This window comes from Dermacentor variabilis, unplaced genomic scaffold (assembly GCF_050947875.1).
Source record: "Dermacentor variabilis isolate Ectoservices unplaced genomic scaffold, ASM5094787v1 scaffold_41, whole genome shotgun sequence".
Lineage (NCBI taxonomy): Eukaryota > Metazoa > Arthropoda > Arachnida > Ixodida > Ixodidae > Dermacentor > Dermacentor variabilis.
Window position 1 is genome coordinate 279,105 of NW_027460599.1, and position 72,089 is coordinate 351,193.

The 72,089-nt window shown below is 45.5% G+C and overlaps 1 non-coding gene across 1 annotated transcript; it reads right to left on the reverse strand.

Annotated features, from left to right (window-relative positions):
• Nucleotides 1-19,127: 19,127 nt before the first annotated feature.
• On the reverse strand, nt 19,128-19,200 carry TRNAT-CGU (transfer RNA threonine (anticodon CGU)). The gene has a single exon. It is a non-coding gene; the product is annotated as a tRNA-Thr (tRNA).
• Between the last annotated feature and the right edge of the window lie 52,889 nt (nt 19,201-72,089).

Here is a 72,089-nt window from a genome sequence, read left to right on the forward strand (position 1 = left end):
ACACAAGCGCTTTTCATGTGCAATGGGTTGCTCAAACACACTTTCGAGCCTATCTATGTTCAATAACGTGCACCAATTTGCATCTTTTTGTTCTGATTCATACAAAATGGTCTATGAAACTTAACCAGATGGCATACGCACATTTTCTGTTGGCACATCAGGTAATGCTGCAGTAGCCTCCGACACGAGACGTACTCTCTTTTTTTCCAGTTGTGATGTGCTCCCTGTTAAAGAAATGGTAGATGCCATTATTTAAAGAAGAAAGGAAACCGAGATGCCCAATTTTTATTAGTCATACCACAAGAAGCCAACAAACAAAGAGACCATTTGGTAAGAGGATTGCATACGTAATGCAAGGTTGTGGGTTTCTATCCCATATGCAACGAGGTGATTCTTCATCCACTTTCATTTCCAATAATTTATCATTTGTTTAATTGGATTTAATAAGTACAAGTAATTTCCCTTATGCTGTCTTTGTTCGTCGGCTTCTTATGATATGATTATTTAAAGAAGTATTTCATAAATGCATGTAGATATTAGCTGCCCAACGAAATGCCACTGAGATAAAAAAAAATAACCAATATCTTTCAACAATAGCGCAACCAACTGTTTGTTGTTAAAGGCACCTGTGCTAACAATAGTATTTCCATGTTATCAAATGAGCTAAAAAAAAGAAAATTACTGAACCACACTTTCATAAAGTTTTAGTAACCGCTCTAGAGCACACACACACACAAAAAAAAATGCATGCATGCATGCACTCACAACAAATACCAAAAAAGGACAACCACCCTTCCTTCCCTCCCTATCGCACAAAAGGGGTCCCTTGTTTGGTGTGTGTATGCGTGAGTGCATGCACATATGCGAGTGTTTTCGTTGCTCTGGAGCTGTTGCCAAGCCTACCGAGGCAATCAGAATCAATGTCGTGTTGCGGCAGTTCTGCAGAGATGTTTAAATAAAGTTGACGTCTAAGAAATTTTCTTATTTTACTTAAAAGGCGTTCTCCAGGCCGAATATAGCTGATTAGTACATTTTCTTCCGGTCTTCATCAGCGGGAAATATATGCCGGACACGTCGCGAAGCTCGATCTTCATATTGATGTCTTTCAAAGACTACCTACTGTCAACTTTTTCTGTGTGGGTGTCAGTGCAATGTGGTAATGCGCAATTTGCATGTTCTTACCATAAGCAACAACTGTCTGTTTAAGGGAGCACAATCATTGAGAGAGCACAAATTAACTCAAATGAAAGAATGTTATCCGACGTTGAAATATCGGCGAATTTCTGACTGGTGTTGCAGAAGTCGCGGTAGCCTTGCCGAAATATCGAGCAGAATGACTGATAGCCGGGCAAGCTAGCACGAATTTATGGCTAGGCTGTGTTACACCGCGTTGCTCGGGCATACGTATGAAAAATGTCAAGGTCTAGCACAGAAACTGGTCGTGTCGATCATATTCGCTACGTTCTTTTTTTCCCCGTATCTTAGCGATCGACCGATGGTACGTGCAGCACGCTACACCGGCAACCTGTACAGCGCATAAACTTTTCCGAGACAGGTTCCGTGCAACGTGGATGAATCCAGCAGGCCTTAAGTTGGGACAGCCGTAAAAAACACGAGATGTACTCACCGAAGGCGAGAAGTACAGCCGGGGCCGGTGGCGCTCCTTCTTTCCAACTCACGCGTTGGACGCTTCCTCTTAACTGTTTAATCGACCCTTGCTGTGATAGCAGACGGAAGGCCACATCCGCGTCCGCCAAAGCATTCACGGGATACACGTCCCACTTCTGATCGTCAAACCACTTAACAAGGACGTGGGACATCTTTCACTCCAGCTGTCGCAGCAAACAAACGCACGTGGAGAGTCCGGGAGACGATTAACAAAAATACGTGCAAAATGGGGACAGAAAAATGCAAACAAAAGAGATGTTATCAGTGTTCCCTGCTCATTTTTTAGAGATGGCTAAGTTTGGCAGAAAATGATAAAAACGTAACTCGTGACAAAAACCTGAAACAAAACTTTAATAAATGTTTACAGCCCTGTGAGTGACATACTATTGCATAATACTATAAAATTTGTTTCCCAGACTTAACTCTTTGATGCACTGATCTAACGGCACAATGTTGAGTGAGTTGAGTCGTTGAGCGTCGAGGCAGGTGGCCGGCTGGCAACGCTTTAGGTATTGTAGCGAGCGGGTACGCGCAGTACACGTGGAAATTGCTTCTGCAGGTTGTACTGCTCCGCATGCGCAATCGCCGTTCGCTGTTTTACTCTGTGTTGCGCTCTATATTTTGTCGTATAGCAATCGTGAAAGCCCCGTAGGTGCTGTGCCTGCGCCGTTCGCGAATAATGCCGCCGAAAAGACAATTCGGAAAGTACTTGTGGGACCCGTCCATCGACGTTCCCATACGCTCAAAATATAGGTTTAAGAAACGTTCATCAGTTGGTGCTTCGTCTGCCGCGTTGGACAGTGCACTAGGTTCTACAAGTGAAAGCGAAGCTGACGCTGACGAAGGCCACATCGAACCGTTCCCTTCAACTGATGCTTCAATTGAAGACTGCCGCCATCCATTGGAAAGCACGCGTGAAACCTCGTCGGCCTCGTCCTCTGAGAGCAGCGATTCGGAATGTGACGCTGATCGCGCTGATGTGTATTCGGACCACGGCGAGCAGCATTTTCCGAGAGGCTGTAAGGATGACTTGGTAAGCGTTGTGGTGGCAGGCGTCATTTCCAGATATTATTTTGTTGCTGTAACATCTCAGGTTATCTCCTGAAGCTTCTGCAGCGTAGTGACCTAGTGATATAGTGAAAATATTGATGTGATGGAATTAGACTTCTATTGCGTTAGTGTTCGCTGTTAAAATATAATGAAGTGGGGAGCGTACAGATGCGATCATTGCTCGCAGCAGTTAAGTCTCTCAATTAAGGACAAAACCACGCTCTTAAATTCATATTACGGATGTAAACGCAGTTTTGTCGATATGCTGCGCGACAAAACTAGGTGCTGGTAAAGTGGAGCTGAGGTAGAAATAGAGCTTCAGAACTAGTAATGTGCCGATGAAATTTCCTAGGGTTTTCCTTCAGTGTTCACGGGTTATCTTGGCGCCTGTTGTAGTATATATACAGAAATAATGTGCGTGTGTGTGTGTTTTGATCGCGATCAAGCCCGATTCACATCGAATTTCTCGGTCTTGATTGGCTCCTTTGCACAAAATGCGCGAGAGAGCCAATCGCAGTGGAGAATTTCGATCCGGAACGGTCCTCATTGCGATCAGAAGTGTACGTGTGACACCGGTATAATTTTGTCGTGTTCTGGCCAAAGCCTGCTTTTTTGTGTCATTTGCAAATGAAGTTCACAAATCTTCCTTGAACATTTATTGTAACTTAATAGTGCCAATAGTTGCTGGATTGGGAAAAATTGGGGATAAGAGTTAAAGGAGAATACCTTAGTAACTTGCGATTCGCTGATGATATTGCCTTGCTTAGTAACTCAGGGGACCAATTGCAATGCATGCTCACTGACCTGGACAGGCAAAATAGAAGGGTGGGTCTAAAAATTAATCTGCAGAAAACTAAACTAATGTTTAACAGCCTCAGAAGAGAATAGCAGATTACGATAGGTAGTGAGGCACTGGAAGTGGTAAGGGAATACATCTACTTAGGGCAGGCAATGACCACGGATCTGGATCATGAGACTGAAATAATCAGAAGAATAAAAATGGGCTGAGATGCATCTGGCAGGCATTCTCAGATCATGAACAGCAGGTTGCCGTTATCCCTCAAGAGAAAAGTGTATAACAGCTGTGTCTTACCAGTACTCACGTACGAGGCAGAAACCTGGAGGCTTACGAAAAGGGTTCTACTTAAATTGAGGACGACGCTATGAGCTTTGGAAAGAAAAATTATGGGTGTAACGTTAAGGGATAAGATGAGAGCAGATTGGGTGAGAGAACAAACGCGAGTTAATGACATCTTAGTTGAAATCAAGAAAAATAAATGGGTATGGGCAGGGCATGTAATGAGCAGGGAACATAACTGATGGCCACTAAGGGTTATGGACAGGAATCCAAGAGAAGGGAAGCATAGCAGGGAGTGACAGAAAGTTAGGTGGCTGGATGAGATTAAGAAATTTGCAGGGACAACATGGCCACAATTAGCACATGACCGGGGTAGTTGGAGAAATATGGGAGAGGCCTTTGCCCTGCAGTGGGCATAGCCAGGCTGATGATGATGAAGAGTGCTCCAAAAGTACATGTTAAAAATATCTGCTGTCCCAAAGCACACATTTCATGGCAAGACAGCGCTTGGTCTCACTGTGCTACAAGTACCATGACTACTTTAAAGAGGTTTCTTTGGTGGCCATCTGGTGTTCACCATGCAGAGTTGGCATCTGCATTATTTTGAGGCAGGTTCGCAGTGTAAAAGGGGTAGCTTAAAATGGTGCATTAAAGTTGGTTGCCAGGTTAAGTAACAGGTTAGCCAGTATAAAGCCTGTGCCACATAATTACTCATGAAGCTCTTGTCATGGCAGGATTGTCTGTCCAACTTTTTGTGTAGGCAACAAAACAGGCATCTACAAGTGTATGATTGTACTGTTGTACGTTTTCTAACACAACCAATGTTTACTACCATTCCTCTCTGCTTATGATGAAGACCTATTCTTTGGAGCAAAGCTTACGAAAGCTGAAAGCCTCCTCATGGTCATGGCCCACAGCTTGCGCCATGGCTGCTCAAAAGAAGCCACCGAGAGCCTACTCCAGCTTCTTAGTGCTCACTTGCCAAAAGGTGTCGCATACCCATCATCAAAGTATCCTTTTTTCGACACTTTGCTGGAGCCGAAAAACAGTATGCTAAGCACTTCTACTGTAGTGTGTGCTCTGCGTATATTGGTGAAATACCAGAATTACCAGGAAATCATGTGGTCTGCAGTCAGTGCAGTGTGAACCATGCAAGTGGCAGCTTACTGAAAAGCTCGTCATTTTTTCTAGTGATGTACCTGAAGGGCCAAATTCAAGATGTGCTAGAGTCAGGAAAGCTACAGTGGAGTAGAACAGGCACTTCCTTTGATGTGTGCGACATTACAAAAAGCTATCAGTACAACAAGTTGCCTGTGACATCAAATGACGTTACACTGACATTTAATACTGACGGTGTGCCCCTCTTTGAAAGCTCTAATGCGAGCATGTGGCCTCTTCTTTTGATGGTTAATGAACTTCCATACAAAGAACGTGTGCAGACTCTTTTGTTGGCTGGGCTGTGGTTTGGCACAGGGAAACCATCAATGGACACCTTTTTAATACCGTTTGTGAAATCAATGAATGAACTATCATCCACTGGAGTTGTTTGGAGGGACAGCAGTGGTACATTGCACACGTCAAAGGCATTTCCTGGCCCCTGTACAGTAGATAGTGTTGCCAGATGTGAAGTAAGTAACTAGCATGACACAGTTCAACGGTGCTTATGGTTGTGCATGGTATGAGGACTCTGGACAGGTTGTTCCAAAAGGAAATGGGTTTTGTCGTGTATATCCGCCAAGTGCTTCTACAAACAAGCTCAGAACGCATGAGTCATTTTTGCACCATGCTCGTAAGGCCAAGGCCATGCAGGCCCCTAGTTGTGGCATCAAAGGAGCAAGTGTGCTGACACTTCTTTCACATTTTTCATTTGGTGAGGGCTTTGTAGTGGACTACATGCATGCCGTTTGTTCTGGTTTTGTTCGGGCAACAATGTTTATGTGGCTGAAGTTCACACAGTGCCGCCGATTTCATCTACACCGACATCTTGCTGATGCAGACGAATGTCTTCTGAGCCTCACCCCCACATGGGAGCACTCGAGGCTGCCAAGGTCTTTAAAGGACATAAAGGAATGGAAGGCTGCCGATTGGAGGAATTGGCTGCTGTTTTATTCCCCAGTCGTATTAAAAGGCCGCATTCCAGAAAGACATTACAATCATTGGTTGAAATTTGTTGAGATCATGCATTACCTTCTTGGCCCTTGCATCTGTGTTCAGCAGCTTGCCACAATTAGGAGAGAGATGAAAAAATTTCTGCTTGAGTACCAAGAATTGTACGGTATCGAGTACATGACATATAATGCTCACCTCCTTGTGCATGTTGTCGACAGTGCCATAAACTGGGGTCCTTTGTGGGGTTACTCCCTTTTTCCATTTGAATCTATGAATGGTGGTACGCTTGGACGATATGTCAATGGCACCAGATATCCGCAGTTTCAGATTGCCAACAAGTTTGCGATTTTGCAAGCTCTCTCAAAGCTTTGGGCGTCAAGATGTGTGGAAAACATCCATCGCACTTTAGGGTCTTCTTTTAAGACTCTTATGAAAGGCTACTCCCTACGGAAAAATGTTTGCTCTGTAGGGTCTGTACTGCTCATAGGCAAAGGGGTTGAGAAAGAGGACAGAACAGAATTTCAGAAAATGATGGTCGGGCCATTTATGTTCTGCACAGCTCATCTTGATAAGTCTAAGAGAAATAACTCCTATGCAGAAGCTAACGGTATTTTTGGTCGCATTATTGTAATTTTTTAAAGACGTAACTGCTCAACAAGTGGAAGTAGCCATGACGTGCAAGTGTGTATGGAGGTTTTCAGAATGAAATCAGAATTGTTAACAAATCTTTCTGAAGTCAAATTTCTGCATTTTGTGGAGGTGGTTCCTGCTATGGAACGTTGTGTCATGAGCGCAAGAATCCTGAAGTGCATTGTCTTAAATGATAAACAGTCTGTTTACTTGTGTTCAATGCATGAAAACTTGGTTCTAGAATCTGTGTAAGTTTGTAGCAGGGTGCCAAACTGAAAGATCATAAGCTTGGAAAAGCTAAACCGAAATGCTGTACTGTATACAGTCGAACCCGGCTATATCGAACCCGTTTACATTGAATTATTCTGTATATCGAAAAATTTCAGAACACGGTATAGTTAAAATAAGCATATATAACAAAAATTATGCATACATCGAACAAAAATTGCAGTGGCTCCCGATATGTCGAAGGACAAGCGGCGCAAAAGTGCCTCCAGAAGTTGGCTTTCCCCCCAGTGGCGCAGCTCCAACCAACCCCTCTCTTTACTGTGACCGCGCAGCGTGGGCGAGCCGTCGACACCCCCCTACAAAAAATGATCTTGGCTTGCCCGCAGTGCTTGTTCGGACAGCTAATGAGAGGCTCTTGCGTCCTAGTCGTGCAAGATGGCGCAAGTGCGAGTTGCCTCGCTACTTTTCTGGTTCATCGTGTTTGTGCCTTGTAGGCCTTCTCCCGCAGTGTTGTCGTGATGAAGTGGCAGAATTTGCCTTTCACCGTGAAGCTTGAAATCATAAACCGGGTCGACCGCGGTGAGAGGTCGAATGTCCCGTCCCCAGAGCGTGCAAGATTCTGAGGAGCACTCTCGGCACGATCTTGAAGAATAAGGGGGAGATTAGGGCTAAAGCGCACAAACTCGCGACCCGGTGCCCGTGGCACCCGACGCGTACACACGGCTGTGTACAAGTGGTTCATCCGAAATTGCTTCAGAATGGCTTCCGCGTGCCCGTTAATGACTCTGAATACTGATGAGTGCGATGAAGCCGTTGCCAATGTCGCCGAAGTTTCGATCGAGCTGTCAGTATTTCCAGAAGCCGTTGACGAATCAACAGTCGACGAGTTTGTGAGTGCAGATGATGGTGTCGCGACCATGGGAGAGCCGCTCAAAGACGAAGACTACATTGCCGACATTGTACCGAGCACAAGTGAAAATGGGCACAATGGGGAAAGCAGCAATGGTCCTTTGCCCACATCCTCCGAGGTGATTGGTGCACTCGCACTAGTCCGGTGCTTCTGCGCGAATGCGGAAGGTTGCGGCCTTAGCTGATCCAACTCTTTAGACAATGTGGCGAAGTGCATGCGTCACAGGTAGAGAAATTGCCCAAGCAGAAGAAAATACAGAACTATTTTATGCAAAGCTATGCTAGTTTCATCAGTAAAGTGATTTTATAAATGTTATGCGCTTTTATGACATCCAATTCTTTAGCATGTTTATATCGAATTATGCCCTATATCGAACTCATAGGCATTTTTTTGCAAGTTCAATATAGCCGAGTTTGTATATATTTTGTTCTAGAACATAGCTGCCCAACATATGGCCCTCAGGTTGCCTAGAGTCCATGAACAGATATTTAGCAACCCACACATAAGTTCAGACTTTATGTTGTACTGGTGCCACAATTAGAACAAAGGCATATGATGAAAAAAATGATACTTTTGTCTCTTGGCATGCTATGTGTTACAAAACACTGGCAGAGCCAATGAAATAAAAATAAATATGTGGGAGTGTTGAATCTTTTTTGGGAATGCATAAGGTAGGCATGCAATCATCCGAAGTGGTGCTCAAACTACTAGCGCCGAGACTATTGACAGCATCCATAATTCAACACGTGCTTTCTTTTCGGTCTTTCCGAATAATTGCTCACACATCACCACATCAGGGTTAACTTTCAAACAAAGGTTATTTTAATGTAGTAATATTGGTGCAAACATCACTCAAGGCTTTGTGCTAGGCCAATACAAATAATGTCCCCCTCTACACACTTCAGTGAGCTGTATATTAAGTGGCCAAGGCTATTGACATGATTGTAACCTGACTTGTCAGGATTAAAATGTAGACATAGCCACTTATCATCCATTGTAACAGTGAAAGGTTGACGGCTTTGGTCCATATATTGGAAACTTGAATGAGAATGGCTTTCTTCCTCAGAGTTTGTAGACATCCATGTATAGTTTCAACGGGGTCTCACTTAGTTTGAAGATTAGAAATATAGTGAACATCTCTTTTGCGCCCTTTCTTGCCAGCTAGAGCTGCACAAGCAGCCACACATTTAATTTTGTAAAAAGAAAATGGCCTAAGTTCATCTCTGTGAGAGCACATACGTCAGTGAGCAGATGTTTTGTTCAATCTCTCTAAACAAGAGCAGCCTTCTGTATTTACCGATTAGTGTCACATAAAATTTCCTGAGAATAGCAGGAAGTGTCGTGACATTAAACATGCAACTGCTCTTTTGCAAGCATGATGTGTAGTGTTTTTCACTGAAGAGCAGTTGTGTGGCTCCAGGAGAAGTTGGTTTTGTCCTTGCAAGTTTTGAGTCATGCGGCCTTGCTCTAGAATAAAACCAGTTACTTTTCGGGTTTAGTACAGTATATAATTGGACATTTTTAATTGGCACAGTCAACGACTTTCTTTTTAAATAGTGCACACTCTTAGCTATTCTGCCATGGTCGGAGGCTGTGCGTCTATAATCTTACCAGCATGTTCTGCTTTAGACATTTTAGTGAGAGCCACACTTCGGGAGCTGCTATGTGCTTTTCCTAAGGCACCTGTGTTTCAAAGAATAACAAATTCATGCACGCACATTTTTTGTGCAGAAATAGCTGTGCTAAAGCCCTAAGCCCTTTATGAAACACTAGTGTGTGCCTTGCAGGAAGTTCAATATGAATGAGGAAGAAAGAGAAACCAGAAGTCTAAAGCAAGTCATAAAGGGGTCGTGAAATACTTTTTTGGCAAATGTAAAAGTATTTTGTGGTCAGCATAGCATCTAAAAAGTATATCCCCAAAAGATGTCTTCATAAAGGGCTACTGTTAACGAAACTGACTGCATTTTGGTTGTTGTCCATTATCTCTCAACTTTGGTGCATCTTATTTGAGGCACAACTGTAGCTGCATCCCACTAGCCATATCTGTATCATTCCACAGCATTTTCCCCCTTTTATGAAAGCTGTCCTACAAGCTGGTACATAGAGTAGCTGTAAAAGTGATTTTGTGACAGTTGTGTGCTAATAATGACTGCATCAGCTAGAAGTGGACTATTGCCCATTGTGAAAAGCTGCAGGTGAACATAATCGTTAACTGTGTGCTGTACTAAATAGTCCCTTGCTAACTTGCAATACAGCAGTTCGATATGTATGGTGTCATTGTTTGCAGAAAACTTTACTTTAGAGGATGTGCTTGATGAGAAATTACAATGGATGCACCATTGTCTCTTTCAAGCTTAGCTTATAAGGCTTCTAACTACCATATTTACTTGAATCTACGCTGGCTATGATTCGAAGCCGACTCCTGGAAGTCCGAAGCCAGGAAAAAAAAACCTACCTCGAATGTAGGCCGAATAAAAAAGTGAGGACAGTGCTCACAAAATGAAAACAGAATTTATTGAATGAATAAAGGGAAAATCAGACATCCACCCGTTCGTAGCAATTGCTACAAAGGAAACCCATACGGGTTCCTCGAAAGAAAAGCCTCGTAGTTGAAGAAAAATTCGTCCTGGTCTGGGACTCAAACCCGGGACCACCGCCTTTCCGGGGCAGCCGCTCTACCATCTGAGCTAACCAGGCGGCTAGCAGATGGCAGGGCGAAGTCGAATTTGTCGACAACACGAAGCAAAGGCAAGAGTTTGACGTAGTAGTCAAACTCTTGCCAATAAGTGCAATAAATTGCAATAAACTCTTGCAATCAATTCTGACTACTACGTCAGAATTTATTGAATAATGACCATGCCTAGCTCATTCTACGTTATCATCGCTGCTAGCCTGGTTGCTGTCATTCTTATTGCTGTCATCTTCAAACACTGCACTATAGTCAAGCAGTAAATGCCACCCTCGTTATGGCGCAGGCAAAAAAACACCTCCCTTTGCCCCCTCCAACGACGGACGTTTTTCTCGTTGATGCCGAAGTCCCGCCCGGCTTAAACATTTGGTGGTGCCTATGCGGCTAGCACAACTTTTCATTTCAAAGCAGCACTATAGTTGCATCGCCTTTTTAGTGCCATTATGATAATGCCATGCTGCACGCCGCTACCACAGAATAAAGAACCAGGTCCACGACACAGGTCAAAATGGCGATGTCGCTTGTATAGTTCAGCTCGCTACTGTCATGGCCGGTAGCGGCTGTAGTACTGACTTTTCTAGGTAGCACTAGCTGTGCACCATTTTATAAATTTCAATTAAAAACCGGCGCATTTTTTTCAAAACTACAAATCTAAGCTAACCCTAGAGTTTGGTATATGATTATTTGAAAAGACCTGTCAGCCTAGATTCGAATAAACACGGTATATTCTGCCTTGTGCCCTTGTCATAAAACATAGAGCGCTAGTTAAAGATGAGATGTTTGCGTAGTGTTTTGTTTGAGATAAGTGAGTGATAGTTGTCCAAATGGCATGGCGAAGTAACATTTTCCTTAAACTATTAAAACATGAGTAGTATGAGATGCCGTGACAGGGCTTTAGACTTACTTTAGCCATTAACTGTCTGGAAGTTGCTCACAAGCATTTACAGTCAATTTCATCACTTGTTACAAAATGACTACTGCAGCTGCGTTTTGATATTCCACCACCGTGGAAACTGTTACATTACCTTTCGACAGAGTTCAGTTGGAAGGCTTTATGGGCTCTTTTGCATTAAGCGCACCCTATTTAACCATGTTTGCTTTTAAGTTATGTGCGTGATGTCGTGCCACATTTTTGTGCTTTAGTATGATGTGTGCTGTGAGCAAAAAGTGATAGATTTTTCATGTATTCATGTATTTCATGTATAGTATGCTTTTGTACACTGTTTTGTGATGCCTGTAAATAATAAAGAGCATTTTATGACTGGTTCCTTGAGTGACCATTGCTTGGGGGCTTAGCATACAGCTTCACGAGTGGCCAAGTAATGTAATAGTAATATTATCACAAGTAATGTAATACATTGGAATCATGGGGTGACACAAAACATACGTTTCAGTTTCTCATTTGCTGATCCACATCTACAAATCTGAAAATTAGTGCAGCAACACTGTGCAACCAACAGCAGTCTTCATTTGCAAGCTAGATTGAACTTGCAAAATATAGGTCTATTGGGGCATATATTAGTCTTACAAGTCAGTCTACTTTCAGCCCTAACGGTGTGACATATTTCGAATGAGCTTTTTCCTCTGAAGACAAAAACAAGTTTCTTATTCAACAATCACTGAGTGAAATAAGGTAATTGAAATGTGCACTTACAGCATGCTAACAAATGTCATTAAACAGCATTGTACTTGTATCAATACAGGCTGGATGCTTGTAAATCTGCATGTAGACACATACGTGTAATAAGAAACAAGCAGTACAATAGAGCGAGAGCTGTATTTTCTTTCATATTGTAGGAGACGGCTATCCTGGCTCCCTTTAGGATAGGATGCATACTCTCATGCTGTCACGAGTGTGACCTAGCTGATCCTCGGGCAATGATCACGACAGTTCACGTAGTGTCAGTAATTCGCAGATAGCTGCCTTTGCCTTGTTGCAGTCTGCCTGTACTTTATTCACACCTGGAATATTAAGAAAAGAAACCAGATGAAAAAGGAGCACTCATCTCATTCTTTGCTTTCTCTGCTCAGTTTGTCAACATGTCGAGCAACATGCCCAAACAGCCACAATTATGAAAAATGCCTGGCTTTCGTCATTCCATCTAATACTGGTGTCGCAAAGTCACTTTTGATTGCAATAAAGCCTGATACGGATCACATTTCTTGATTGCAATCGACAGTAATAGCTGATAACACTGTCCACTTAAGCGATCCTTGGATGGAGTTTCAGGTGTTGCAGGTCCAAGGCATTTGTCAAATTTTTCTAATGTGCTGTAAAAATTTCAATATAAAACTTCTTCTTTTTAAGGAAAATATTTCGTTTGTCATTGTGAGTATAGGGCCGTTATCGTCAGCTGATTGTATGCAACTGTTCTTGACATATTCTTGCTTCTCATTATGAGTCGCTCTTAATTGTGTGCTTGAGTAATAATATGCTATTCCTTCATTCTCTCAGTTTTCTGTTTCATTTCTATATTTATTATTTCAGTAGTCTTCCGTATATAAACAACCGTCCTCAAAAAATTCAATGCTACTTATAGTGCTTAGATCCACACTAACCTTTGGCTAAGCATCGAGACAGTGTTACCCATGTATCAAACAAATGATCGTCAGCCTACGATCGCGATAAAGAGGCTCGAACGCGATGCGCGTATTATTGATCCTAATGGAGCAAGATCACGATTGAAAGTGAACATGTGGTACCGGTGTAATTGCAACGTGAAAATACAACGAGAAATCAATGGGAACGCATTCAACGGAAAAATAATTGACAGTGCACAACGGAAATTCCGTTGAACTGTCGTTGTAGTGAGTCAACTGGTGTTGAAATTTCATGTAATTTGACTTGACTCAATTATGGTACAATAAATCGACAATGGAAATTCAACACCAATTTTCGTAAGGGCTATTGGTTGTCGACAACTGTTGTGCTCACATTGTGAATGTTCGCTTGACGCACGTTCGCTTGGAGTTTCTGCCGCCAAACAACGCGTCCTTGCTGTCCTGCGCATTATAAAGTGCGTGAAAGCAAAATTTCGTAAGCGCCTTGTGCAGCGGTTGATTAACAACCTCCGGCTAAAGCAGCCGACTGCAATCATTATTCGTCAGGTAGCGGATACGCTCACAGGAGCTTGGTGGAACTTGAAGGCGTCCACCATTGGCAACTGCTGGCGAAAAGCGGGGCTTGTCAAAGCGCCTGTGCAACTTGAAGATGACCTGGAGGTGACCAACAACAACACAGGAGACCTGTAGACCAAGGTTGCGGAACTGCTGCCCACCGTCTCTTCCTTCGACTACATGGAGAGCGACAGTGCAGCACTAACGGCGGCGGACCTGACAACCGAAGAGATTAGATTGTTAACTGCGTTTGCGATGTCGCCAGTGACGATGAAGACCCAAAGGAAGAGACGACTGTCGGTCGTCGAACACAGAAGACAAAATCGTGTCGAACATTGATGTTTTAGTGCACATAAACAAAGTCCGCACTTTCATCACTCGGTGCAATGACGTACCAGATTCGGTAATGCGCAAAGTAGAATATGTGGACGCATTCATAATCCCCAAGTACGTGCTGCATGCTCCAGACGAAAATCACTGATTGCTTCAAATAAAGCAGCTTTGAAGTGAGTGAAACATGTTTAAGAGCATGCTTGTCTGCACACGCGTCTACTGCCAAGGTTCGTCATTTTCATTCCTAGGTTTGTCCACTGGCTTATAAGCGCAAGTTTTTCATTACGATATTTGAAAGTAACAAACAATTTTCGGCGGTCCCGCGTGATTCGTTATATTGAGACTAGACTGTACTGTTTGTAGAAAGATGGGCACCACCAGGCACTTTGCCTTCTGCCCTCCTCATGAAGCGTACATTTATACATTGAATAAATTCCACGTCTGCAAATGCCAGAAAAGCAGTGTAATGTCCCGGGGTGCGGAAATATTTGAAAAATTTTTAATAACGAGTTAAATACAGTGGACACACATTAAACGCAACTCGGTTAAATGAAAATTACTGATAAACAGAAGTAAATAGCATTATTTGGTTGGTTGCCTATGTCCGGCGCAGAAAAATCATCGGTTAATTGAAAGATGACTGATTTGTTAACTTTTGTTAAATGATAACACAATGGGAACACAATGACTCGGCTGTATATGAAAGCACAACATACCAAGCTAGCCTGAAGCACGCCTGAAACAGGCGATCCAAAACGCGACGCTGTGCTCTCCCACTGATGGGTGTGCCCCTTGACAGCACCTTCTCGGATGGCCCAAATGACGGCAACACAAAATTTAAATAATCATGTCTGTCTTCAATGGGTACGGGTGCCACCTCTACAACTGCGAAGCCAGAGGTACCAGTTCTGAAAGAAAACACACATACATTGCAACCGTGGCATTAAAAGTTTTCTGAAGTTGCAATAAATGGCATAGGCATAATGGTATTATGATGTGTTCAATCTTACATGACTTCAAGATCACTGGTGATTGGAGTGGCTGCTGACTTGGCACAGTGCAACTCAGTGTGTGGGAACCCCTGTATCAGGCATGTGCACTGTAAAACAAAAACGTCATTGTGCAACATCTTCTATTTTTTCCTTAGTACAAATCTGTTCAAGTAAAGAAATAGTACTGCAAAATGGCATAATGCATTTCAGCTCATAAAACTGTACTAGAACCAGCAATCAAGCATGAAAGTCATATAGAGCATTGAGAGAAGCAAGAATGTGTCGGAAATTGCTTGAAACATTAGGCAGGTGAAATGTTCATTTCTGCTCTCGGCAGGCCGCATAATACCCATGGTAACTGTAAACTGTTTGGATTATTGCAGAACAAATATGTCTGTTGGGAGTTTCACCAGCTGTTTGCCTTCTGTGTTGCTGATGGCGGCACTGGGCTTGGCACTGTGGTAACATTATCAAAGCTGCTTTTATCTCTCATCTGCAACTGTATGAGCACAATCAGAGCATTTCCTCTTTCTTTTTATTTATTTATTGGTTCCTCAAGGGCCCCGAGGGACATTAAATGAGGGGTGGGCATACATACGGCACATGGGGTTATCGAGAAATACCATGGGCGTGCTTCAATGGTTCGCTTAAAACACTGCGAATCGATGATAATATCGGTTCCGGCTGGCAGGTCATTCCAGTCTCGAGCAGCGTGCAAAAAAAAAAACGATTGCTGGGGAGTAGTGGTGCGAGCATGCTCAGCGTACACTGCATTGGGATGGGTGGTGCGAGAAATGCGGTGGGCTCTTCTGATGTACTTATTTTTAATGGGCATAGGATGGAAAAACTTGATACAGGCAAAGTGTAGCGATTCTGCGGCGGGAACCAAGAGTGTAATGGTTAAGCTGGGTTTTCAGGGCGGACGTGCTTGAACCACGAGAGTACTCATAAAGTATAAATCTTGTTGCGCCAATTAGGACGCATTCCAGAACATTCATCAGGTTAATTTGGTGAGGATCAAAAACAGCACTAGCGTATTCAAGCTTAGGTCGGATAAAAGTTATGTAGGTGAGTAATTTAACTGAAGGAGACGTCAGGGCAAGATTTCGGCGGAGATATCCAAGCACACGGTTAGCGGAATTTGCAACGCTATTAAGGTGAGTGGACAAAGTGAAATCAGAATAAATATAAACATCAAGGTATTTTAACGAATCAGTAGTGTCGATCAACTGGTTGTTGATGGCACAATTGGATAAAACTTAATTACGGTGACTTTGAAAGATATTAGCTTTGTTTTAGAGACGTTTAGCGACATGGGCCAAGTGTTACACCACTGTTGGATGCGATTAAGATTGTCTTGAAGAGCAGTGGTGTCAGAGCTGTTGGTGGTTCAACGATAAATTACACAATCGTCAGCAAAGAGACGAATGCCAGAGGAAATATTAGAAAGCAAATATGTATGAAGAAAAGAAGGGGTCCCAGGCCTAAGAGTACAGGTGCTAAAGATGACGGGTGTGAATTGGCATAGACGAAATGCTGTCGGCCTATTAGAAAACCTTGAATCCACTTAAGAACACAGAGGTAAAGGTAAAGTGATGATAATTTTAGTAGTAGGGGAGCATGGGGAACTTTATCAAAGGCTTTCTCAAAATCAATAAAAATTGCATCAGGAGGGATGTTGCTATCTAAACTAGAGTGGATATCATGAAGAAAAAGGGCGAGTTGCGTATCACAAGAATGACTTTTCTGAAAGCCGTGCTGGGTGCGGTAAAATAAATTCAGAGATGTTAGGAATGTAGCAATGTGTGAGTATAACATGTGCTCCATTACCTTACAGCAGACGCTAGTGATAGAAATTGGGCGATAATTATTCGGGCATGACCGGGTTCCACTTTTATGGACTGGAATGACCTTACCTGCCCGCCAATCGCGTGGTACACAACCGGTGTTTAAAGATTCCTTAAATATTAGTCACAAGAAAAGGCTGCAAATATGTTTAGTGTTATTCAATATTTTGGCGTTAATGCTGTCGATTTCTGTAGATGAATTTTCTAGCGAATCAATTACCTTTACTATTCCATGTGGTTCGAAAATTATGTTATTCATTGGTGGGTGTACGAAGGCCGGCGCATCATGAATATTATTCACGGGTTGATTCGTAAAAATTTTACTGAAGGTGTCGTTCAGGATATTAGGAACTTGAAAGTCGAAAACCGGAAAGCGAGAGTTATTGCAAAGCGATATGAAGGTAGATTGATTTGGATTTATAGTTTTCCAGGAGCGCTTAGGATCAGTTCGAAGCATACAAGGTAGAGTTTTGGAAAAGAAATTACGTTTCGTCTATTGCAATAAAGTGTCAAACTTTGGCTGAGCTGTAATACTTCACCCATGCGCAATTACGCTTAGTTCTTTTCATGGCTCGGAGCAAACGTTTCTTAGTGTTTAAACGTTTTAGGGATCCATTAAACCACGGGGAACCCACTCACTCTGTTACTGTGATTCTAGGAATGTACAGTTTTATTAAGCGTTGTAACTCGGTCTTAAAAAGCAACCAATTAGATTCAAGGGAGCGTTGTGGGAAGCCACAGGAAAAGCTATAAAAAAATATGGCTAGACCCTCGTTAATACTGGCGTAATCACCTTTGTCATATAGCACCCGCCGTGGTTGCTCAGTGGCTATGGTGTTAGGCTGCTGAGCACGAGGTCGCGGGATCGAATCCCGGCCACGGCGGCCGCATTTCGATGGGGGCCAAATGCTATAACACCCGTGTACTTAGATTTAGGTGCACGTTAAAGAACCCCAGGTGGTCGAAATTTCCGGAGTCCTCCACTACGGCGTGCCTCATAATCAGAAAGTGGTTTTGGCACGTAAAACCCCATAATTTAATTTTTTTTGTCATATAGCGTGATAATCTTTGTGGTTTTTCTGCTTTTAAGTATGTCGCAAGAAAATGTAGTGTACAGCCATGTGATGACTAAGGCCATGCAGGCAGGTGACAGGCGAGACGTTCTCAGCATGGGAAGTTAAAACGAGATCAAGTATGTTTGAAGAATGATCTGTGATCTCGGTTGCTTGGGTCGCCAATTGTGATAAACCAAATGTTAGGCATACATTTACAAATTCGCTACCGGCGCTATTTTTTATAACATCGAAGCAGGATCGGACCAGTCAACCGAAGGGAAATTAATGTCTCCAGAAAGAAGAATCGGGCTGTTAGGGTATCTCACCTTTAATGTGCTTAAGGCGTCGTGAAGTAGTTGCGTAAAGGATCTGTCGCTGTTAGGGGCACGATAACAGACACCAATGAGAATGCGTGGATGAGCTGCATTGCAACTCAGCCAAATCATTCCCAATGTAGACAGAATTTTCACAGGCGAACACTGTAGTACATTACGGTTAGTGGCGATAAGTACATATGCTCTCATGCTTGTATTTACCAGTATTGTCTTGTGCGGCTAACATTTTTTTCCACCATAAATGATTATTTTCATTTAAACAAACACCATATTTTAATGCCTGGACTGCATCAACCCCAGCCGTCACGGTCATGGCGCGGAAACACATCTTGATTCGTTTGCAAAGCATCACATCAGCTCATTTAAACATGTGTCTATGGCGCTTGGCAACTTATTTATAACATTTCCACACTACTCAAGAAATACACCTTCCTCATGCAATCCCACAATACTTTGCGGGTGCGCTTTGGAGAAAACGTGTATGTCGAACATGCAGGCATATATGGTGTGTACTTTTAAAAACAGCCACACTGTTCACTGGTTTGTCAGTCACATGTTGAGCACTACAAAAGAGCAAAGAAAGATTTTCGCCTATATTCCTGTCTCTTTCAGGAGAAAGGTAAGATGTACCAAGATCAAATTTGAAGAAAGGGGGTTAACCGAGGGGCCCGATTTTTATTAGTCATATCATGTTGGCTTATGATAAGATCAAATTTGTGGCATTGGTACTTCCAATATCGCATTAATGTGTAGCAATCCACCAAAACTATGAAGTAGCGCGCAATATATTATTTTCATTGAGCGCATTAGTCACAAGTGAAGCCTGTTGCTGCTTAGCGGGGAAAATTTTTTGAAAGTGACTCTAGTCAGCCTTACATCAAAACTTAGTAGGGCCTTTTTCTTAGGTTTTGGGGCACATGCTAAACAGCAGCACGGTTCATGCACTAAATCACCACACACGGCTAATATCCTGAGAAGCCAAGAAACACTGACACCAAGGACAACATAGGGGAAATTACTTGTGCTTAATAAATGAAATAAAGAAACGATATATCAATGTAGATGAAAGTGGATGAAAAAAGAACTTGCCGCAGGTAGGGAGCGATCCCACAACCTTCGCATTACGTGTGCGATGCTCTACCAATTGAGCTACTGCGGCGCCGTTTGCTCACCCACTTTTTTGGGTATTTATGTTTTACTACTAGAACTAACCCTGGGAGTGAGTGTTAGCCAGTGCCACCACTCACAAACCTTGGCAGAGGATGTGGAACATCTTTTCTGCTGAAGGCGTCACAAGAATGTGATCGTTTTGAGTGAAGGCAACCGGTCAGTGTTTGTTGGCTTCTTATGATACAACTAATAAAAATCGGGCACCTCGGTTAATCCCCTTTCTTCTGATTGGTCACCGGTTTGCTTCGTCAGTGTAGTTGCATAACTTTGAAAAGCACATTAAACAAATACACATTTTCACTCTCAGGCGTGTCGCTAGCACGATGCCTGTTTTTGTGGCGTGCACACACTTCCCATGAGCACTTTTTGCGTCCACTGGTGGCGATTGCGTGCCAGACAAAAGTCTAGTCCCCTGACCGAGGAGGAATGTAGTTGAGAACAATCAACACATTTTTATCATACTTCCACTTATTGGTTGCTGACTGAAACTGTGGGAGCTTGAAATTACCAACATCTGTTGACAGTTGGTTACTTTCAATGCTTAGATATATCTAGTTCAACCATGTTTTACAGCCATGAAGTCTATTACAGACTACATCTTGTACAGGAACATCTCATGCAAGCATCAATTTTTAGAGCATGGACTAAATTATGTTATGGCACAGCACATCCCCTTCGCCTGTAATATTTTTTAAATGCATTGTCACAATAACTGCATTACCACTGTAAGAATACAAATATATCTCACTGAAAAGATGCGAACAAAAGGTGCACTGTCTGTTTCGGCACTGTCTTAATTGGTTCTAAAGTTAAATTAATCAGACATGCTTACGGTAATAACATATACCGAAGCGAACGCACAAATCACACGTATGTTGAGCAAAGGCTGGCCCTTATTTTTCTAACATGACAACATTGGTTCACATCATTTGTCAAATCCGTCAAGTGCACCCTACACAAGGCAGCAACAAGGAAATGAATATGTCAGGCATTCACGTACTAGAGTTACCTAATGCAGTTGAAAAACAGATGGTAAACTGGAACTTTCACAACGTTAATTTTAACGTATTACTTCTGCGAGAACCTGCACGGTGAAAAGAAATAATTAATAAAGGGAAAATGAGACATCCACCCAAATGTAGTTAAGTGCTACAAAGGAAACCCATATAGGTTCCTCGAAAGAAAAGCTTCGCAGTTGAAGAAAAATTCGTCCCCGTCCAGGACTCAAAGCCAGGACCACCGCCTTTCCGGGGCAGCCTGTCTACCATCTGAGCTAACGAGGCGGCCAACAGATGGCAGGTGAAGTGTTTGACGTAATAGTTCTGCGGAAACGCGCAATGTGGAGAGAAGTAATTTAATTAATAAAGGGCAGCACTTTGTAGCACTTAGCTGCGTTTGAATGGATGTCTCAATTTCCCTTTATGAATCTCTCCACCTTGCGGATTTCTGCAGAACTATTACGTCAAACTATTGCCTTTGCTTCTGAGTTTCTGATAAATTCGACTTCGCCTGCCATCTGCTAGCCGCCTGGTTAGCTCAGATGGTAGAGCAGCTGCCACGGAAATACGGTCGTCTCGGGTTCGAGTCCCATACCAGGACGAATTTCTCTTCAACCGCGAAGCTTTTCTTTCGAGGTACCCGTATGCGTTTCCTTTGTAGCACTTAGCTACGTCTAGGTGGTTCTCTTATTTTCCCTTTATTATTTCTCTCCATCTTGCGGGCTTTTGCAGAACTATTACGTCAAACCCTTGCGTTTGCTTCTGAGTTGTTAAATTCGACTTTACCTGTCATCTACTAGACACCTGATTAGCTGAGATGGTAGAGCGGCTGCCCCAAAACGGCGCTGGCCACAGGGTCGAGTCCCAGACCAGGACGAATTTTTCTTCAAGTGCGAAGCTTTTCTTTGCGTTTCCGTTGTAGCACTTAGCTACGTGTCGGTGATGTCTCGTTTTTCCTTTATTAACGTTAACTTTAAAAGCACACAATGTTGAAGTACAATAATGCAGCATTATGATATGCAGGGAAAACATGGGGAAGGTGGGAGATGGGAATTCAAGACAATGAGAAAACAACAAGGTGAAAGCGGGAGCCAACATTTCGACAATTGAACTTCTCTTGTTTGAAAAAGACAAGTCCCCTTTGTCGGAAGTTTGGCTCCCGCTTTCACCTTGTTCTCGTTTTGCTCATAGCATTATGATATGACAGATATGATTTGGGCTATCAGGATAAGTCATGCTTGTTTTCACAGGTACGAGGACATGAAGCATGAACAACACAAAGAAATGGGGAAAATAACGGTTAATGATTGTAATTTTGAAGCATATGCCATAAACATCTGCTGGTAACTTGCATTTCCATTTTCTTGGCAAGAGAGAGAAATAGTGATTCAAAATTGTGACGCTGTAGCTAGGTGGTGTTCAATGATCACAAGCTTCAGCTGCTCCCTGGAGCCTCCGACACTAGCAGTGTGGCAAAGCTCACACTTTGATTTTGCAATGTGGGATTATACAAAGGGATTTGGACACCAACTATTACAATTTTGGTTTCGTAATCAATTATAACATACATATCACACTTCGATAGATATTTCTGAAAACAAAGTGTACAATAGAACAGAGTAAATATGGTACTTGCATCACAATCTATATGGAAGATTGTTTGTCTCCATGTATACATACACCAGTCCCATGCTCACAGCACTCATTTCCGGGAATGTACAGTCTAGTCTAGAGACCATGGCTCATGCAAAATAATTATTAATTTCTTTTTGCACAGCCGTGCAACATGAAATTCCATAACACTGGTCAAGCAGGTGCATGTGGTGTTAGGATCGGCCTGCAGCTGTTTCATCCCGCTGCAGGTGCGTCGGTAAATTCGGGGTGGTGGCGCCCTTCAGAGAACCAGCGAGGACAGCGCTAACCAACCGTGAACTTCCTTTGGAGAACTGCGGACTACGGCAGCTCTGGAATGTACCGGCGCCGGCTGGGTTCGGGCGTGACCACCTGACTGCGGGGACGCCAGACAATTGATACCACGACCACTGCGCTGCAAAGGTCGTCGGCCCTCGGAGAGAGCACCGAAACCTGTGCGGCATGTGTGTGTGTAAAACCCCTACCCTCTTCTCACAAAGGCGACCACGAGGAGTTTCTACGGTGACGTCGAACGATGACGTCGAACGGAGTGGTTATAAGCGGCTGTTGTCGGCTGCTAGGGTGTGCTCGTCGTCGTGCTCTGTGCTCGTCAATGTACTCGTGGGCTGTGTGCTCGTTTGCTGTATGCTTCGTCTTGCGGGCTCCATTTTGGAGTCACGCTAGACTGTGTAAATGTATCCCATGTTCAAATGTAAATCCTGCAAATAAATCCTGCTCGCCTAGCTCCTGACGGTGAAATCAAGTCTCTCCCTTCATCATCATCATCAGCTTGCTTACGCCCACTGCAGGGCAAAGGCCTCTCCCATATTTCTCCAACAGCCCCGGTCGTGTACTAATTGTGGCCATGCTGTCCCTGCAAACTTCTTAATCTCATCCGCCCACCTAACTTTCTGCCGCCCCCTGCTACGCTTCCCTTCCCTTGGAATCCAGTCCGTAACCCTTAATGACCAACGGTTATCTTCCCTCCTCATTACATGTCCTGCCCACGCCCATTTCTTTTTCTTGATTTCAACTAAGATGTCATTAACTCGCGTTTGTTCCCTCACCCAATCTGCTCTTTTCTTATCCCTTAACGTTACACCTATCATTCTTCTTTCCATAGCTCGTTGCGTCATCCTCAATTTGAGTAGAACCCTTTTCGTAAGCCTCCAGGTTTCTGCCCCGTAGGTGAGTACCGATAAGACACAGCTGTTATGTACTTTTCTCTTGAGGGATAATGGCAACCTGCTGTTCATGATCTGAGAATGCCTGCCAAACGCAGCCCAGCCCATTCTTATTCTTCTGATTATTTCCGTCTCATGATCCGGATCCGCAGTCACTACCTGCCCTAAGTAGATGCATTCCCTTACGACTTCCAGTGCCTCGCTGCTTATTGTAAATTGCTGTTCTCTTCCGAGACTGTTAAACATTACTTTAGTTTTCTGCAGATTAATTTTTAGACCCACTCTTCTGCTTTGCCTCTCCAGGTCAGTGAGTATGCATTGCAGTTGGTCCCCTGAGTTACTAAGCAAGGCAATATCATCAGCGAATCTCAAGTTACTAAGGTATTCTCCATTAACTTTTATCCCCATTTCTTCCCAATCCAGGTCTCTGAATACCTCCTGTAAACACGCTGTGAATAGCATTGGAGAGATCGTATCTCCCTGCCTGACGCCTTTCTTTATTGGGATTTTGTTGCTTTCTTTATGGAGGACTATGGTGGCTGTGGAGCCGCTATAGATATCTTTCAGTATTTTTACATAGGGCTCGTCTACACCCTGATTCCGTAATGCCTCCATGACTGCTGAGGTTTCGACAGAATCAAATGCTTTCTCGTAATCAATGAAAGCTATATATAAGGGTTGGTTATATTCCGCACATTTCTCTATCACCTGATATGATAGTGTGAATATGATGTATTGTTGAGTAGCCTTTACGGAATCCTGCCTGGTCCTTTGCTTGGCAGAAGTCTAAGGTGTTCCTGATTCTATTTGCGATTACCTTAGTAAATAGTTTGTAGGCAACGGACAGTAAGCTGATCGGTCTATAATTTTTCAAGTCTTTGGCATCCCCTTTCTTATGGATTAGGATTATGTTAGCGTTTTTCCAAGATTCCGGTACGCTCGACGTCATGAGGCATTGCGTATACAGGGTGGCCAGTTTCTCTAGAACAATCTGCCCACCATCCTTCAACAAATCTGCTGTTACCTGATCCTCCCCAGCTGCCTTCCCCCTTTGCATATCTCCCAAGGCTTTCTTTACTTCTTCCGGCGTTACCTGTGGGATTTCGAATTCCTCTAGACTATTTTCTCTTCCATTATCGTCGTGGGTGCCACTCGTACTGTATAAATCACTATAGAACTCCTCAGCCACTTGAACTATCTCATCCATATTAGTAATGATATTGCCGGCCTTGTCTCTTAACGCATACATCTGATTCTTGCCAATTCCTAGTTTCTTCTTCACTGTTTTAGGCTTCCTCCGTTCCTGAGAGCATGTTCAATTCTATCCATATTATACTTCCTTATGTCTGCTGTCTTACGCTTGTTGATTAACTTCGAAAGTTCTGCCAGTTCTATTCTAGCTGTAGGGTTAGAGGCTTTCATACATTGGCGTTTCTTGATCGGATCTTTCGTCTGCTGCGATAGTTTACTGGTGTCCTGCCTAACGGAGTTACCACCGACTTCCATTGCACACTCCTTAATGATGCCCACAAGATTGTCATTCATTGCTTCAACACTAAGGTCCTCTTCCTGAGTTAAGGCCGAATACCTGTTCTGTAGCTTGATCTGGAATTCCTCTATTTTCCCTCTTACCGCTAACTCATTGATCGGCTTCTTATGTACCAGTTTCATCCGTTCCCTTCTCAGGTCTAGGCTAATTCGAGTTCTTACCATCCTGTGGTCACTGCAGCGCACCTTGCCGAGCACTTCCACATCTTGTATGATGCCAGGGTTAGCGCAGAGTATGAAATCTATTTCATTTTTAGTCTCGCCGTTCGGGCTCCTCCATGTCCACTTTCGGCTATCGCGCTTGCGGAAGAAGGTATTCATTATCCTCATATTATTCTGTTCCGCAAACTCTACTAATAACTCTCCCCTGATATTCCTAGTGCCTATGCCATATTCCCCCACTGCCTTGTCTCTAGCCTGCTTCTTGCCTACCTTGGCATTAAAGTCCCCCATTAGTATAGTGTATTTAGTTTTCACTCTACCCATCGCCGATTCCACGTCTTCATAGAATCTTTCGACTTCCTGGTCATCATGACTGGATGTAGGGGCGTAGACCTGTACAATCTTCATTTTGTACCTCTTATTAAGTTTCACAACAAGACCTGCCACCCTCTCGTTAATGCTATAGAATTCTGGTATGTTACCAGCTATGTTCTTATTAATCAGGAATCCGACGCCTAGTTCTCTTCTCTCCGCTAAGCCCCGGTAGCACAGGACGTGCCCGCTTTTTAGCACTGTATATGCCTCTTTTGGCCTCCTAACTTCACTGAGCCCTATTATATCCCATTTACTGCCCTCTAATTCCTCCAATAGCACTGCTAGACTCGCCTCACTAGATAACGTTCTAGCGTTAAACGTTGCCAGGTTCATATTCCAATGGCGGCCTGTCCGGAGGCAGTGATTCTTAGCACCCTCTGCTGCGTCGCAGGCCTGACCGCCGCCGTGGTCAGTTGCTTCACAACTGCTGGGGACTGAGGGCCGGGGTTTGATTGTGTTGTTCATATAGGAGGTTGTGGCCAAGTACTGCACCAGGGTGGCCAATCCTGCTCTGGTGAGGGAGTGTGTTACCGGTTACCGGTGAGGGAGTGTGTTACCGGTTACCATGTTTCCAAGGCGTACGCCTTGGAAACATGGGGTATGCTTGCCGACCACATCTTATGACACCACTAAAGAATCCTCGAGGCGCAAACAGCCCATAGTACAGGTGTGTATGACTGCATGGTCACAGTAACAGCAATGCACGAAATTATGGAACACCTCTTTATTCAGGTATAACAAGTCCCAAATCCGGACGCGGTAAACCGTCGAAAGGGCTTTCGGCATCTGGAAAAGAAGATTCGCGTGCCTTGATATGAACCTACAAATAGAAACGAAAACATCTGTCATTGTCATAACGGCGTGTGCAGCTTTGCACAACTTTGGCCGGAACCGTCAAAGTGATGAACTGCCTCCTGACCCATGCAACATTCAGCAACCCTCCCCAGCTTCACAAGCTCAAGGACCACAGCCCGTTGGCTCAGCGAGTGGCTTCAGAACCCGAGCACGTATTATTCAGTATTATTTTCCCTAAAATGTTGCAGAGCAGAACACAGTTCATATTGAAAATAAAAGATTTTGATGCATTTTATTCACTGCCTTTTTTCACTGCAGCTATTTTCAGCTGGAGAAGCTCGAGCTTCGCTTTCCTGGTCGCACACTCCAGCTCGTGTAGCTGCTTGGATTGGTTCATGTGAAGCGCATGTTCCGCACGGATTAGTTTCATATTTAGTACGTGCTTCCGCTTACTGTCCTCTTCAACACCTTGAATGCGGGCACTGAGCTCTTCTTCAAGAGCTGCCCTCTGCGTTGCAAACATTCGGTGTTGTACAACAGAAATCGAGCCTTGCGGGTAGCCCTTGACGGTGCAGCCGGTAATGGGGAAGGCAGCTGCGGAGCAACTGGCTGCGGGTCAACTGGTCCTGCTGACACCTCAGCTGTGGCTGCTCTATTTTGTGTGTCCTGGCTGCTTTCATCAACAGGGCTTGCCGACGAATCCCACTGATATATTTTATCTGCGAAGACATTTGCAACTGTTAGCTTTGAACACAACTTATGATCATAGTATGTATGAAGACTAACTTTATGTGAACACACAACTTTTGCTTGTTGCTCCGAGTGAGCAACTACAAGCACTTGCGACACTATACCTTGTCTAGTATACAATATAAAGGACTGGGCTGAATTAGTGAATATGTATGTGCTTCACGAAATACAATAAATTGTTAATGTTACAGCCCATATAATTTAGCTGGCTTTTTCTCCTTTTGGATTTTTACTCGCACAAATGCGCTCAGTGAAAGCAGTTCACTGGCTATCCCTGTTGAAATCTTTAAAGCACACAGCAGGAATGGGGGCATATTCCTGGGGGTTCTTAAAAGCTGGCTCTTTTGCTACCTATCTGATACGCAAGGTTGGCTGGTGGCATTGATACTGCTTTGCGCATGGCACTGCTGCCAATAACAGTGCACCCACTTGTCGATTCGAATGCAGTGCCTCGATGTAAGAAGCCCTGCAACTAGTCATATCTTTGTTTTCTACGGGGACTTGTACAGTGCCGAGCAAGTAGCACATGCACTATACTAGCGGAAGACTTATGTGCATTTCCCCCCGCAGGGGCGTCTGCGTCAGCAGGCGTTTGGTGTGTTGCGACACCACGTACCCGAGCACACGAGGGTTGGACCCTCCCGCGTTTAACCGTGCGCGGCTTAGCCGTGTCCGGGGAAAGGGGGATCCTGGGGGTTGAGCCGATGCTGGGTGTTCGGACCTCTAAGGCCCCCCGGCGGAGGCAACACACCCCTTCGGCCTCGGCTTCACGTAGACGGCACCCCCGGACTGACCCACCCGGGGGAAATCGGTAGTTGCCTTTTCCTGTCCTTCTCTCCAAGCTTCGTCTTTCTCTCTAACTTTTGATATCTCCTGTCTTCTCTTCATTTCTTTTTTACTTCCGCTCTTCCCGGCAGCAAGGGTTAACCATGTGTGGTGCAATCAACCTTGGTTGTACATATTTGGTTATAGCGGAAACGTACAGTTGGCGTCCGCAGGACTTGTTTCTTTATAAGACCTGTGGCGTCCCCTTGTTGGGCTCCATGGTGGGCGGCTGCCGTTACTGCCGAAACATGAACATTTCCTTATGGATTATTCCTTTCCAAAACTCCCTGATCGCCGTCATAAGCGAGGGCGCACCGAAGAAATATTTAAATTTTTTGGCCGACACACTGAAAACTTTCCTCGCTATCAAGTCGTTCATTCTGAGAAACCTGGAAAGACAACGAGAATGATCTCGCCTTTCCTGGTTTCCAAATGTCTAACTGAAACTATTGGCCCAGGCTATAATGCATCCAGGCTAGCAAGTGGCGACCTCCTCCTAGAACTGCGTGACAAAAACCAGTACCAAAAACTGAGTAACCTAGTGTCTATTGGGGACACTCCTGTCTCAGTGACCCCACACCGCACCATGAACACCATCCGTGGTGTGATCTCTGAAGACGACTTAATGAACCTGACCGAGGCTGAACTTTTGGAAGAGTGGAAGGATCAAAATATCATCATCGTAAAACGAATTAGAATCAGGCGCGACGGTAAAGAAATCGATACTAAACACCTAGTTCTCACATTTGGCTCCAGTGTACTACCAGAAACAATAGAAGCAGGTTACATTAAGATCCGAGTAAGGCAGTACATACCTAACCCTCTCCGTTGCTTCAAGTGCCAAAGATTCGGCCACAGCTCGCAAAACTGCCGAGGCCAATTGACCTGTGCTAAGTGCAGTGCACACGAACACCCAACTGAATCCTGCGATAAACCTCTACACTGTGTAAACTGCGATGGGGACCACGCGGCATACTCGCGGTCCTGTCCATCCTGGAAAAAAGAGAAAGAAATCGTAGCAATTAAAGTAAAGGAGAACCTCTCATTCAAAGAAGCGCGTAGGCGGGTGTTCAACCTGCCAAACAGCTTTGCCGATGTGGCGCGTCAGGGGGCAGCGCCACAACGGATCCCGGTAGCTGTCCGACCCACAAGCAGTGAGTCGGCAGTTACGCCACCTGCCCCCGCGGCGGTTGCAGCTAGCGCTGCTCCGTCACCCCAGCAGTAGGGGCCATCCACCTCCGGGCAGGTGCCCCCAAAGGCCTCGTCCAACGCGCCGAGGCCTTCTCGCCAAACAAAGCGCTCGGAAGAGCGCGTGTCCAGCGCATCGCAGGAGGCGATGGACACAACGACCAGCCAGACGGCGCCACCAGCGCCTAAGGAGCGGCGAGCATCACTCGACCGCTCCAGAAAAGACAAAACTCCCGTCACGGCGCCTGCAAAGCGCTCGTGAACTAATCTCAGTCTCTTAAACACACAGCACCCTACACATATAGCATAATGGATACACAAATACTACAATGGAATGTTAGAGGACTTATCCATAACCTCGACGACATTCGAGAACTCCTACACAAACACAATCCCAAGTTGCTGTGTGTTCAAGAGACACACCTAAAATTAACGCAGACCAACTTTCTAAGGCAATATGCCACTTTTCGCAAAGACCGTGATGATGGACTCTCCTCCGCGGGGGGTGTAGCCATAATAGTCGATCAGGGTGTTGCATGTCAGCAATTAAGTCTCCGAACCCCCCTCGAGGCAGTTGCAGTACGAGCTGTGCTATTTGGTAAGCTAATAACGGTTAGTTCGTTGTACGTCTCTCCTTCTTGTCACCTTACTAAAACAGACTTTGAAAGCTTCATCGATGAACTCCCTCCGCCATATATAGTCGTTGGTGATTTAAATGCACATAGTCCTCTGTGGGGAGACACGCGCTCCGATGCACGTGGGCGCCTGATAGAAAACTTTCTATTTTCTTCAGGTGCATGTTTATTGAATAAAAAAGAACCAACGTACTACAATGTTACACATCAAACGTACTCGTCCATTGACTTGAGCATAGCTTCCAGCTCATTATTTCCGTACCTGGAGTGGTCTGTTCTCAAGAACCCCTATGGGAGTGACCACTTCCCAATTACATTAAATCTAACAAAACCAGATACATGCTCGCCCCATTTCCCTCGATGGAACGTCGAATCAGCAAACTGGGAACTGTTTCGAGAACTCACATATTTAGGCGAGTACGACATTTCCGATTTTAATATAGACGATGCTGTGGCATACCTAACTGGTTTTATTATTGACGCTGCAACAGAGTGCATTAAACAATTTAAGGGACGGGCAAAGAACCGTCGCATCCCTTGGTGGAATGACGAATGCCGAGAAGCACGCAAAAATCAAAACAAAGCTTGGGGATTGCTTCGCAATTCTCCAACAGCTGAAAATCTTATTAATTTTAAACAGGTCAAATCACAAGGCAGGAGAACACGTCGACGTGCAAAGAGAGAGAGCTGGGAGCGGTACATATCTGGGATAAATTCTTACAAAGACGAGGCAAAGGTGTGGAATAGGGTAAATAAACTAAAAGGCCGGGAGACGAACCCCCTGCCCTTATTAAGTACCCAAGGAGATGGCCTGGAAGACCAGGCAGACTGCCTGGGTGAACATTTTGCCTATATCTCCAGTGCATCCCATTACACACAATCCTTCCTCAAGTTCAAAGAACGTGCAGAGCGACAGCCCCTTGATCGGAAATGTGGCCATTATGAAGATTACAACCGCCCGTTTAGTCTAGCTGAGCTCAAAAATTCTCTTGCTTGTTGTAACAGCTCAGCACCAGGTGGTGACCGTATCATATATGAAATGGTCAAGTATTTGCACCCTGAAACACAGAAAGCACTCCTCTCACTTTTTAATGTCATGTGGGCCGCTGGATATATTCCATCTTCTTGGAAAGAAGCTATAATAATACCCATACTCAAACAAGGAAAAGACCCGTCCCTACCTTGTAGTTACAGACCTATCGCTTTGACAAGCTGTCTCTGCAAGGTCTGAAAAGATGATAAACCGGCGCCTAATCTATATCCTTGAGAGCAATGGACTACTAGATCCTCACCAGTGTGGTTTCAGAGAAGGTAGATCGACCGTAGCTCACCTTGTCCGCATTGAGGCAAATATAAGGGATGCCTTCATACATAAACAGTTTTTTCTCTCCGTATTTCTTGATTTGGAGAAAGCATACGACACCACATGGCGCTTCGGCATTATTCGAGACCTTTCCGCTATGGGTATCCGCGGGAGTATGCTAAGTATCATTGAAAGTTACCTTTCTAACCGCACATTTCGTGTTAGGGTGGGCCATGCCTTGTCAAGGTCTTTCACCCAGGAAACTGGGGTTCCACAAGGTGGTCTGCTAAGCTGCAGACTTTATTGTGAAAATAAATTCTTTGGGCATGGCTATCCCACGAACAATGTCATACTCTGTGTATGTAGATGATGTGCAGCTTGGTTTTAAATCGTGCAACTTAACTATCTGCGAACGACATGTCCAGCATGCTCTAAATAAAGTGGCAAAATGGGCTGAAGAAAACGGTTTTAGGTTGAGCCCACAGAAAAGTACATGCGTTCTCTTCACGAATAAGAGAGGAATAGTATCATGTCCTGCTATTGAGCTGTCTGGTAGCAGATTACCGGTACGCGCCGAGCAAAAGTTTCTCGGCATTATATTGGACTCTAAACTGACATTCATCCCGCATATTAAATACTTGAAGGCTAAGTGCCTCAAGACAATGAACTTATTGAAACTTCTATCAAGTACAACATGGGACAGTGACAGGAAATGTCTCTTGAACTTGTATAGGTGTCTTGTTGGCTCGCGTCTTGACTACGGCGCTATACTTTATCAGACCGCTACACCAAGTGCTTTAAAGATGCTGGATCCTGTCCATCATTTAGGAATCCGCCTCGCGACCGGAGCCTTCAGGACAAGCCCCGTACAAAGCCTTTATGCAGAAGCAAATGTATGGTCACTCCATCTTCAGAGATCATATAGCAGTTTTACATATTTCCTCAAAGTAATTTCAAACCCTGAACACCCCTCTTATTTATGCGTAAACGATATGACCGATGCCATGCTCTTCAATAACCGACCTGCAGCGAGAAGACCGTTCTCTTTGCGTGCAAGGAACCTTAGTGAGGAAATGGGTGTTCCGGTGCTTGAATATTGTCTTATGTCTCCAGCGAAACTGTTGCCACCATGGCAGTGGCAGCTGATAGAGTGTGACACATCATTTGTAGAGATCACTAAACATGCGCCAGAGACACATATTAAAATGCATTTCTTAGAACTACAGTACAAGTACTCGTGCACAGAGTTTTACACTGACGCCTCTAAGTCGCATGCCGGGGTGTCCTATGCAGCCATTGGTCCATCTTTCTCTGAATCCGGTGTACTGCACCCTGAAACAAGTATATTTACGGCTGAGGCCCACGCACTATTGTCGGCTGTGAAACATATAAGAAAATCAAATCTTCAAAAAACAATTATATTCACAGACTCCTTAAGCGTCGTAAAAGCATTGAAGTCACTCTGTAAACACAAAAACCTGTACTTATTGAGCTATATTCCATTCTCTGTAGAGCGTATATCTCTGGCCAGCATGGCATCATATGCTGGGTACCTGGCCATAGAGGCATCGAGGGGAATGTACTAGCTGACGAAATGGCTACATCACTCACCTCACATGCAATTATTCCTACGGCTGCGGTCCCTGTTACACATCTGAAGCCTCTCTTACGGAAGAATCTGCGAAGTCACTGGCAACGCTTATGGGACATGGAAACTAAGAATAAGCTTCACTTGATTAAGCCAAAGTTAGGTTTCTGGCCCCCGAAAACGAAAACACGACGTACTGATGTCCTATTCTGTCGACTCAGGATAGGACACGCCTATGGCACCCACAATTTTTTACTGACAGGAAATGAGCCTCCAACGTGTGGTAGATGTGGTGAGAGGCTGACCGTTCTTCACGTACTCCTGGAGTGTCGGAAATGCGAAGCTGAGAGAAAGAGACATTTTCCTCTTGTATATCGCCACCACACCCCGCTCCATCCAGCAATGTTTCTTGGTGAAGAAGCGTTCTTTGACACCACAGCCGTCATAGCTTTCTTGAACGATGTAGACTTGCAAGTTTTTAGCCCCATAAATTCATAGCACATCCTCTTCTTAGAGGATGCCGCTGTGATGGTTGTCTTGCAAAGCACGTGCCTCCAGGCCCTTGCATCCCAAGGGCTCTGTTAAGGCAGCAGTGCTTATTGCAAAAAGTATATCTATGAGATATGTCACTATCTGATAATTATCTTACAATGCGTATTTCGTGTTCATTGTACAGCCCATTAATCATTGGCATAATTTTATCTTCTATAGGTTTTTATGCACACTAGAGCAACTGTTTTTAGGCTCCTATACAGCCACCGTATCATCTGCATTCGTCAATCATAGCTCCATTGCGAACACATTAGCACCGGCTTGGCGCTCTTTGGCCACACTTGGCCCTTGCGCCAAAAAAAAAAGCAAAAACACCACACATCATCATGTGCATTTCAAGTAAAAGCCTCGTGATTTTCACTGAAATAATGAACAGAAGCTACCAGCAGAGAGCAATCATTGTCCACACGTGAAATGTTTGGACAGTGCCCATACAAGTGTTGTGAGCCACTTGTTTGGCTAAATGTAAACAGTAAATGTGCCATTTTGTCTGCTACAAACAGATTGGGCTTAAGCATGTGTGATATCTTGAGCACAAACATGCAGATGTGATCCCTACACGAGCACAAAGGAAGAGGTTACATCACTCGAGGAGCAAAATACCGAAATTGAGAATGCTACGCAAGTGTTAAAGCCTACTAGCACAGAATCAAGATGTCACGAAATCAAAACGTCAACACTCATACAATAGGCAGCGCAGACTATGCACAAAGCCACTGTGTACTTTTTTCAACGTTACAGAATTGAAAGTGTCTGTTGTCTTCGACATATATTTCGATGCTCTCATGGTCTGTGCAGAGGAAGCTGAGCGTGCAAACTATGTGTAAAGCTGGTACATGTGAACAAAGAGTGTTCGAATTAAACACTAAAGGCGAGGTTGATCACCCACATAACGTCTCATTCAACAGAAGCCTTCCTGCAATCCGCGACTCCCCCACCATATTTTATGCCTTCTGCAAGTAGCAGCACTTAATTGCATCTTAGCAGTAGTTCAATTGATTTGAGCCTCGCTCCTATGTCACATACTTATTCAGATAAGGGCGCCTTTCGGAAGGTGGCCTTAAAATGTCGTAAAGTGGGTTTTTGAAGGGCGCCTTAACCTTTCCTCACACTTTAACTTACGTTCTCCTTACGAAAGGCCACCTTTACGAGTAAGGAAAGGAGCGTTTGTGAATACGGCGGTCGGTATTATTTAGCTGTATTATTTAGATGGTTTGCAGGACAGATATGGGGTGTATACACTGAGCTCAATCTGCTAGGCGGTAACAGCATTGTTTGGGGCAGCGACGCCATATTGCTGGTCACGAGTCATGCTGCTGGGACATGGGCCACGAGACGATGCCCTACAAAGTCTGTCGAATGCAAAGACGTGGCATTCGGGTACAGTGCTAACCTCATCCATACAGAGTTCTCAGTTTAATGCATGAGGAACATTATTCCAAATAGACGGAACGAATGGGTCTGCTTGACTTTGCAACTATGAGTATACCACAGTCTCCGAAGACTTTGATGCATGGTTGCTGCACCTTAGCACTCATGAGATAATTACAGCCCTCTAATGATAAGAGTTGCTCATGGCTGACAAAATTGTACTCTTAAGGCAGTCCTTAGTCGCCACAAGGCCGTACGACTACATTTTCCAAGTAATTTTTCCTCCGAACAGCAAGCGACTGAAACGACCTTCCCCATGAAATTGCAGCCATCACCTGTCCATCAACCTTCCTAGAAAAAGTTACATCGCACCTGTCATCATGAAAACAAATGTTTTACTTTTTCATGTTAACGCCACCCCTTATGTAAAACCCCCTTCAGGGGGTCTTTCAGGAAATAAAAATGAAATGAAAGGTCGACGTGTGGAAGTATTCCAACATCTCACTGCACATCGAGGACTCAGTGAGTCAACAAAGCGGCATAAGTTGTTGCACGGAAGTGAATAATCGGCAAACAAAGCATCAATGGGCATCCGAGTCAGACTGGGACACTTTGTAATGCATGCATTAAACCTGACATCGGAAGCATCTTGGAAAGAAACACATAAAATAACAATTGGAAATTTGGCAACTGGGGACGCCAGTACTCGTACGTGTCGTGTAGACTGTACATATCCCCTATAGCATGCCTTTTTCGTATCTGTGCCCCCCCGCATACATGTGCTTATCCAAACAAGACACACTCTCTACCTGTATCAATGAGGTACTAGTGTGAATGTTAAAACAAAATCATGGATGTCACTTGCTACAAAAAGTATTGTAATATTCTGCACACTGCTAGTCTTACAGATGAGCATAACGCTTGTGAAAAACACTGAAACAGCACCCACATGAGGCTGCCAAAGTGTGTCCTAAAATACTAGGCCTATCTTACAGGGGCGTAGCCATGGGGGTGCTTATGGGGCTTCAGCCTCCTCCCCCCCCCCCCCGGAAATTTTTCGTGCTGTCATGCACCGTTCTAAAGTCGTACATCGCACCATACAACGAGACAAGTCAAATGAACACACTACCAGACAAGTTGACAACGCACGGAATGAGGTCCAATAAGACGAAGTGTTGTGGTGGTTCATTTGTGCCGTCATGTCACACAAAAGAATATCAACATTTCTTCGCCTGCCCCAAAGCATCCATGTCAAGACACTAAAGCCACCAAAGGTATTTACGTTATTTATTTTCCTACTTTGACTTTTATTGGCGAGGACCACACTGGGAGCCTCTTCAATTTTCTTCTTCTGACTACCCGCGGGCTCAGTCTTGTGTGCGAAAGGGAGAAAAGCGGGGCGGAAGCGCGCCGCCTTCCGTCGCGCGCGATGAATTGGGGGGGGGGGGGTAAGGAGGGAGGGGCTAGGATTCTGTAATCTATAAATCTTATGTTTGCTCGAAATATTTATTTGCCTTGTTTGAGGCATTGTATACATTGACTTTTTCTTAGATATGTATATTTATTGGGGACTTATACGTATATTCAAATATCTTGTAGCGCGGTTTTGTGTATACGTGCACTAAACTTTGTTTCCAGAGACACTTTCTTGCGCTTTATCAAGCTGTGTCTTCGCATTTGTATATGCCATTGTATCTTCGCATTTCTAATGTACGAGGCCAAGTCAAATGAAAGTGAGCCTAACCACCCCGCGCAATTATGGTACTGTTCATTATCTGCAAGGCCTGCGCGTAGCGCACAGGCATGTGTCATTTACAAAAGTGACACGCATGTTTGAGGATAAATGTTCTTTAACGCTCTCATACAGTCGGATGAACATGGTTGCGTGACGTAATGGATGCTCCAGAAGTGGAGCAGCGTGGTGCCGTAAGGTTCTTGACAGCTGAAGGTGTTTCCCCAAAAGAAATTGGTCGCTGTATGGCTGCTGTGTATGTTGAGCATTGCATTTCATTGGCCATTGTGAAGCGTTAGAGCAGGCTGTTCAAAGAAGCACACGAAAGTTGCAAAGACGGTCCAACACCGAGCCAAAGCCACCGTATTATCACCCCCAACACAAGTGCAAAGGTTTATGAGCTGATTAGGCAAGAACGGGGGATAAGCATCTATGAACTGGCAGAGGGTGTCAACGTCAGTCACGGTTCGGTTCACACCATAATACATGAACATCTCGGTTATCGGTTCTTGTGTACGCAATGAATGCACAAGATTCTGAACCTGAGCCTGGTGATCCGGTATCACCAATTGCAGACGACTTCTAGTCTGCAATTGTGACCAGCGACGAATCGTTGTGCCACTACTACGAGCCTGAAACACGATGGCAAAGCTTACAGTGGAAACATTCAAATTCACCACCCCTAAGAAAGCAAATGCCATCATTTCGGTCGGATAGGTGTTGTCGATTTTTTATTCGACCATCAGGGGCAATTCCCCGCAGGGGCGTCTGCGTAAGCAGGCGTTTGATGTGTTGCGACACCACGTACCCGAGCACACGAGGGTTGGACCCTCCCGCGTGTAGCCGTGCGCGGCTTAGCCGTGTCTGGGGAAAGGGGGATCCTGGAGGTTGAGCCGATGCTGGGTGTCTGGGCCTTTAACGCCCCCCGGCGGAGGCAACACACCTCTTTGGCCTCTGCTTCACATAGACGGCACCTTCAGAGTGACCCACCTGGAGGAAATCGGCAGTCGCCTTTTCCTGACTCTCTATTCAATCTTTTGCTTTCCCTCTCGCAATCTCTTCTTTGCTGTCTTCTTATCACTTCTTCTCACTTCCAAATTTCTAGGCGGCAAGGGTTAACCTGGGGTATGTATCCAACCTTGGGTATGTTATATTAGGTTATAGTGGCTACGTACAGCTGGCGTCTGCGTTTCCTCCCGGACTCGTGGCGTCCCCTTGGGCTCGGTGGTGGGCGGCTGGCGTAGCTACCGAAATAAATGAATTCTACATTGCTAACACGTCATTCCCCCCCCCCTTTCCGATCGTCCTCTTTCAAAAAGAGGACGCACCGAAGAAACTTTTGAACTATTCAGCCAGCGCAAAGAAACTTTCCCCCGCTATCATTGTTGGAATCTCAGCGCTGACACCCGTTGTTGCACCTGGGTCGCACGCCCCAAGGGTAGCGTTGGTCTGGCGGCCTGGGGCACAACTGGAAGCATCCGAAGGTCCCGGCAAAGCATGAGTCGACTGGTAACAGAACAACTTGTTTATTCTAGCATCGCAAAAGAGCGGGCGGTCAGATCGACCGAAGTGGAGAGACGGGAGAGCACGTAATTCAACTGAAGAAATCGGAGCCTCCCTCGGCGTCCGGGAGCAGCTGCTCTTATACTCTCGGAGTCGAGGGGAAGAAGGAACGCCTCGTCAGAGGCGCACGTGATGCGCGACACGGACAGGCTGAGAGACACGTTGGGACGAGTGTAGTGACGCATCCGCCGGGCCGGCACCGATCAGACCTCCTCGCTTCACACTTTGGGAGCTCCTTTCCCCGGCTGCCGCGCTTTGACAAGCGTGGGCACCAATATGCACACACACACACACGCACACTTGAAGACACGTGGCATTGAAACATGCCTGGACGCGCTTAGCGGGGAGGCGTATCGGCGGCGCTGAACGGGCCAAAATGTCCGCCGCTTTGAACGAAGCCCCGGCGTCCGTTGCATCCGCGCCGGCTATACCGCGCGTTGTAGGCGAAACGTAACACCATGTAATAGACAGTCAAGATCCTGAAAAGACAGTCAGAACTATCTCACCTTTCATCGTAGCTAAATGCCTTACCGAAACACTAGGTGCTGGCTACAAAGTGACGAAACTGACCACTGGCGACCTTCTTCTTGAGGTCCGCGACACTCTACAACATGGCAAACTCTCCAGTCTCTTAGCGTTCCATAATGTGAGAATCACTGTTACCCCCACCGATCACTGAACACGTCTAAAGGAGTCATCTCTGATGAAGATCTGTTGAGCCTAAGCAAGGAAGAGCTCCTGGAGGGCTGGAAAGAACACAATGTGATTCAGGTGCAAAGAATAATGCTCAAGCGAGACAACCACGATATCCCAACTGAACATCTCATCCTCACCTTTGCATCCAGCGTTCTACCAGAAACCTTAGAAACAGGATATACCAAACTTCGAGTCCGACCTTACATCCCAAACCCCCGAAGATGCTTCAAGTGTCAGAGATATGGCCATGGTTCGCAAAGCTGCCGTGGCCGACTGACCTGTGCAAACTGTGGCGAACACGAACACGAATCCAACAACTGTAATGGCACACCCCACTGTCCGAACTGTGACGATGGACACGCAGCATACTCTCGAACCTGCCCCACATGGAAAAAAGAAAAAGACATAATAACAATAAAAATCAAAGAAAACATCTCATTTCAAGAAGCGCGGAAACGTGTTTCCTTTTTCCATACCTCAGGGCATGCTGGTGCGGCGCGCAAGGGGGCAACGTCGCAGCAGACTCCGGCTCCGGCCCAGCCCACAACGAGCGTGGTTGCGGCCTTGCCACCGGCCCCCCTGGCGTCAGCAGCCAGCGCTGCTGCGCCGTCCCCGAAGGAAGGCCCATCGACCTCTGGGTTGGTGGCCTCCAAGGCCCTGCTTTTCGAGGCAAGGCCTAAGGTGGAAAACACCCCACTCGTGTGAGCGGAAGTCCAGCGGCTCCCAAGAGTCGATGGACACAACCCCGAGCCAGAAGGCGCATCTAGCGCCGCGGGAGCGGCGCGAGTCTAGCGACCGCTCCAAAGCAGACAAAACTCGTACCACAATCACGGGGCCTGAAAAGGCTCCGTAACTCATTCCTCTGACTTGACTCCTCTTGACACACAGCATAAAAACACGAACAATATGGCTACACTAATAATACACTGGAACGTTAGAGGTCTTATCCACAACCTCGATGACATAAAAGAACTCTTATACAAACATAACCTAAAGGTGCTGTGTGTTCAGGAGACACATCTTAACTGCACACAAACTTTCTTTGTCAGTACGCCATCTACCGTAAAGACCGCAACGAGGCGAATACCTCGTCTGGCGGTGTAGCAATAGTTGTAGACAAGTTCGTAGCTTGTCACTAGGTCGCCATTCAGACGCCCCTTGAGGCAGTGTCAATTCGGGCGATTCTTTTTAATAAATTGATCACTGTATGTTGCTTATACATACCCCCTAATTTTCATCTGGAAAAAAGTGATTTTTATAACCTAACTGACTAGCTTCCGGACCCTTACATACTCGCAGGCGATTTTAATGCCCACCACACCATGTGGGGAGAGTCGCGAAGTGACGCGAGAGGCCGTTTCATTGAAAATTTTCTTGTGAACTCTGGTGCATGCCTCTTCAACAAGAAGGAGCCAACTGATGATAATATCCATAATAATTCATATTCATCAATAGACCTGTCTATTGGCTCGGCTTCAATTTTCCCGGACTTGCAATGGTATGTAATAAAAAATCCCTATGGAAGTGACCACTTTCCTGTAATGTTAAATTCAACGCCTCAACATGAATGTCCCCTACATACACCCCGGTGGAAACTAGCCTACGCCGAATGAATGATTTTAAGGAAGCAACTTACTTATCACGAGATCTTATCACTGATTTTAACATAGACAATGCAGTAGCATATTTTACTTGTTTTATAATCGACACAGCTGAAAAGTTCATTGCCCAAACACAAGGTCTCTCTTGTAAAAGACGGGTACCCTGGTGGAATGAACAGCGCAGACTGGCACGAAAGAAATGAAACAAAGCGTGGGGTTTGCTGCGTCGCTGCCCGACTGCAGAAAACCTCATAGAATTTAAACTGACAAAGTCAAAAGGGAGGCGCACGCGCAGACAGGCAAGGAGAGCTAGCTGGGAGAGGTTTCTCTCGGGCATCACATCCTACACTCAAGAATCTAAAGTTTGGAATGGTGTAAGAAAGATAAAGGGGCAACAAATTCACCCTCTGCCCTTAGTGGACGACCAAGGGACGACCTTGGAGGACCACGCAAACGCTCTGGGCGAACACTTCGAACATGTATCAAGCTCCACACATTACACAAAATCATTCCTCAAATATAAACACCTAGCTGAACTTAAGACGCTTGATCGTAAATGCCGTCCGGATGAACCATATAACCGTCCTTTTAATATTGCCGAGCTTAAAGCTGCATTGAGCACATGTAGAAGCTCTGCACCGGGAGCTGATAGAATCATCTATGACATGATAAGAACTTACACGAAGACACACAAATGACACTTCTGGCACTTTTCAACTCTATCTCGGCTGCCAGATACCTCCCATCCTCATGAAAGGAAGCTATTGTTATTCCCATCTTGAAGCTGGGTAAAGACCCTTCCTTGGCGGCAAGTTATCGCCAGATAGCTCTTACAAGTTATCTTTGTAAGCTATTCGAAAGAATGATTAATCGTAGACTAATACATTTCCTTGAACTGAACAATATGCTGGATCCCTATCAGTGTGGCTTCAGAGAAGGGCGGTCCACAACTGATCATCTTGTACGCATTGAAGCAAATATCCGCGATGCATTTGTACATAAACAATTGTTCTTATCGATATTCATCGATATGGAGAAGGCGTGCGACACGACGTGGCGGTACGGGATCTTGCGAGACGTGTCTGGGATGGGCATTCGTGGAAATATGCTAAACATGATACAAAGCTATCTGTCCAAACGTATCTTCTCGTGAAAATCGGCAATGTTTTGTCGCGACCTTTTATACAAGAAAATGGTGTTCCTCAAGGAGGTGTGCTTAGCTGCACACTATTTATCGTGAAAATGAACACCCTTCGTGCTTCATTACCGCCAGCCATATTTTATTCTGTTTACGTAGATGATATACAAATAGGCTTCAAATCCTGCAACCTTGCAGTGTGTGAGAGGCGAGTACAACAGGGCTTGAACAAAGTATCTAAATGGGCAGACGAAAACGGATTTAAAGTGAACCCGAACAAAAGTTCTTGTGTGCTTTTCACAACAAAGAGAGGCCTCGTTGCAGATCCCAATATCGTAATGTATGGCCAGCAAATCCCTGTGAACAAAGAGCACAAGTTCTTAGGTATCATACTTGACTCTAAACTAACATTTATTCCACACATCAAGTATCTCACGGTGAAATGCTTAAAAACAATGAACTTACTGAAAATTTTATCCCATACAACATGGGGCAGCGACAGCAAATGTTTGATGAATCTTCACAAAAGCCTCATTCGATCACGATTGGACTACGGTGCCGTGATTTATCAATCTGCAGCCCCGAGCACGCTAAAGATGCTAGATCCGGTTCACCATTTAGGAATTCGATTGGCCACTGGCGCTTTGAGAACAAGTCCCATTGAAAGTTTGTATGTCGAATCAAATGAGTGGTCACTCCATCTCCTGAGAACATACATCAGCCAAACATATTTCCTGAAAGTCCACTCTAATCCTGAACATCCGTGTTTTAATACCCTTAACGATATGACATATGATACACTCTTTCGTAATCGTTCCTCTGTAAGACAGCCCTTCTCACTTCGTGAGAGGGAGCTTAGTGTTGAAATGGATGTCCCAATCCTCAAACATCGCCTAATGCCTCCAGCTAAGCTGCTACCTCCTTGGGAGTGGCAGATGATACAATGCGACATATCTTTAATGCAAGTTACAAAACACGCTCCGGAGATTGAAATCCAAATGCATTTCCGGAAACTCCAATAAAACACTCCTGCATGGAGTTCTACACAGACGCATCGAAGTCACGCAAGGGGGTGTCATATGCAGCCGTCGGCCCATCCTTCTCGGAATCCGATGTACTGCATCCGGAAACAAGCATCTTTACGGCTGAGGCCTACGTACTACTGTCGGCTGTAAAGCATATAAGGAAAACAAAACTCAAAAAATCTGTTATATATAAGGACTCCCTAAGCGCTGTGAAGGCTTTGATGTCATTTTGTAAGCACAAAAATCCAGTAATCAATGAACTATATTCCGTCCTATGTAAAGCGTATATATGCAACCAGCATGTCATCATATGCTGGGTGCCGGGTCATAGGGGCATAGAAGGTAACGTTCTGGCCGACTAGATGGCCACATCAGTTGCATCGTATTCTGTTCATCCTACCGCAGCAGTCCCTGTTACAGATCTGAGGCCCTTCTTGCGCAGGAAACTGCGAAAGTACTGGCAACGCTTGTGGGACAGGGAAACAAATAATAAGCTCCACGTAATAAAGCCACAATTAGGGTTCTGGCCTTCTGCAATAAAATCACGCCGTACAGATGTCCTATTCTGTCGTCTTAGAATAGGACACACATTTGGCACCCATAACTTTTTACTTACGGGAAATGACCCTCCAAACTGTGGCAGTTGCGGGGAGCGGCTCACCGTGCTCCACGTCCTCCTGGAGTGTCGAAAGCCGAATCTGAGAGAAGGAGACATTTTTCCTTAGCATACCGTCAACACATTCCTCTTCATCCTGTAATGTTTCTCGGTCCAGAACCGCTTTTCCATACAAAGACTGTCCTAGGTTTCCTCAGAGATGTTGTCCTACACGTTCTTAGTCCCATACATTCGTAGCGCTTCCTCTCTTGAGAGGATGCCGCTGTGACAGTCATACTGTATAGCACATGCCTCCAGGCCCTTGTGTTTCAAGGGCTCTGGCGAGGCAGTAGTGCTCCAGGTAATTCTACCATCTCACATATCTTTTATAATGCATCATTCTCTCACGATGGATTTTATTGCTCATAGAACATGTCATAATCATCGACATAATCTGATAACAGATAGATTTTACGCACTCTAGAGCGACTATTTTTAAGGCCCCTTTACAGCCACGTCACATCAACCTTATTGAACTCATAACTACATTGCGAAATCATCAACGCTGGCTTGGCGCTAGGTCGCGGGATCGTATCCCGGCCACGGCGGCCGCATTTCGATGGGGGCGAAATGCGAAAACACCCGTGTGCTTAGATTTAGGTGCACGTTAAAGAACCCCAGGTGGTCAAAATTTCCGGAGTCCTCCACTACGGCGTGCCTCATAATCACAAAGTGGTTTTGGCACGTAAAACCCCAAATATTATTATTATTATGGCTTGGCGCTCTTTGGCCATACCTGGCCCATGCGCCAATAAATACCAAACATTCATTCATCAGGGGCAATTACTGATCGAATTTGCTAAACCTGGAGAGACTATCAATTGTTTCCGATATGGTGAAACGCTGGATGTGCTGCGTTTCGCAATCGAGAACAAACTATGTCAAAAATTGACGAATGGAGTCATCTTGCTCCACGACAATGCCCGTCCCCACGTGGCTGATGAGGTCACAAAACTGGTAAAGTTCATATGGGAAACGCTGCAACACCTGCCATACAGGCCAGATGTGTCGCCTTGTGACTTCCATATTTTGGGGCAATTGAAGAAACTGCTCAAGGTAACCACATTCGTGTCGGATGATGACGTGAAAAGCCAGCTACAGACTTTTGTTGCAGACACCGAATATAGTTTTTCAGACGGGAATCGCGCGGCTCGTTACTCAGCGGGATAAATGTCTAAATACTCAGAGGCTATTTTTAAATAAAGTGCCGCGTTTGTCATATATTTCCATTGGCTCACTTTCATTCGAATCGCCCTCGTATTTTTTCCAGAACTGCTCTTTTACGTGCTCTCTGTTGCGTCTATAATTTCGGTGCAATTACAAAGCACGACCGACGACAGCTGCTGCTGCACGATACACTGGAACGAAGGACACCGTCATTGAGATGATTCCTTCGTCATTGCATATGTACAAAAATGTAAACAAGGTTCTTGAATGACATAGTTTCTTTAGAATATTTGTCCTCAACTTGTTCATTTTATGGCCTTTACTTTTTTCATATCAGCGGCATGCACTGATTTGCTGGTTTCTAACTCATATAGTTGTACAGATTGTGTGATATTTTCTTTGCTTATTAAATAGTCGAAAAACCTGGAACCATTGATATCAGTTATTACGGAAACAATTTTTGGGACATACCAGTGTATTTTTTTATGAAAAAACACATTCTTCTGGTCCTGATATTGCGTAGCGTTCAATAATTCCTTTACAGCATTTTTGGCAATGGAAATGTAGTTATTATTCAGGCATTTGATCCCTTTGCAAATTCTATAAGGTGGAGGCCGAGCTGCAACGTGAACCGCTCCCCTCCCCCCACCCGAACGAAATTTCTAGCTAGGCCCACTGCTACCTTATAATTAAAATACATGGCGCCACAGTTCATGAGCCGCTTCATGTGGATGTGTTTGCCGTCAACCGCACCAATGCAGTTTGGGAACTGCCATGTGGGAGAGAGTCCCTCAGCAGTGTGCAGCCATGCAGCAGCGTGTGGCTTCTGAATGGAATTCAAGGAAATAAAAATAGTTTTGTCATATCGCAGTTCTCATACCTCACAGATCACTAGGGCACAGCCTACATTTTGGTAGGTTAGTACAGATGCATCCTAGCATAAATGACACAAGAATAACAGACAATATAAAGTCCTTGGTTACACTGTACTGCGTGACCAGCACTCACTTGAGCAACAATACAACAAAGTAGAAGTATTGTACTTGACTTATATTATGTTAATCCGCAGGGCAAGCGTTCCTTTTACCACTCAATGAGACAGGCAACGACCCACCATTGCGGATCGACAATATATGAAAAGGTGTGCAACTGCATGTCTAACTGCATTTTCTTTTAGACTGCACACAACAGATCACGATATAAGAACGCAACTAGAGTGCGCCGACTAACACTTGAGGATTTTCGATTATTTGTTAAGCATCCATGGTATGTGTTTTGCATTCCTGCACTCATTTGGTATGCGCTGAAGCAGAAAGGCTGTAGGTATGAAACAGACTGCAAACCAATTCAATGTACTCTACAACTGCTCAGAGGCCATCCGATGTTCATATACAGTAAAGGAAAATGAGGTGCAGTGGTGAAGGACGGTACAACTAATTGTACAATTAATGGATTTACTTTTTTACAAATAGTGTGGTACCCGCCGTGGTTGCTTAGTGGCTATGGTTTTGGGCTGCTATGCACGAGGCCGCGGGATCAAATCCCGGCCACGGCGGCCGCATTTCGATGTGGGCGAAATGCGAAAACACCCGTGTACGTAGATTTATGTGCACGATAACGAACCCCAGGTGGTCGAAGTTTCCGGAGTCCCCCACAACGGCGTGCCTCATAATCAGAAAGTGGTTTGTGGAAAGTGGGAGAGAAAATGTGGTCTTGTTTATGTGGTTTCTATTAAGAATGTAAATGCCTGCCAATGAGAATTAGTATAGAAAAGGTAACCACCTAAGCCGTAAGAATATGTTCCTAGCTGTATGCGATATTCCATGTTTGCACTGAAAAGAAGAATATTGTCTGCGGTAATTGTATGTGAAAATTACAAGGACAATCTCGAACATTAGGCTTCCAGACCGCAATAAATCCAATTTTCTCCCTGTCCTTTGAATTTTTTTCTTACTGAAATCTAAAAGAAACAAAGCTGAAACACAAAGTACCCTAAGAATGACTGATGCATCACGGATGGAAATTAAGACAAACTGCATTGAGAAAGCATTCGCATACATTTTTTAATCTGTGTTCAGATGTGCGGCTCAATTTCCGTGAGCTAAAATGATATAACTGAGTGCCGCCAAACACTACTAGCAATAAAACTGCCAACAAGCTGCTACTGGCACGCCTCATTCCAGCACAGCGATGCACTTCACAGCATTTGCTCGCTAAGCCACACTATATTCGTCTGTGGGATTCGGTGCATAATTTCAATCGAGCTTTATAATGTGATCACCTATCTAGCACATTAATATGTACACAGCATAGCAATGGTGCGATGTGACTGAAAATTCTGTGTTCAGCATGACTTGTTTCATCCAGAATTTGCCACATGAATGTACTTACGGGCATGTATATTGGCTGAAGCCTGTGCCACAGTGCCTTGCATGTGACTCTGACAGCCAGGCGTGCAGTGGATATGCCCACACGGAAGCATTGTGCAATATCTTGCATCAGGTGTCCAGAAAACATATACCTGCATTCATATTGTGGAATATATACATTTCGTAATAATTGCTTCACAGGCTATTAGAAGGAAGGGAAATGCTGAAAATGCAGCCACTGATCATTCTGCATGGTACGCTACAGCAGATGGCAAGTGTTGGGCCGCAGGGCCGCACTACAACTGCATGGCATCGTGTTACCTGAACGCCTTGGCTAGTCGTTCCGCTGAAGAGATCGGCTCTCTAACGTAATAATGCCTTTGCAGGTCCCGTCCAACAAGGCTTAGAAGGAAATGGAACTGCTGGGGAATCATGCGGTAGTACTTCTTGAAGTATTGGATGTCGCCATCACGCATTTTTTCCATGCGCAATAGGATGTAGACTTCTATTAATTTTCTTTTTAAGCACACCAACAAAGGTAGCAGAATGGACTAGAGGATTAATGTGAACTTGTACATTAATGCACTAGACGAATAATGTGAACGCGTCACCTAGTCGCTTGCCACAGAAACCACATGCGGGCGACGAAGAGGTAGCGCGGTGCGCTTCACTGCATTTTCTTAGTGAACGGCGGACTCGCAGTTTTCACGCATATCGACTTCCACTGCTACGCCACGTGAAGTTTACTAAAAATTTCCAACTTCTCCAACTTTTTGAAACCTGCATTCTATGCCCGACAGCAAATGAGTTTCTTGGGCTTTCAAGTCTCTAGTTTAATATTTTAGAAGCGCACAACACACGAAACACTGCCGCAGATTCCCGCCGGCTTTTCATTAGCTAGCCGCTCAAAATATCATATCGAGCGGCGAACCACGGCGATGAACGCCATCGCCGAGCGCGAAATCGCTCCAATTGGGTCTTAAGCTGTAGAAAGGTACTGATGCGTGTAATTAGTGGCTTTGTGCCCGCGATAATCAAAACACATGATACGTACCCTGGTCAAAAGCTCGTTCCAATCATGGCGCGTTCTCCTCGACGGTCGGACCCAGCACCTGGGCCGGCGTTCTTCTTCTAGGCTTTTTTTGAAGAACCTTCTTTTTTCAGTAACAACAATCTTTTCCGGCGCTTAGTAAAGACCATCTCTATTCGCTCACGCCTGACTTGCAGAATGTCCGAAGCACCAAGAAGCCCCACAGAACAAACGCTTTCTTGCAGTCTCAGTCCCTGCCTTTCCGAAGTTACTGCAATTGTTACCAACATCTCGATACTACTTTCTTCCGCGTACAGCAAGGAATGTAGCACTGCATATAATATAGTGTTTATTTGCATAAATCCATGCCAATCTTATTTGATTTCTCCGCAACATTACAATATATTATGCAAAAAATGCATGCCGATTTTTTTGTTATTGTATGGTCCATCAGGCAACATTGTTTTGAGCGGAGCTACAACTGAACGGCGCCGCGATGAAATTCCGCACTGTGTGTCGCGAATCGACGTGGGCGGCAAGCCGGAGTACCCGAAAACCTGATTGCCACACGTCGGATCCGTCGCAGCGTCATACCATTTGTCTCGCGCTTTATAGAAAAATTTCTCGTCTACTCTGGGGCGTGCCTATGCAATAATAAAGAATCAACGTCTTACAATCTTCCATAATTCATACTCATCAATACACCTGTCGATTGGCTCTGCCTCTCTACTCCCTGATTTAGAATGACATGTAATCACGAATCCATTTGGAAGTGACCACTTCCTATAACTCTAAACCTAGCAACACAACATGAGTCCCCTCCGCGTGTCCCCGCAGGAGTGTCTGCGAGAGCAGGCGTTTGGTGTGTTGCGACACCACGTACCCGAGCACACGAGGGTTGGACCCTCCAGCGTCTAACCGTGCGTGGCTTAGCCGTGCCCGGGGAAAAGGGGATCCCGGGGGTTGAGCCAATGCCGGGTGTTAGGACCTTTAAGGCCCTCGGCGGTGGCAACACACCTCTTTGGCATCTGCTTCACGTAGACGGCACCCCCGGACAGACCCACCCGGGGGAAATCGGCAGTCGCCTCTTCGTGCCTCTCTATACCCTCATCTTCGTCTTTCTCTTCCACTTTTGATCTTTCCTGTCTTCTCATCTTTTCAATTCACTTCGACTTTTCCTGCCGGCTAGGGTTAACCTGGTGTGGCTGTCCTACCTTGGGTATACCATATTGGGTTATAGTAACGGCATACTGCGGGCGCTGTGCATACTTATTTACATGTTCTGCCACGTCCCCTTGTTGGGCTCCGTGGTGGGTGGCAGACGCCGTTGCCGAACAACTCACTTTTTCCCATGGGATCCTCAAACCCGTTTCCACCTGATCGTGCCTCGAAAAGGGTACGCACCGACGCAACCTCGCTATTAATTCCCAAAAATAAAGAAACTTCCCCAAGATTCCACGTCCTTCACTGTGAACAGTCATCTACAAAAGCTAGAGTAATCTGACCATTTCTTGTGGCCAAGTGCCTAAAAGAGACCATTGGAGCTGGTTACAAAGTAACAAAGATGGCAAGCAGGGATTTGCTCCTCAAACTAAAGGACAAGGAACAGTACAACAGACTTGCACACCTCGTAGCCTTTGGTAACATACCTGTTTCTGTCAGTGCACATCGAACTATGAATACAGTCACAGGCGTAGTGTTAGATGAAGACTTAATGACACTGAATGAAGAACTCCTCGATGGATGGAAGGACCAAGGCGTAATCTATGTGCAGCGCATCAAAATCACACGGAATGACAATGAAATCCCAACAAAATATTTAATACTCACTTTCAGCTCAACTACATGACCCGAGACTCTTGAAACCGGCTATGTAGAACTTCATGTTTGACCCTACATTCCTAACCCGCGACGTTGCTTCAAATGTCAGATTTGGTCACACATCCCAGAGCTGCCGAGGACAGCTTATGTGCGCAAAGTTCGGCGCAACCGGTGTCTCTGCTGATGACTGCAATAACGAGGTACATTGTGCGAACTGCGACGGCAGTCACCCTGCATACTCCAGAGCTTGTCCAGCCTGGAAGAGAGAAAAAGAAATAATTACTGTAAAATTTAAGGAGAACATAACATTCCGTGAAGCAAGACAAAGGGTCCCTTCGTTATTTTGACTGAAAACGTCTTTCGCTGAAGTGGTGCAACGGTGGCGGCAGCACAACGGCCTCTGGCAGCAACCCGGACCACTCCTAGCGTGCCGAGGCTAACGCCACCCGCCCCTTCGGTGGGAGCAGCCGACGCTGCCCTGCCATCTCTCAAAGTGTCCACACCAGTGGCCTCTTCAAGCTCCGGCAGCAGCCAGGGCTCCGCAGAGGCCACAAGGGTCTTGTCGACCTCCGGCCCCGTGGGGACGAAGACTTCGTGGCTTGAGATGAAGTCTAAACGATGCACAGATCGCTCTGTGGAGCGAGTGTCCAGCGCCTCGCAAGAGGCAAGAGGCGCAAGTAGCGTCGACGGAGCGGCGAGGTTCTCTTGACCGCTCCAAAAAAGACAAAACCCCAATTACAGGGCCTAACAAAGGCTCTTAAAGTAATGTCACTTTTGAGACACACAGTACAATTTCTTTTTAAACATCCCCGCAGGGGCGTCTGCGTCAGCAGGCGTTTGTTGTGTTGCGACACCACGTACCCGAGCACACGAGGATCGGACCCTCCCGCGTGTAGCCGTGCGCGGCTTAGCCGTGTCCGGGGAAAAGGGGATCCTGGGGGCTGAGCCAATACCGGGTGTTTGGACCTTTACGGCCCCCCGGTGGCGGCAACACACCTCTTTGGCCTCCGCTTCACGTAGACGGCACCTCCGGACTGAGCCTCCCGGGGGAAATCGGCAGTCACCTTTTCCTGTCTTCTTCCTCCACACGCTTTTTCTTTACCCTCTTCTTTCACACCTGTCCTGTCTTCTTGTATCTTCTATTCACTTCAATTTTTCGTAGGTGGCAAGGGTTAACCTTGTGGGGCTAACCTACCTTGGTTACGTCGTATTAGGTTATAGTCTCGATGTACAGCTGGCGTGTGCAGGACTTGTTCGCATGTTCCTGTCGCGTCCCCTCGTTGGGCTCCATGGTGGGCGGCTGGCACCGTGGCTGAACAATACAATTTTTTCCTATGGCTCCTCCTTTCCCCCAAAATGATCGCCCCTCTTATAAAAGAGGGCGGACCGAAGCAAGTGAATTTTTCCAGAAAAGAAAAGTTACCTTCCCAAAATATCATGTTATACACAGTGAAGTAAAAGAAAAGCCAGCAAGAATTTTGTCCCCATTCACAGTATCAAAGTCTTTGACAGAAGCCCTCGGCTCTGGCTACAAGCTGTCAAAAATGTCTAGTGGCGATTTGCTGCTCGAACTTCGAGACAATGTGCAATACACCAAACTTTCAAACCTTGCGTGCATTGGGGACATCCCTGTCTCCGTTACATCCCACCGATCCCTCAACACTGTCCGCGGTGTAATATCAGAAATCGACTTCGTACACTTAACAGAACAAGAAATGCTTGAAGGGCTCACCGACCAAGATGTTATAGACGTTCACCGGATAAAAATCCGGAAGGACAACAAGGAAATCGACACGAAACACCGAATCCTCACCTTCAACAGCAACACACTCCCTGAACAAATAGAAGTCGGCTACTTGAAGATAAGTGCAAGGCCCTACATTCCCAACCCCCGCAGATGTTTCAATTGTCAGAGGTTTGGCCACGGCTCACAGAGTTGCCGGGGCCGCAAAACTTGCGCAAAATGTGCTTCGAAAAAACATGCTACAGAAAACTGTAACGCTGCAGCGCGCTGCGTAAACTGCGAAGGAGAACATGCCGCGTACTCCAGGGCGTGTACGTCCTGGAAAAAAGAAAAAGAAATTATCACGCTGAAAACAAAAGAAAACATTTCATTCAAAGAAGCCAGAAGGCGCTTCGCACTAACAAACACATTCTCCTTCAATGGAAGAAATAACTTTGCCGATGTGGTGCGACGGGGCGTAGCGCCACACCAACCTTCGGCGGCTGCTGAGGCAACGGTTACCGGGCCTTCAGCGGAGCCACCCACGCCCCAGGCAGAGACAGTGCAAGCTGCCCTGCCACCTACTAATCAGGGCCCGCCGGCCCTCAAGTCGGCCGCCCAAGAGGTTTCTTCCCAACGGGAGAGGCCTAAAACACACACACCCGCGGTGTCGCGGAGCTCCAGCGCCTCAGGAGAGGCCATGGAGACAACTTCCAATCCGCCCCCGCAACCGCGGAGGCAGAACTCATTCGAAAGAAAGAAAAAAGAAAGAACCCCAATAACAGGTCCTCAAAGACGAGGAACCTAATCATTTATAGCCACACCCCTACAAAATAATTAAACATGGCGTTCCTGGTACATTGGAATTGTCGTGGACTTATCAAAAACTATAGCGACATAAAAGATATCCTAAACACTTTTTCTCCCGTGGCTTTATGTTTACAAGAAACGAACTTAGGAACACAACATAAGAACATTTTCAAAAACTACAAAGTATTTCGTTGTGACAGAGAGCAAACGAGTAGGCTCTCTGGAGGTGTCGCGATTATAGTCCAAAATGGTGCTGCTACTCACGAAATCAGGCTTCAGACGAAATATGAAGCTGCAGCAGTGACCGTCCTTGATTTTAAAACAATTACCATATGTACTGTGTATCTGGAACCACATCTAAATGTTACACTTCATGATTTAGAAGCACTTTTTAAACAACTACCAGAGCCATATTTAGTAGTAGGGGATTTTAATGCACACTCGTCTTTTTGGGGGAGTGACCAAACAGACACTAGAGGCCGTATCCTAGAAGATTTTATTTTATCAAATAACGTCTGCCTGCTCAATACAGGAAAACACACATATTGCTCTCCGAGCTCAGGAAAAATGAGCTGCTTAGATTTATCTTTTAGTTCTCCATCACTTTTTACAGATTTTAAATGGGATGTTGTTTTAATGGGATTGGGATGAGATCATGTATGAAATGCTGAAAAACTTACACAATGACACGCAAGTTACACTACTTACACTTTTCAACACTATCTGGGACGCAGGGTACCTTCCGACCGCATGGAAAGAAGCCATTGTGGTCCCTGTTTTAAAACAAGGCAAAGATCCTTCCTCAGTGGCAAGCTACCGCCCGGTAGCCCTCACAAGTTGCATGTGTAAGGTATTTGACAAAATGATAAATCGACGCCTCATCCATTTCCTTGAACAGAACAAAATACTTGATCCCTATCAGTGTGGCTTCAGGGAAGGGCGCTCCACAACTGATCACCTTGTACGTATTGAAGCAAATATCCGTGACGCATTTGTACACAAACAGTTTTTCCTATCCATATTCCTCGATATGGAGAAGGCATACGACACAACGTGGCGATACGGGATCTTAAGAGACTTGGCAGAAATGGGCATTCACGGTAATATGCTAAGCCTCATAGAAAGCTATTTGTCCAATCGCACATTCCGTGTAAAAGTCGGCAATGTACTGTCACGTCCTTTTACACAAGAAACTGGTGTACCCCAGGGAGGCGTGCTTAGCTGCACGCTCTTTATAGTGAAGATGAACACGCTTCGTGCTTCATTACCTCCGGCCATTTTTTACTCTATGTGTGTGGACGACATTCAAATAGCTTTTAAATCCTGTAACCTCGCAGTGTGCGAGAGGCAGGTACAGCATGGTTTGAACAAAATATCAAAATGGGCAGAGAAAAACGGATTTAAAATCAATCCTCGCAAAAGTTCTTGTGTTCTTTTCAAACGAAAGAGAGGCCTGGTTCCGGATCCTTGCTTAGAACTGTGTGGACAACAAATTCCTATCAACAAAGAGCACAAATTCCTAGGTATTATACTTGACGATAGACTCACTTTCATTCCACACATCAAATACCTCAAAGAAAAATGTCTAAAAACAATGAACTTAATGAAACTTCTATCCAAAACTACGTGGGGTAGTGACAGAAAGTGTCTAATGAATCTCTACAAGAGCCTAATACGGTCACGATTGGATTATGCGGCCGTAGTGTATAACTGTGCCGCCCCGAGCGCGCTAAGGATGCTGGATCCTGTCCATCATCTAGGTATCCGCCTAGCCACTGGTGCTTTCAGAACAAGCCCGATCGAAAGCCTATATGCCGAATCGAATTAGTGGCCGCTCCACTTACAGAGATCATACGTCAGCTTTACTTATTGCCTTAAAGTGCATTCCATTCCTGAACACCCATGTTTTAATAGCATTACCGATATGACGTATGCTACACTTTTCCGCAACCGTCCGTCCATAAGACAGCCTTTCTCGCTGCGTGTGAAGGAGCTTAGCGATGAAATGCATGTCCCACTCCTGGAGCACCGCTTAATGCGCCCACCCAAGCTATTACCTCCTTGGGACTGGCAGGTCATAGAATGCGACGTATCCTTTGTAAAAGTTTCAAAGCATGCTCCAGAGGTTGAAATTCGAATGCATTTCCTAGAAGTTCAGTACAAACACTCATGCACAGAGTTCTACACAGACGCTTCCAAGTCACATGGCGGAGTATCATATGCAGCCGTTGGTCCTTCTTTTTCGGAATCCGATGTACTACATCCACAAACAAGTATCTTTACGGCAGAGGCCTACGCTGTATGGTCGGCTGTAAAGCATATAAAGGAAACAAAACTCCAAAAAGCCGTTATATATACAGACTCCCTAAGTGTGGTGAAGGCCTTAATGTCACCCTACAAACATAAAAATCCTGTACTTACTGAAGTCTATTCCGACATGTGCAAAGCTTATCTATCTAACCAGCAAATCATCATATGCTGGGTACCCGGCCACAGGGGAATCGAAGGTAACGCTTTGGCAGACCAGATGGCTACGTCAATTGCACTCCCTGCCGTTAATAATACTGTTTTGGTGCCCTTCACAGATCTGAAACCTTACATACGAAAGAAACTGCGAAACCACTGGCAACGCATGTGGGACGCAGAGATAGATAATAAACTGCACGTTATAAAGCCACAGTTAGGTTTTTGGCCCTCCCCAACAAAATCACGGCGAACAGATGTCCTATTCTGTCGCCTCAGAATAGGACACACATTTGGCACCCATAATTATGTGCTTAGTGGAAGTGAACCTCCAATCTGTGGTAGATGCGGTGAGAGGCTTACCGTCCTGCACGTGCTCCTGGAGTGTCGGGAAGCCGAAACTGAGAGAAAGAAGCATTTTTCGCTTGCTTACCATTACAACATCCCTCTACACCCGGCTATGTTTCTCGGCAAGGAACCGCTTTTTGACACCAAGGCAATCCTCAACTATTTAAGTGATGTCGTACTACACGTTATATGCCCATTAAATTCGTAGAGCATCCTTGCTCCAGAGGATGCCACTGCGATAACAGTTTTGCATAGCACAGGCCTCCAAGCCCTTGTTCTTCAAGGGCTCTAAGGAGGCAGCAGTGCTCTAGCATATCTTATAACCTTATATAGTTTTACGCATCGTATCATTCTATTTAAATGCATCTTACTGTTCATGGCACACGTCATAAGTCATCGCCATAATCTTATTATATAGATTTTGCGCACTTTAGCGCGACCATTTTTTAAGGCCCCTCTACAGCCACGTCACACCAACTTCATCGAACTCATGATTTCACTGCAAACTCATCAACACAGACATGGCGCTCTTTGGCCATACTTGGCCCTTGCGCCATAAAACATCAAACATTCATTCATTCATCCACCTTCTCATCCGTGAGAAGAAGGCCGAGTTCTTTAGTTGAATTGTTGGGGCTCTCCGGGCTCTTGCCAAGACAAGGACTTACTGAGGTGTCCCAATTTTTAAAAGAATCTATACCTAGTGTTTGGCGCATGATAGCCTAAGCTTCTTATGTGCCACTAAACCCAACTCAACTCAACTCTTTTTAAACATGGATGAAGTCATACAGTGGAATGTTAGAGGACTATTAAAAACCTAGATGACGTCCAAGAAATCCTCTGTAAGTTTAATCCTAAAGTGCTGTGTGTTCAAGAAACCCACCTAACTTCCAAGCACACTAACTTCCTCCGGCAATACATGACTTTCAGGTAAGACCGCGAGGATGCTGTCGCATCATCTGGCGGTGTAGCCATCATTGCTGATAGAAGTGTAGCGTGTCAGCACCTGAAGCTCCAAACGGCCCTTGAGGCCGTGGCCGTTCGAGCCGTACTTTTAAATAAACTGATTACCATCTGCTCTTTGTATATACCACCACATTATCAGCTTCACAGAGGCGACTTAGAATCATTAATAGATGAGCTCCCAGAGCCCTATATGATTCTCGGTGATTTTAATGCACACAGTACTTTGTGGGGTGATTCACGCTGTGATGGGCGAGGTCGCGTCATTGAACAGGTGCTTTTTTCCTCTGGAACATGTCTCTTGAACACGAAGGAGCCCACATATTTTAACATGGCCAACAAGTCATACTCTGCCATAGATCTTAGCATTTTATCGCCGACGCTTTTACCCTATTTTAAATGGAATGTGCTTAACAACCCGTATGGGAGTGGCCGCTTCCCAATAATCCTAAGCGTTCCGAAACAAGATCAACCTCCCCCGCAGGTCCCTCGGTGGAATGTTGACTTAGCCGATTGGGAAAGGTACCGAATTCTTACACACATGACTTGGACTGAGATGTCCGGTATAACCATAGATGACGCTGTTGCATATTTTACAGATTTTATACTTGATGCCGCATGTAAATGTACTACTCAAGCGAGCGGCATGGGTTCCAAGCGGCGTGTTCCCTGGTGGAACGATGCGTGTAGGCAAGCACGGAGGGACGAGAACAAAGCGTGGGCGATGCTTCGCGATTCTCCAACAGCAGAAAACCTGGAAAACATTAAACATGTCAAATCCCAGGCGAGGAGAACGCAGTGAACTAGGGTGGTTGCTTGAGCTAGTTGGTAATTCATGATCAAAAATAACGTACAGCGCGAAAGACAAGGATTGCGATGACGACATACACATCGCTGTGTATGTCGTCTTCGCAGTCCTCGTCTTTCGCGCTGTACGTTATTTTTGATGAGAACGCGCCCACAAGCAAGACGAGAGAGTTGGGCGAAGTATATATCAAGCATCAACTCGTACACAGATGAGAGAAAAGTATGGAATAGAGTGAAAAAAGTTAATGGGCAACAAACATCTTCCCTGCCTTTAGTAAATAGCCACGGAGAAAGCCTGGAAGATTAAGCCAACTTTCCCAGTACACACTTTGAACACACATCCAGCTCCTCACGCTACTCCGAAACATTCCTAAAGTACAAAACACGAATAGAAAAGCAAAACTTAGAAAGAAAATGTGCAAAAGGTGCGGCGTACAACGAACCATTCTGCATAGCAGAACTTGAGGCAGCTCTGAACTGTTGTAATACATCCGCCTTAAGCTCAGACCGCGTAATATGTCAGATTTTAAAACAACTACCCTCCGAAACACAGAAAACCCTCCTTTCCCTTTACAACGTTGCATGGTTTTCCGGCGAGATCCCCTCTGCTTGGACGGAGGCTATAATAATTCCAATTCTGAAGCACGGAAAGGATTCTTCCTCTGTAACAAGTTACAGACCTATAGCACTAACAAGTTGTCTCTGGAAACTATTCGAAAAAATTATTAACTGTCGCCTACTACAGTTCCTCGAGTCAAACAAATTGCTCGACTCATACCAGTGCGGGTTTCGGGAGGGTCGATCCACCAGTGACCATCTCATACGTATCGAGGCACGCATCCGTAAAGCTTTCGTCCATAAGCAATTTTTCTTATCAGTATTCCTTGATATGCAGAAAGCCTATGATACTAGGTGGCGGTTCGGGATATTGAGAGACCTCTCACACTTGGGTACACGTGGTAATATGTTCAATGTTATCGAAAGTTATGTCTAATCACACATTCCCCCCGCAGGGGCGTCTGCGTCAGCAGGCGTTTGGTGCGTTGCGACACCACGTACCCGAGCACACGAGGGTTGGACCCTCCCGCGTGTAGCCGTGCGCGGCTTAGCCGTGTCCGGGGAGAAGGGGATCCTGGGGGTTGAGCCAATGCCGGGTGTTTGGACCTTTACGGCCCTCCGGCGGCGGCAACACACCTCTTTGGCCTCGGCTTCACGTAGACGGCACCCCCGGACTGACCCACCCGGGGGAAATCGGTAGTTGCCTTTTCCTCTCTCTCTCACTCCAGCCTTCGTCTTTCTCTGACTTTTCATCTTTCCTGTCTTCTCCTAGCTTCCATTTACTTCCACTTTTTCCAGGCAGCAAGGGTTAACCTTGTGTGAATAACCAACCTAGGTTATCTCATATTTGGTTACAGTGATAACGTACAGCTGGCGTTTGCAGGACCTGTTTCTACAGTCCCTGTAACGTCCCTTTGTAGGGCTCCACGGTGGGTGGTTGGCGTTATTGCCGAAAATTACATTATTCTATGGCTAGTTCCTTCCCTCCCCTCCCAGATCGCCCTCAGAAAAGAGCGCGCACCGAAGATGTATTTCAGTTTTTTGGACGACAAAGACCCACCTTCCCACGATTTCACGCCATTCATTCAGAAAAGCCAGATCAACAAGTACGCACAATCTCCCCATTTCTAGTTTCGAAGTCCTTAACTGAGGCTCTTGGTTCAGGTTACAAGGCATCAAGGATGGCAAGTAGAGATCTCCTTTTGGAGCTCCGTGACCTGAAACAATACGAAAAGCTACCCAATCTAGTGTCTTTTGGAGACTTTCTAGTGACCCTGAGTTCGCACCGCACTATGAACACTACACGCGGCGTTGTCTCAGATGATGACCTGCTTCAGCTGACTGAGGCAGAGCTCCTCGAGGGCTTCAATGAACAAAATGTTGTTAATATGATAAGAATAAAGATGAGGCGCGATGGTGAAGAAATTGCGACAAAACACCTAATTCTCACCTTCAATTCAAGTGTCCTGCCCGAATCAATCGAGGCCGGGTACATAAAGCTCCGTGTCAGGCCTTACGTGCGCAATCCACTCCGATGTTTCAAATGCCAGCGCTTCGGCCACAGCTCGCAGAGCTGCCGCGGCGGCCAAACTTGTGCTAAATGCAGTGCCAAAGAACACAGCACTGAAACTTGCGAGAACGCTCTCCACTGTGTCAACTGTGATGGCGAGCATGCCGCGTACTCGCGGTCCTGCCCGTCTTGGAAAAAAGAAAAAGAAATAGTGACCATCAAAGTAAAAGAAAATATCACTTTCAAAGAGGCACGCAGGCGGGTTTCATACCTGCCCAAGAAAAGCTTTGCCGATGTGACTCGCCAGGAGGCAGCGACGCAAAGGCTTCCGGCGGCTGTCCGAACCGCAGTCAGTGAGTCGGCAGTTACGCCATCTGCCCCCGCGGCGGTTGCAGCTAGCGCTGCTCCGTCAACCGAGGAGAAGGGACCATGGACCCTGAAGGTGGGCGCAGCCGAGGCTGCCTCAACCTCCCAGGTCCCTTCCAGTGCTGGCAACGGCCGGCGCAGCCAAATCCCCCAGGGAGCCCCATCGACCTCTGGGCTGGTGGGCGCAGGGGTCTTGCCCTCCAAGGCAGGACTCTCTCTGGTAACTTCTCGCTCGCAAGAGCACGTGTCCGGCGCCTCACTAGAGGCAATGGACACTACACCTATCCTCAAGGGGCGCCCAGCGCCTAAGGAGCGGCGAGGCTCCCTCGAACGCTCCAGAAAGGGCAGAACTCCGGTTACAGGGCCTCGAAAGAGCTCTGTAATCTAAGGCATCACTTCCGTTTCCTTACACACAGCACCAATTTGCTTTTAAAATGGATACGCAAATTATTCAATGGAATGTCAGAGGCCTTCTAAGGAACCTCGATGATGTGCAAGAACTCATCCACAAACACAATCCAAAAGTGCTGTGTCTACAGGAAACACACCTAAAACCACAACACACAAACTTTCTCCGACAGCATGTTACTTTCCGCAAAGATCGCGATGCTGCAATCGCATCATCGGGCGGTGTTGCAATTGTAATTCAAAAGAACATAGTGTGTCAACATTTACAGCTACGAACAGCCCTTGAAGCAGTGGCGGTTCGAGTTGTGTTGCTGAACAAACTAACCACTATTTGCTCGCTTTATATACCCCCTCCATTACAATCTTAGCAAACATGAATTTCAGACCTTTATAGATGAATTGCCAGAACCTTATATTGTTCTTGGCGATTTCAATGCACACAACTACCTGTGGGGCGACCCTCGTATAGATGCGCGAGGACGACTTGTTGAACAATTCCTTTTCTCTTCTGGTGCGTGCATTCTGAATAAGAAAGAACCCACATATTATTGTCTTGCCAACAAAACCTTTTCTTCAATTGACCTGAGCATAATTTATCCTTCTATTCTGCCTGGACTCGAATGGGAAGTTACAAACAATCCTTACGGAAGCGACCCCTTCCCCATACTGCTACGAACACCTAAAGAAAACGAATATCCACCACATGCTCCTAGGTGGAAGATTGACACAGAAGACTGGGAGAAATTCCGAAGCTTAACTACTATATCATGGGATGACATGTCTTCTTTAGAAATTGATGCTGCTGTGGAGTACTTCACAGCCTTCATAATAGATGCCGCATCTAAATGCATACGTGATTTAAGTGGTTCGGCATGCAAACGGCATGTCCCGTGGTGGAACGATGAATGCAGAATCGCACGTAAGAATCAGAACAAATTGTGGGGGTTGCTACGCGCTTCCCCCACTGCAGAAAATCTTGTCAACTTTAAAACAGTAAAGTCCAAAGGTAGGAGAACCCGCGGACAGGCCAAAAGAGAAAGCTGGCAGAAGTATTCATCCAGTATTAACTCGTTTAGAGATGAGGCCAAAGTCTGGAACAGGGTAAATAGAATTAGAGGGCGACAAACACATTCACTCCCTCTAGTAAATACACAGGGCGATACACTGCAAGATCAGGCAGACTCACTTGGGCAACACTTTGAGAGCGTATCAAGTTCAAATCATTATTCAGAATCGTTCCTGAAATATAAAGATATAGAAGAACATAAGCCATTAACAACAAAAAGTCGAGAGAATGAGCCTTACAACCGTTGCCAAATTGAGAGCTGCCTTGAGCGCATGCAAAAGCTCCGCACCAGGATCTGATAGAATCATGTATGAAATGCTCAATTACTTACACAAAGACAGGCAAGTAACACTACTCACACTTTTCAACACCATCTGGGATGCAGGGTACCTTCGAACCGCATGGAAGGAAGCCATTGTGGTCCCTGTTTTGAAACAAGGCAAAGACCCTTCCTCAGTGGCAAGTTACCGCCCGATAGCCCTCAGAAGTTGCATCTGTAAGGTGTTTGAAAAAATGATAAATCGGCGACTCATTCATATCCTTGAACAGAGCAAAATGCTTGATCCTTATCAGTGCGGCTTCCTACAAGGGCGTTCCACAACCGATCATCTCGTATGTGTTGAAGGGAATATTCGGGACGCATTCACACATAAACAGTTCTTTCTATCGATATTTCTCGTATGGAAAAGGCTTATGACACAACGTGGCGTTACGGAATCTTAAGAGACCTGTCAGAAATGGGCATCCACGGTAATATGCTTAATATAATAGAAAGCTATCTGTCAAATCGTACCTTCCGGGTAAAAGTAGGCAATGCACTCTCACGTCCTTTTACGCAAGAAACGGCTGTACCCCAAGGAGGCGTCCTCAGCTGCACGCTCTTTATCGTTAAAATGAACACACTTCGTGCTTAATTACCACCGGCCATCTTTTACTCTGTCTACGTGGACGACATTCAAATAGCTTTCAAATCTTGTAACCTCGCAGTCTGCGAGAGACAGGTACAGCATGGCCTGAACAAAGTATCTATGTGGGCAGACAGGAATGGATTTAAGATCAATCCTAACAAAAGCTCTTGTGTTCTTTTTACAAGAAAGAGAGGACTTATCCCAGATCCTTGCATAGAACAGTGTGGACAACAGATACCTGTAAACAAAGAACACAAATTTCTAGGTATCATACTTGACTACAGACTCACTTTCGTGCCCCACATTAAACATGTCGAAGAAAAATGTCTAAAAACAATGAACATAATGAAACTTCTATCCCAAACTACATGGGGTAGTGACAGGAAGTGTTTATTGAAACTCTATAAAAGCCTCATTCGTTCACGACTAGACTATGGTGCCGTGATTTATCACTCTGCCGCCCCGAGCTCGCTAAATATGCTAGACCCAGTCCACCATCTAGGAATCCGACTGGCTACTGGCGCTTTCAGAACAAGCCGCATACAAAGCTTATATGCAGAATCGAATGAGTGGTCACTTCATCTCGAGTGAACATACATCAGCCAAAGGTATTTTCTGAAAGTCCACTCTAATCCTCAACATGCGTGTTATACTACCGTTAACGAGATGACATATGCTACACTCTTTCATAATCGTCCCTCCGTAAGACAGCCTTTCTCGCTACGTGTGAGGGAGCTTAGTCAAGAAATGCTTGTCCCACTCCTCGAGCTTCGCCTAATGCATCCAGCCAAGCTGCTACCTCCTTGGGAGTGGCAGCTGATACAATGCGATATATCTTTCATGCAAGCTAGAAAACACGTTCCAGAGATTGAAATCCAAATGCATTTCCGGGAACTTCAGCACAAATACTCCTGCACAGAGTTCTACACAGACGCATCGAAGTCACACGACGGGGTGGCCTATGCAGCCGTCGGTCCATCCTTCTCGGAATCCGACGTACTGCATCCGGAAACTGGTATCTTTACGGGTGAGGCCTACGCACTGCTGTCGGCCGTAAAGCATATAAATAAATCACAACTCCAGAAATCAGTTATATACACGGACTCTCTCAGTGTTGTGAAGGCCTTGATGTCTTTCTGTAATCACAAAAATCCTGTTATAATTGAACTCTATTCCGTGTTATGTAAAGCATATGTATCTCACCAGCATGTGATTATATGCTGGGTGCCTGGCCATAGGGGCATCCAGGGTAACGTTCTAGTGGACCAGATGGCCACATCAATTTCACTGCATGCAGTTAATCCTACTGCTTCAGTCCCTGTCACAGACCTGAAGCCTCTGTTAAGAAGGAAACTACGAAACCACTGGCAACGCATGTGGGACGAAGAAATAAATAATAAACTGCATGTAATAAAGCCACAATTAGGTTTCTGGCCTCCTGTAACAAAATCCCGCCGGACAGATGTCCTATTCTGCCGTCTAAGAATAGGACAAACTTTTGGCACACAACTTTTTACTCACGGGAAACGAGCCTCCAACCTGTGGTAGATGCGGGGAGAGGCTGAGCGTCCTCCACGCCCTACTGGAGTGTCGGGAAGCCGAATCTGAAAGAAAGAAACATTTTCTCTTAGCATACCGGCTGCACATCCCCCTTCACCCTGTTATGTTACTTGGTCCAGAACCACTCTTTGACACCAACGCCGTCCTAGGTTTTTTGAAAGATGTTGTAATACATGTAATTAGCCCATACGTTCGTAGCGCCTCCTCTCTATAGAGGATAGCGCTGTGATAGTTGTTTCGTATAGCACATGCCTCTCGTCCTTTGGGTTCAAGGGCTCTGGCGAGGCAGTACTGCTCTTAGAAAAGTTTAGCATCTCACATATTTTATACATTGCATCAGTTTTCCCAATGCATTCTAGTGTTCATAGTATTCGTCATTAGTCATCGCCATAATTTTATAGCACGTAGATATTACGCACTTTACTGCGGCTATTTTTAGGCCATTTTACAGCCAAGTCACATCTTCTTCACAGTACTCATCATCCCACTGCTAAATCACTAACACTGTCTTGGCGCTCTTTGGCCATATCTGGCCCTTGCGCCACTAAACCACACATTCATTCAATCACACATTCCGCGTTCGAGCGGGCAATGTTTTGTCACGAAAATTTGTACAGGAAACTGGAGTGCCGCAGGGTTGGGTGCTTAGCTGCACGCTCTTTATTGTAAAAATGAATTCTCTTCGTCTACACATACCACATAACATCTTCTATTCAACATATGTGTACGACGTGCAGATAGGATTTCAATCAAGTTCTCTTGCAATCTGTGAGCGACAGGTCCAGCTAGGTCTTAACAAGGCCTCCAAATGGGCTGATGAGAACGGGTTCAGACTGAACCCACAAAAAAGCACTTGTGTGATTTTCTCTCGAAGAGGAGGCCTTCACCCTGATCCTGAAACTGTGTTACATGGTGAGCGTCTGCCTGTAAACCGGGAACATAATTTTTAGGCATAATTTTAGATGCGAAATTAACCTTTGTACAGTACATAAAGTACCTTAAAAACAAATGTATGAAAACAATGCATATCTTAAAGGTGCTCTCACGCACAACCTTGGGCAGTGACAGAAAATGTCTCATGAACTTGTATAAAAGCCTCATACGCACACGACTAGACTATGGAGCCATAGTATACCAGTCGGCTACTCCAACTGCTCTAAACATGCTAGAGCCTGTCCACCACTTAGGAATTCGTCTGTGCACAGGTGCCTTTAGAACAAGCCCAGTGGAAAGTCTACGTTGAATCGGATGAATGGTCACTTCAACTGCAGAGAACATATTCGTCTTTCATGTATTTTCTTAAAGTAACCGGAAACAGTCAGCACCCCGCGTATTACACCATAAACGATTTGTCCAGTTGTCAACTTTTTCGCAGCCGGCTCACAGTGGCAAAGCCTTTCTCACTGCGTGTTACAGACATAGCTGAAGAAACAAGGGTTCCCCGGCTTGAATACCACCTTATGCCCCCATCTATACGGCGCCCACCGTGTCAGTGGCAACCAATACAGGTTGATACATCCTTCGTCGCTGTTACAAAGCGCGCGCCTCTCGCGCATATACGAATGTACTTCCTGTAATTACAGCACAAATACTCCTGTCCTGAATTCTTTACAGACGCATCAAAGTGTAATTCTGGCGTATCTTACGCAGCAGTCGGTCCATCCTTTTCGTATACCTGTGTTTTGCACACGAGAACAAGTATCTTCACAGCGGAGGCCTACGCGATATTGGCTGCCGTTAAACACATTAAAGAATTGAATATCCCAAAGGCAGTTATAAATACAGACTCCTTGAGCGTCGTAAACGCATTGACAACTGTCAAGAAATATCAAAATCCTATAATTGTATCTCTCTATTCAGCATTATACACTACCTATGCGTCCAAGCAGCATATTTCCAGTTTCTGGAAAGTTTCCGATGCTTCTATCCGCTGTCTGTTGTCGCCGAACCTTGTGTTATCTGATTTCATCGCGTGACTCGAATGGTGTAGAACTTTGTGGAAGATATGAGGGTCCCAACGATTAGTCTGGAACATACGATGACTGCTGTATAAAAGCCGACGCGCTTGACCCGCTCATCAGATTTTCGACGATCGCGGACCGTGTTCGCCGCTACCGTTGTGCTATAAGTATAGCCTGTTTTTGTGGGCACACGTTCGCCCAATAAAAGTTAGTTTTTTCTTTCACAGTATTGCTACTGTGTTCTTCAACGTCACCACCACGTGACAATATCGTAGTATGCTCGGTGCCGGGGCACCGCGAGATTGAAGGAAAAGTGTTGGCTGATCAGCTAGCCACATCCGTCCACGCGAACTCTTCCAACTCTTCCATGACTGTCCCTGTAATGGACATTAAGCCCTCCCTAAGGAAAACGCTCAGTGCTTACTGGCAGCGGTTGTGGGATAAAGAAACAGAAAATAAACTGCATGTTATGAAGCCATATCTTGGCAACTGGCCGCAGGTATCAAAGAACCGCCGCACGGAAGTAACACTTTGCAGACTTAGACTAGGACACACAGTACACACGCATACCTCTTGTCCGGTGGTGATCCGCCCACGTATGATAAATGTGGTGAGCCACTTACCGTGCTTCACATCCTGATGCAACGCAGGGAATTAGACGCAAATAAGAAAAAGCATTTTCCATTACCACACCGGCAACAAATTCCACTTCATCCTCAAATGATTATAGGTATGGAACCTCTCTTTAAGCATCAATCACTGTTTCAATTTTTAAAAGCTGTACATAGTTTTCATATTATAGCCCCAGGAAATCCGTAGCACAGCCTCTTAAAAGATGTTTCTGCTGCGGTAGCTGCCATTAAAAGAAAGCACCTGCCTCCCAGCCTTTGGGCTCAAAGGCCTTAAGGGGACATATGTGCTAGTTTCATATTCATGCATTTTAGCCCCATGACCACTTGTCATTCGTGCTATACCCAGAGACCACTCCACGTATCACTGTCATAATTTTATACTATATATCGTCTTATGCTTCTACGATAGCGATTACTTTTAGGCCACTTTACAGCCATGTTACACCCTATCATCGTAACTCACCAATCAGCGTTTAACACATCATTATCAGTCATGGCGCTCTTTGGTTAGACCTCGCCCTTGCGCCACTAAACAACACACATCCATCCATTGCTGTCTCCCTTACATCCCACCGACCCTCAACGCTATCCTTAGAAGGTGCACCTGTGGTATGATAAAGCCCCATGCGGCTTTATTGCGCCGGTGTTCTTCTGCCAGCCTTGCCCAAAAGTGTCCATAAGCAGCTGCCACTGCCTTGATACGGTCAGTTGTAACGTGACCTTATACTTGTTCACCGGCAGTCAGACTGCTACTGCTCCCCGCAGGGGCGTCTGCGTAAGCAGGCGTTTGGTGCGTTGCGACACCACGTACCCGAGCACACGAGGGTTGGCCCCTCCCGCGTTTAGCCGTGCGCGGCTTAGCCGTGTCCGGGGAAAGGGGGATCCTGGGGGTTAAGCCGATGCCGGGTGTTTGGACCTTTAAGGCCCCCCGGTGGAGGCAACACACCTCTTTGGCCTCTGCTTCACGCAGACGGCACCCCCGGACTGACCCACCCGGGGGAAGTCGGCAGTCGCCTTTTCCTGTCCTTCTCTCCATCTTCGTCTTTCTCTCTCACCTTTTTTATCTTATCTGTCTTCACTTCTTATTACTTCCGTATTTCCTGGCGGCAAGGGTGAACCTGGTGTAGTTTATCCAACCTTGGGTCAATTATATTAGGGTATAGCGGCTATGTACAGCTGGCGTCTGCGTTTCCTTCGGGTCTTGTAGCGTCCCCTTGTTGGGCTCGATGGTGGGTGGCTGGCATGGCTGCCGAAATTAAATAAACATGTATGGATTTATCATCCTTCCCCCGTCTATCTGATCAGCCTCTTAACAAAAGAGGACGCACCGAAGAAAAGTTGCTATTTTCTTGTCAACCTAAGCAAACGTTCGCACGATTTCACGTTATTCATAGTGAAAATCCTGAAAAGACAGTTAGAATGATATCGCCGTTCACGGTTGCGAAATGTCTCACTGACTCAGTTGGCCCAGGCTACAAAGTCACAAAAATGGCTAGCGGTGACCTCCTGCTTGAGGTCCGTGATAAACCACAGCATGACAAGCTCCCAAATCTGGTCTCCTTCGGTAATGTAAAGGTAACAGTGACTCCACATCGATCCATGAATACAAGCAAAGGAGTAATTTCCGACGAAGACCTGTTGTATCTGAGCGAGGAAGAACTCCTAGAAGGTTGGAAGGAACAGAACGTCACCACAGTAAAGAAAATTATAATCAAACGGGAAAACAAAGAAATTCCAACTAAACATCTGATCGTTACCTTTGCGTCCAGTGTGCTGCCAGAAACATTAGAAACAGGCTATACTAAAGTTCGAGTCCGACCATACATCCCGAACCCTCGGAGATGTTTCAAGTGCCAGAGGTATGGCCACGGCTCACAAAGTTGCCGGGGTCGACAAACCTGTGCAAAGTGCGGTGTCCAGGATAACCTTTCAGATAATTGTAATGGCGCACTCCACTGTCCCAACTGTGGCGGCGGACATGCAGCTTTCTCTAGGGCTTGCTCTACATGGCAGAAAGAAAAAGAAATAATTACCCTCAAAGTAAAAGAGAACATTTCCTTCCAGGAAGCGCGAAAGCGCATTTCCTTTCTTCATACCGCAGGGTATGCTGCTGCGGCGCGTAAGGGGGCAACGCCGCAACAGACTCCGGTTTCCGCCCGGACCACAAAGAATGTGGCCGCGGCAGAGCCACCAGCCCCCCAGGCGACAGCAGCCGGCTCTGCTGCGCCATCTCTGAAGGAGGGTCCATCGACCTCTGGGTTGGTGGCCTCCAAGGCCCTGCTTTTCGAGGCAAGGCCTAAGGTGAAAACACCCCGCTTGTGTGAGCGGAAGTCCAGCGGCTCCCAAGAGTCGATGGACACAACCCCGAGCCAGAAGGCGCATCCAGCGCCTCGGGAGCGGCGCGAGTCTAACGACCGCTCCAAAAAAGACAAAAACCGTACCATAATCACGCGGCCTGAAACGGCTCCGTCAGTCATTCTTCTAACTTGACTTCTCTTGACACACAGCACATAAACACAAACAATATGGATAAACAAATATTACACTGGAACGTGAGAGGTCTGATCCACAACCTCGATGATATCAAAGAACTCTTACACAAATACAATCCAAAGGTGCTGTGTGTTCAGGAGACACATCTTAAACCTACTCAAACAAACTTTCTTAGGCAATACGCTATTTTCCGGAAGGACCGAGATGATGCTGTTGCATCGTCCGGCGGGGTAGCAATAATAGTAGACAGAGGCGTTGCCTGTCGGCAACTGCAACTCCGAACTCCTCTTGAGGCAGTTGCTATCCAAGCAGTGCTATTCAATAAACTAGTTACTATCACGTCCGTATACATCCCCCCAAGTTATCCACTCTCTAGCACAACATTTCAAAGCTTTATTGATGAGCTACATCACCCTTACATAGTCGTCGGTGATCTAAACGCGCGTAGCCCACTGCGGGGCGACTCTCGCTGTGATGCGAGAGGACGGCTTGTAGAAACATCCTGTTCTCTTCAAGTTCCTGCTTGCTGAACAAGAAAAAGCCTACATTTTACAGCTCTACACACAAAACATTTTCTTCGATAGATCTAAGCATAGCGTCTAGTACAATTGTGCCATATCTGGAGTGGGATGTCATTAATATCCCTTATGGAAGTGATCACTTCCCCATTGTTCTAAACCTTAAAAAACAAAGTGAGTGTCATGCACATCTTCCTCGATGGAAAGTTGACTCAGCCGACTGGACAAAGTTTCGCGAACTAACACAGCTGCCATGGAATGATATCTCTGAACTTAGCTTAGACGACGCAGTAGCATACATAACCGCGTTCATTATTGAGGCTGCATCAGTATGCATTCCGCAAACGAATGGGTCGCCCTCGAAACGACGTATTCCATGGTGGAATGACGCGTGTAGGGAAGCCAGGGAAAAGCAAAACAAGGCTTGGAACCTCCTCCGTAACTCCCCAACCACAGAGAATCTGATTAATTTCAAGGCGATCAAGTCGCAAGGTAGAAGAACGCGCCGCCGCGCTAAACGCGAAAGTTGGGAAAACTACATAAGCAGCATCAATTCATACACAGACGAACGAAAAGCCTGGAACAAGGTGAACAAAATAAAAGGCCGCGAAACTCATCCCTTACCTTTATTAAATACACAAAGAGACACTCTTGAGGATCAGGCAGATTGTCTAGGATCACCCTTTGAGCACATTTCCTGTACATCTCATTACACAGATACATTTCTAAAATACCAGCGACTAGCAGAACAGATGAATTTGGGTCGGAACAGCTCATCCAATGAAGTATACAATCGTCCATTTGGAATGGCTGAGTTCCAGGCCTCACTGAACTGTTGCAACAAGTCCGCCCCAGGAAGTGACAGAATAATGTATGAGATGATCAGACACCTACACCCTGAAACCCAAGAAACACTACTGTCACTCTTCAATTCTATGTTCTCCGCAGGCTACATTCCGTTTGCCTGGAAAGAAGCAATCGTAATCCCCATTCTCAAAGAGGGCAAGGACCCTTCCTCACCCGACAGTTATAGGCCTATAGCTCTGGCAAGTTGTCTATGCAAACTGTTTGAGAAAATGATTAACCGTCGCCTCATCCATTTTCTGGAAAGCAACAAGATGCTCGATCCCTTACAGTGCGGTTTTAGGGAGGTTAGATCCACAACAGATCACCTTGTTCGCATCGAGACAATTATCCGTGATGCCTTTGTCCATAAACAGTTTTTTCTGTCAGTATATTTAGATATGGAAAAGGCATACGACACAACCTGGCGCTTTGGAATCCTCCGTGACCTGTCTGAAATGGGAGTTCGAGGCAACTTGTTGAATGTAATACAGAGTTACCTCGCCAATCGGACGTTCCGTGTTAGAGTTGGTAATGTTCTGTCTCGCCCATTTGCACAAGTGGCCGGTGTTCCACAAGGTGGTGTGCGGAGCTGCACTCTTTTTATTGTCAAAATGAACTCGATCCAGACTGTCATACCACGTACTATGTTTTATTCTGTATATGTGGATGGCATCCAGATAGGTTTCAAATCATGCAATCTAAGTATGTGTGAGCGACAAGTACAGCTTTGCATAAATAAACTGTCTAAGTGGGCTGACGAAAATGGTTTTAAGCTAAACCCTCAAAAAAGTACATGCGTCCTGTTCTCTAACAAGAGAGGCATACTGGCGGACCCAGCAATAGATCTAAATGGAGAACGGCTAAGTGTGAGCCATGAACATAAATTTCTAGGTATCCTTTTAGACAGCAAGCTAACCTTTGTACCACACCTAAAGTATCTTAAGGCAAAGTGCCTCAAGACTATGAATCTGCTGAAGCTGTTGTCACGTACATCTTGGGGAAGCGACAGGAGATGCCTTTTAAAGATTTACAAAAGTCTATATTAATACGGAGCAGTAGTCTACAATTCTGCTGGACCTAGTGCTCTGAAAATGCTAGATCCTATTCACCACTTAGGCATCCGCCTTGCAACAGGCGCCTTTAGGACAAGCCCTGTGCAAAGCCTCTACGCTGAATCAAACGAATGGTCATTGCACTACGAAAGGACATACTTAACTTTCTCCTACGCCCTGAAAGTTAAATCAGATGTTAAACATCCTTGTCATTCTGCTATATGCGACTTGTCCACTGCTAGGCTATTTCGTAACCGCCCAGCCACTAGGCCTCCTCTGTCCCTCCGGTTGGAAGCACTCTCAGAAAAAACAAGGGTCCCTCTTTTAGAGAATGTCTTAATGGCCCCCACTCGGCTTCCACCGCCTTGGGAGTGGCAAACTATCAAATGTGACATCTCTTTCTTAGAATTATCGAAACAAGCACCTGAGGCTCACATACAATCACATTTTCTTGAACTTAAAGAGAAGTATTCCTGTGACGAATTTTATACAGATGCTTCGAAGTCTCCTGCTGGTGTTGCTTATGCAGCTCTCGGACCCTCATTTTCAATAGCTGGGGCACTAAGCCCACACACCAGTATCTTTACGGCAGAAGCATACGCTATACTTTCGGCTATTAAACACATAAGGCGTACCTTTACAGACTCATTAAGTGTCGTGGGAGCGCTAATTACCTTACGAAAGCATAAGAATCCCATTCTGAATGAGCTGTATAGCTTGCTGTGCTCCGCATATATGTGCAACCAAGTGATTATACTATGCTGGGTACCTGGGCATAAAGGTATAAAAGGGAACGTAGCTGCTGACGAAAACGCTATGTCAGTGAGTTTTAGCGACACAGATGGAAATATCCCCATTCCTACCACAGACCTAAAGCCCTTTCTGCGCCGTAAATTAAGAAATCATTGGCAAGCAGAGTGGGATACAGAAACATTGAATAAGTTACACATTATAAAACCAAGATTGCATAATTGGATAATTGACAAAACAGCACGGTACAAGGAAGTACTTCTTTGCCGATTAAGAATAGGACACACTTACAGTACTCACTCCTACCTGTTGACTGGCGGGGACTCTCCTACTTGTAGTAGGTGCGGGGATAGTTTGACAGTCCTCCATGTTCTTATCCAGTGCCCTGCAATAGAAACAGAGAGGAAAAAGTATTTCCTTTCTGCATATCGGGAAAATATACCTCTTCATCCTGCATTTTTTCTTAGTGATGAACCACTTTTTAAACTGCAAATAGTCCTAGATTTCTTAGCCGAAACCGACACTCTGAAAATAATTTGGCCAGGAAATTCTAACACGTGATTACCAGCCCAGTGATTGAACAGTGATTACCAGGGCTGTCTTGACGCTCTAGTGTAACTGTTGTTTCATCTTCGTAGGTTCAAAATACAAAATTGCCATCGTCCACGTCCATAACTTATCAGTGTCATTATTTTAGTAACTATATATTTACGCCATCTACAGCGAAAATTTTTAGGCCCTTCTACAGCCATGTCACACCTACCATAATAAATTCACAGTCCACGCCATTCCCAATAATTCCTTTAAATTACCATTTGTCATGGCGCTCTTTGGCCATAAGTGGCCCTTGCGCCATTGAAAACCACATATCATCAGACTGCTACTGCTGCCGAGTTACTTTTCCATGCAATAAAGGCATGTCATTCGACGGTCTGACTTCGTAAACGCTGCGTGTATCAACTGCAACATAAACTGGCGGCTGCGATGGGACATGGTAGACGGATCCAGGCTTCACCGGCGGCAAGGATCCATGAGCTAACGAATGCTCCAGCGTGATAGAGCCCGTTCGAGACGTCGACAAGCCAGGGCCAGAACGCCCTGCATGTCTGTGCAGCTCGGTAAATAGAACCATTTGAAGCCTCTTCCAGTGATTGCCCAAGTTATGAAGAGTGCATTCAGGCTTTCTTGCGAGCTAAAAAGGTGCAAGAGAAGCTCTAAGTTGACGTCTTCGTTAGCGTGATAGGGCCGAAGACCTATGCCGTGTTGAAATCTCTAACTGCTCCCGCGGCTCCGCTTATAAACCGTTCGAAGAACTGCTTGCACAACTGCGCAATGACCGATCGCCTAAGCTTTCCGTTATCGGAGAAAAAGCGAAGTTTCACCGCCGCTCCCAACAACAGCAAAAAACAATTGCGCAGGATGTTGCTCAAATC